The sequence below is a fragment of the Asterias rubens genome, chromosome 2 (genome assembly GCF_902459465.1).
Source record: "Asterias rubens chromosome 2, eAstRub1.3, whole genome shotgun sequence".
NCBI classification, from domain to species: Eukaryota; Metazoa; Echinodermata; class Asteroidea; order Forcipulatida; family Asteriidae; genus Asterias; species Asterias rubens.
The window spans coordinates 18,084,461-18,156,549 of NC_047063.1; the positions used below are offsets into that span (position 1 = coordinate 18,084,461).

At 38.7% G+C, this 72,089-nt stretch overlaps 4 protein-coding genes across 5 annotated transcripts in view; 2 read left to right on the forward strand and 2 right to left on the reverse strand.

Moving 5' to 3' along the window:
• Positions 1–1,957: 1,957 nt before the first annotated feature.
• On the reverse strand, positions 1,958–31,054 carry LOC117307035 (scm-like with four MBT domains protein 1). The gene is made up of 21 exons (XM_033791671.1): positions 30,954–31,054; positions 25,953–27,817; positions 25,095–25,352; positions 24,568–24,725; positions 23,449–23,624; positions 22,502–22,593; positions 21,202–21,445; positions 20,600–20,700; positions 19,899–20,139; positions 19,027–19,136; positions 18,127–18,376; positions 17,238–17,320; positions 15,143–15,377; positions 14,498–14,543; positions 13,785–13,873; positions 12,595–12,844; positions 12,088–12,269; positions 11,276–11,607; positions 10,245–10,406; positions 5,695–5,829; positions 1,958–3,777 (listed from the first exon to the last, which is right to left on the reverse strand). The coding sequence occupies exons 2-21, from the start codon at positions 27,648–27,650 to the stop codon at positions 3,637–3,639; spliced, it is 4,983 nt and encodes a 1,660-aa protein (XP_033647562.1). The 5' UTR covers positions 27,651–27,817; positions 30,954–31,054; the 3' UTR covers positions 1,958–3,636.
• Positions 31,055–35,514: 4,460 nt separating this feature from the next.
• Positions 35,515–46,009, forward strand: LOC117302736. Of its 2 annotated transcripts, none has more exons than XM_033786745.1 (10): positions 35,515–35,569; positions 36,687–36,913; positions 37,658–37,954; positions 38,381–38,499; positions 38,861–39,127; positions 39,731–39,899; positions 41,086–41,235; positions 42,120–42,347; positions 42,879–42,997; positions 43,810–46,009. In XM_033786745.1, exons 2-10 carry the CDS (start codon positions 36,691–36,693, stop codon positions 44,020–44,022), a joined length of 1,785 nt encoding a protein of 594 aa, XP_033642636.1. In that variant the 5' UTR covers positions 35,515–35,569; positions 36,687–36,690; the 3' UTR covers positions 44,023–46,009. The 2 variants fall into 2 exon arrangements, with proteins under 2 accessions (XP_033642636.1, XP_033642644.1); XM_033786753.1 differs by lacking the exon at positions 35,515–35,569 and adding an exon at positions 36,101–36,237.
• A 2,813-nt stretch (positions 46,010–48,822) lies between these two features.
• LOC117306782 (actin-related protein 2/3 complex subunit 4) lies at positions 48,823–61,344 on the reverse strand. The gene is made up of 6 exons (XM_033791290.1): positions 61,248–61,344; positions 56,248–56,366; positions 54,904–55,015; positions 54,019–54,114; positions 52,867–53,037; positions 48,823–51,923 (listed from the first exon to the last, which is right to left on the reverse strand). Exons 1-6 carry the CDS (start codon positions 61,248–61,250, stop codon positions 51,918–51,920), a joined length of 507 nt encoding a protein of 168 aa, XP_033647181.1. The 5' UTR covers positions 61,251–61,344; the 3' UTR covers positions 48,823–51,917.
• A 6,374-nt stretch (positions 61,345–67,718) lies between these two features.
• The window catches only part of LOC117307296, a 23,587-nt gene continuing 19,216 nt past the window's right edge, over positions 67,719–72,089 (forward strand). The window contains exon 1 of the mRNA XM_033792013.1: positions 67,719–68,336. The gene's annotated coding sequence lies outside the window, so the exon portion shown is untranslated. The remainder of the gene's footprint in view (positions 68,337–72,089) is intronic.

The following is a 72,089-nucleotide window of genomic DNA, read 5'->3' on the forward strand; positions in this document are numbered from 1 at the left end:
AGATGTGATGGTTCCGAGAAGAACTGGTGGTGTTAGCTTTTGGTTGAATAGTTTTACTCCCCCAGTTCATTTTTTAAGCTAATCTGTGACAATTATCACAGTATATCTGAGGTCAATTTTTTTTTGTAAAAAACAAAGTTGGTAAGTTTGAAGGGTGGCTCATTATGAAAATTCTTTTAATCAAAGTCTCATAATGAAAGCACTTCATGCACAAACACTTTGAAGTATGCTAGGTTAACGAACCAAACTCCATAGAGTGAGGTCAAACCTTTCTTTTCATTTAAAATTGATCCCAAGCTCCTTGATCAAATCTCTTTTGTACCGAATCAAAACCCAAACTTTCATCCTTCTCTCCATATAGTTTTCTGCGCATTTAATTGCAATTCTGTGTTTTTTGGGTTTTTTTTAAGTGTCTGTTTTTACTTTGGGGGTACTCAAAGATATTTTTTCACCTCAAAGTTGACTTGTATTTACCCACTTGGTTTCCTTTGTGGTTTGTAACTTGATCTTAACTATTTCTTTCATTACATTACAATCATGATCATCCCTTTGAACTTTGCCAGGAAATAGTTTCCGGAATGCATGTTTCCTGTGTTAAATTATTAGAACGTTATAAACAAAACTAAAAGCACCATTGAGAAGTTAAAAAGTGTGAAGCAACAACAATCAATATACTGTAAGTAGAAAATCATTGCAAAATGTTTTGAGCTGTTTCATTTAAAGACACTACACACTATTGGTAAATGTCAAAGACAAGTCTTCTCACTTGGTGTATCTCAACATATGCATAAAATAACAAACCTGTGAAAATTTGAGCTCGATTGGTTGTCAGAGTTCCGAGATAACTATGAAAGAAAAAAAAACACCCTTGTCACACGAAGTTGTGTGCTTTCAGATGCTTGATTTCGAGACCTCAAATTCTAAACTTGAGGTCTCGAAATCAATTCATGGAAAATTACTTCTTTCTCGAAAACTATTTCACTTCAGAGGGAGCCGTTTCCCACAATGTTTTATACCATCAACAGCTCCCCATTACTCGTTACCAAGTAAGGTTTTATGCTAATAACTATTTCGAGTAATTACCAATAGTGTCCACTGCCTTTAATATCAAGTGAACAGGTATTCAAGCACTTAGTGAGAATACATTTCACATTGAAAAATAATTAATTGCATACAAAACATTTGGAAAAATTAATTAATGGCATTACACATATACAAAAAGGAAAAGTATAATGGGCCCATATTCATGGAACTGCTTTCTGCAGAATCCCGAGCTATAAAGTACGTTTTTTTCACTGTAATGCTGATTTATAGGCATACTTATAATTAAAGAACGATTATACAATAAAAGTCATGTGTGAAAATTTCAGATGAATACTAAGTGTACTTGCTGAGACAACAGCAACGAACTGTCACAGCGAGTTGATAGTGGGTCTTAAAAAGAACACGTTGCCTTCCGAGTTGGCAGTATAGACGATGTGACCTCTGACGTCACACGAAAACCATAACATGATCCGCGCGCATACCGCCGGGCAAAACCTTTGTGTTTTGGCAGCCAGCTAGAAAGTGTACGCAATCTTACTATGACTGCGCAACTCAGTGCCCGGCGAAACATGACGTATATAGTGTTTTGTCAACAGAGGGCCGTTTGAATGTAAACATAGGTCACATCGTCTATAAAAAGCATTTTGTAACTGTTCGTTTTAAAATGCATGGTTGGAAGGATGTTTTAAAGATAGGATACAATGATCCACACAAATTTGCCTTGGAATTGCATGGTTTTCCTTTCGCTTGGCGAACTAACACGATTGGCCATTTATGGAAGTCAAACATTTGACTCCCATATATGGTCGACCGTGTTAGTTGACGAGGTAAAAGGCAAACCACGTAATTTCGAGGCATATTTGTGTAGATCATTGTATTCGACTTTTAAAACATCTTTCCAACCATGTGCATTTTATAGCAAACGGCTACAAACGCTTTTCAAAGACAAATTCAACTGGTCGAAGACAATGTGTTCCTTTAACCACATTCTGGCTTCAGCATTCGCTACCAGGCATCAACCCTCAGATATATCTAAGAAACGATTCATGCATTAAATGTTTCCCAGATACAAATGTTTTGTGGTGAAACATTTTTTCTGTTTTTCAGCGATATGAAATTTGACCCTGGTTTTAAAAACACATTTCAGTTTTATTATCAGCCTAAGAGGTATTCCACTCCAACTAAAATGTAGCTTTTGACTGAAATCTTGATAAAGAGTAAAGACCAATGTTTGCAGTTTGTTGTAAATATTTATCTCATAACACATCCAACAACACAGGGAACAAAAAGTGATGTTTAGTTTCATATGTGGGAGGAAACTCCAAATGGGGAAAACCCACGCAATCATGCAGTAGACGGAAACCCCATTTCACAAAAATAGATCTTGATGGTAGCTACAATGTAAGATGTGGCTTTGCAACGGCAAGAAGCCGAGGTTAAAACAATGGTTAACTAGCAAAAAGAGACATTGATTGGGAAGATAATGGGGAGCTAGTAAACTGGAAATCTTGACATTTCACTTTTACTGACGACTCAGAGCCATTCCATTCCGCACTAAAACGCAGTTTTGTAATACAATCTTGGTAAACTTTCTTATCAAAAGTAATGACCAATGTTTGTAGTTTGTTGCAATTATTTATCTTATTATCGCCCAACAGCACAGGAAACAAAAAGTAATGTTTAGTTTCACATGTGGGAGGAAACCCCAAATGGTGAAAACCCACGCAATTATGCAATAGACGGAAACCCCAACTCACAAGTTGTACATAGCAGGCTGACAATGTCCTTAATGGTAGCTTAGATTTGGCTTTGCAACGACAAGAAGCTGAGGTTAAAACAAAGGTTAACAAGCAAAAGGAGACACTAATTGGGCAGATAATGAAGAGCTGGAAACTGGAAATCTTGACGTTTACCCAAAGAGAACAACTTCCCCGAAGACCATTGTCACGCGATGTCTATAATTGTCTCATTTCGTGATAGTGTCTCGAAAACCAAGGTTTATCGGGCAACTCTATAATTAAATCCAATCAAAATTCCCAAAGGTCACTCATTAAAATCCAGCCCGAGGCAGCTTTTGAGTTGATATTTGTTATATTTGACAGGATTAGGGAGACACCCACACACTTCGGTCATGAGCTTTCTGGTCTTGAAGCATCATAAAGCAAAATAAACCATTAATTGACTATTACCCTGATAAAAACAAATTCACCAAAGGACAGTTCTTGACTAATTGTTTTCAACAAACTTTTGTATACATAAGCTGATGTTAGGCTACCACATCCAACATCATGATGTGCTACTAATAGACAGATATTGGGGGAAAATTGCAATTGTTTGGAAAGAAGACTCAATCAGAACCTAATTTCATAGAGCATAACAAGTTGCTTAGCACAGGAAAATGTTGCTTAGCAGTAACAGGTTACCAGCCCTAATACAATGTAATGTATATTCTTTGTGATTGATTTCCTGCTAGTTTTTACGAAGCAGGAGAACTTGCTAAGCACATTTTTTTTCCTGCTAGACAGCTTTATGAAATTTGTACCTGTAAACAAGGGATGTCTGTCTTACTTCAGAAATACTCAAAGTATGGTCTCACTTGGCAAATTGATCATAGAATGCGATTTTGACCCTTTCTATGTGGTGACAAAGCTTGATGGCTGGACCCAGTTTTAGGTCCATGCATTCCTGCACTGTAGGTAGAGTAAGAAGAAGAAGTGCCTGGCCGTCTATTTCCTAAAGGAGAAAAGAACGACACAAAGATACCGTGACAGGGAGATCAAATGACAGGATCATTAAAGGCAGTGGATACTATTGGTAATTACTCAAAATAATTATCAGCATAAAACCTCACTTAGTATAATGGGTAATGGGGAGAGTTTGATAGTATGAAATTGTGAGAAACGGCTCCCTCTGAAGTGACATAGTTTTTGAGAAAGAAGTAATTTTCCACAAATTTGTTTTTGAGACCTCATGTTTAGAATTTGAGGTCTCGAAATCAAGCGTTTGAGGGCACACAACTTCATGTGACACCTAAATGGGCGTTTTTGTTCCATTCATGTCATCTTGCAACTCATGACCAATCGAGCTCAAATTTTTACAGGTTTGTTCTTTTATGCATGTTGAGACACACCAAGTGAGAAGAATGGTCTTTGACAATTACCAATAGTGTCCAGTGTCTTTAAGTCTGTTTGGGGTTCAGTAATTCAGTCTGTTTGGGCTTTTTCAAAATGTAATTGATGAGGCAATTCCACGGTTACTCAAATTACACTGACTGCAGGAGTCATTTCTCTGGATTTCTTTTCAATGATTCCATATATCTAGTAAATAATTCAGAAAACCAGATTTCTAAATGTTCCTATGTGGACAATGCAGTGTTAGTAAATTTGGATTGTCCACTTGCGTTTTTGTGATATTATTTGATGAGAGCATGTGGCGTTAACTGAGCAGGCATAAAACAATGCAATTTAATAAGTAATTTGTAAGAAAAAAATATTCAAATAGGTGAGTTATAGAAGTCCCTTGAAAATCAAAACAGAGTAAGCTTGAGGAATTAGTTCTGGTAAGTCATAAGGGGAATGCGCTTTGACCAAAGAATTTTGTAGTTTGAGTCTGCAAGAATTGGCCGGCAGAACGAAGAGGATGAACAAGAACACATTTATGAAGTAGATCAGATAGGCCTATACTTTGCAAAGGTCACTTCCATTTGAAAAGTGTGAAAGCCTATAGACCCCTTCCATAATGCGAAATGCTACACTGACGCACACGCTTTCTTGCACAAAGAACAGCTAGCGTCAATCATTTGCCTCCTTTGACCCCAGTGACTGTGGTTGCTTTTTGAGCGCGTGACGTCACATGCATCTGGTCTATATGTTATGAGAAACATTTGAAGGGGCACCATGGCCTACATCAGGGCAACAAGGTCATGTCCTCCTTTCTTTCCTTTCAATCCAGGTCTGCTTGAAAAAACTATTATCATTAAGTGGTCATATGTTTTGGTGCTGATTTTTCATTAGACTGGTCTTCTGTCCTTATCCGCAAGGGACAGGAAATTGGTTCTACGTAACCTTACCAGCGATATCATAGCAAATGTATTACAGAACATGTACATCCATATAATGATGTAATTGTGTAAGTAGAATTTGACTGCCCAATGAACGAGAGATCAACAGTACATTCGTACCACGTGACTGCAATATATTGACGTTAAGTTGGCTCAAGGCCACCCTCTGGCGTAGTTCACAAGCCTCAAAATGTGATGTCAGATGTTTTGGCTCATTTTTCATTTAGCCAGTAATCACTTGAATAAGGCGCCCTCCCAGGAAGGTAAAAAGAAGCCTTAGGTTGCTTATTTGCATAATACTAAACGTACACAGACATGCATTTCTAATGTTTCTTCACTGTTTTACCAATTAGATTGTGGTAGGAGGATGTTAATGCCTGATGAGGGGTGCATTTTGGCGGATGTAACCAAAAGCTGTTTCGGTTTTTCAGCAGTGATTAACTTATGGTAAATTCAACCAAAACAGTTAATGGTAACGACTGCCGTAACCGACACAGGTCATCGCAAGTGTTACAACCCAGTACATGTAGTGATTTCTGAGTTGGCAATTAACCTCTTTCACAATGTCATGAAGAACAATTGAACCTTACCTGCTCTTCGAATATTCTTGCTAATGTTGCACAGTCTGTTTTGTTGATGAATTTGACGACCTCACTAGTGGTCCATTTCAGGGGGTTGGAGGTGAGATGGAGGCGGTCTTCTGGCTTGCTGTTTGTGACAAAGGCCTGCGCAAAGAGAGAAAAAAAAGATAACAATGAAGGGCATGTTGAGCATAAAAAAGCATTTGTTCTGAACCGATTATGCTTGGAAAGATAAATTCAAGTTAAATATAATGATTCACATCAAGTGAGATAGTATGCCGTTTGTATAATTTTATGACAGAACTATATTTGCTACTAAAAAGAACCGAATTGTTTACGACACAAAATTAGTAGATCTAGAATTAGATTTATTTAACACTCTATTAAAAAAAAAAAAAAAAATAAAAAAAAAAGGCAATACAGAAAGCAGTTAAAAAAAAAATAAAGTCAAAGACATGTAGGCCTTTCTATGTGAAATATTTTAATATTTGTCCCTATTGATCTCTTCAGGCTGGTCCGGATATTGTTTTATTAATCATCATTGTTCGTTTCATTGTTAATATTGATTTCATCAACCCAGTCTCACACTCTATTAATTTTGTTTACTCTCTGTAACATCTGTGTACATGTTTTGTCTCTTACAATTTTCCATTTTTATATCAATGAATGTTTTTAATTGCTGGGCACCTTTGAAAAACAGTGTTTCACTGATAGGTTTCCCCAGGCTAAACATGAAATACATATTTATTTTGGTTGTACCCGTAAACACTGATGTGTAAGGGTCCCAGCAGCTCAGGAAAGTAACCGAGTATACAGTGCCAACAAAAACATCGGTTTATATGGGTAAAACCAAAATTAATATTCTTTATCCCTGAATTTCCATATATTAAACAGCTACCTGTTTTCAACAGAAATGGTATTTTTACTTGTTTATAATGCACTTGGTTCACCATTTTAATGTAATTTTGATATGTGTACACTTCTGAACTTTTCGTAATTATCGATTAAAAAATCAGGCCCCTACCTAAAGGTTTTTTGAAAAACTAAAAACACTTCTGCCGTTGAGAGCGGGCGTCAAAGGACAATGCCGCTGACGTCATTTGTGGGAGTTTGCTTTGTTATACATCCACGCTGCAACAAAGCGGCTTTATCTACGTATGACGTTTTTAGAGTGATTACGTAACAGGGCTTTTCGCAAATCTCGCAGAAAAGCTCTGGACAAGGGCATACAAAATGATTGTTTTTTTACACAATTGAAACCTATTTATAATCATATGACTCGATTTCCTTATTCATCGAAAACATTTTAAGTGGAATTCAGCAAAGTTCACGACTTGACATTTTCGTTCAAGCAGGTCTTTAAGAAACATAGTCCTTTCATGTTATTGGCGGCTTGTCCGCTGTTGTTTGGTTAGTAAATCTAATATTTAATATAACAATAAATGAAAAATAGATACATAAAATGATAAATATTTTGTAAAAAATTGTCAGTTATAAGAGATCATTAATGCCACTGGAACAAAACATTATCTTTTCCCTCAATCAGCCTCAATCAACACATTATAATAAGACCAGATTTTAAAAATCATCCACACATTCATCTAAATAGGTGCTTAATTGGCAGATTGATATGTGACAAAAAATTCTAACTCTAGTTAATGACAGATGTTAGTTTAGACCATTTTGATTTGAAGTTTTTATTGAATTATAAAAAAAAAAAAGATAAAACAAACATTGGTCAGGTTCTTAGATTTTTAAATCACAATTTGTTTTTCCTGTAGTTCGATTTACTTCAGTTTCTGTTTGGGATCCTCATCCAGAAAGTGAAATAGAAAAAAAGCTAAAACAAACATTGGTCAGATTTTAGTTTTTTAAATCAAGATTGGTTTTTCTCGTGTTTCGATTACTTCTCTTTCTGTTTTGGATCGTGATTTTAAAATTTGTTATCAATCCAGGCAGTGGGAAAAAAAATAATCACATTTTGGGTTTCACTAGTCCACTTCTCTTTCTGTTTCTGATCCGGAGCTAATGTGGAACTGAAAATACAAGAAATGGTCTCGCTGCCAGTTCAACAACAACAAAACACATTGTGATATAAAAAATGTACTGAATTATTTCGAATTCAACCAAAACAGTTTTTGTTATCCTTCCAGGAACTGAGATATATAAAAAGATAACACAAACATTGGTCAGATTTTAAATTTTTTAAATCACAATTTGTCTTTCTGTGGTTCACTTCTCTTTCTGTTTCAGATCCGGAGCTAATGTGGAACTGAAAATACAAGAAATGGTCTCGCTGCCAGTTCAACTACAACAAAACGCATTGTAATATATAATTTTTTATTAAATTGTTTCGAATTCAACAATAATTTTTTTTGTTATCCTTCCAGGAAGTGAGATAAAAAAGATAAAACAAACATTAGTCAGAGTTTTAATTTTCTTAATCACAATTTATTTTTCTGGTGGTTCACTTCTCTTTCTATTGAAACTTTCGAATCCGGTAATGTGGAACTGAAAATACAATAAGTGGTCTCGCTGCCAGTTAAGTAATGAAAATACATATAAAACCAACAGTTCACAAAGATATAAATCTACGCTTTAAAAACATAAAACTTCACAGCCAGTTTCGGTAACCCAATCCTTAGTCTTTTACTTAAATCCTCTCCGACTGAAATGTAAGCCTGGGATATCGTTTTGCTTTTCAGCGAGTGCATCTGTTCGAAGGGCAGGATATGTAATGTAGGTCGTCTAGAGAGGGATCAAGCATGCAACTGAACAAATAATGGACAGGAAAAGGACGTCTGAACAACAGCGGAAATGTGCAGAGTCCTATTTGAACAGAGCACACACTTCTATTGAACAACAACTTTCTTTGCTTCCATTTCAGAGCGGTCTCAAACATTCAATAAACCTCTGAAAGGGATTGCTATATATATAGAGAGCCCTTCGAGAAAAGTACATGCACTTTTAACCTTTGCAGAATACTCGGCCAAATTAACATACACCCTAGCCTTTTCTCTCATAATTATATTCTCATCTATGCCCTATAAAAAATATATATAGTCGACCTGAACTACAGATGGGAGTGGGAGAAAATACTTTATAGAGTACATTCATAAAACATAGTTTTTCTAATAAAAAATTCCCACCAATGAAAAACATATGAAATGAATCAGCAATTAACATGTTATGGAGGGTGGGGGGGGGTATGGGGTGTGTAGCTCTCTGTGAAAATTGCAATACGATTAAAACAAAAAGGGGGTACACAGAAAATTAAAAAGAAACATTATTTTGTTTCAATATTGAAGTACATACAGGATCGGTAGAGCTGAAAAAATAGTCAGAGATATATTCTGTATGGTCAACAAACAATTAAACAAACATATGAAATTATGGCTTAATCCATGGTTAGAGTCAGGAAAAAAAAAATGTGGGAAAAAAAACATGCACAAGGTTCAGCATATAAAAACATTGTTGTTAACTGTAACATTTTTGTTTTAATAGGCCTCCAGATGCAATTTTCTAATTAATCACTAGAGAAAAAAACAACAACAATATTTTACTAAAAACCTTCTTGCCCAGACATCTTCAAAATTGAACAAGAATTTGATAGATTTTAGGGAAACAGACATGAGAAAGTACTCATTTCTACAATAGAAACTTTTCCCACTACTTTTACCCTCAAATGTTGTATGATGATACTGAAATATAATGGTTGGGCGTCTGATTTCAAAATGATTAGAAATATTAAAATTTGTAATGTTTAATGAGCCATATCAAACTTTACATTACTCTTGCGTTTCCATGGCAACAGCAACATATGATACACATATTGGATTCTCAGGTTGTTTGGAATTAACCTCATAACCTTTCATCCGAAACTAATTCAGTTTCATACCCCTAGTGAATTTGGCAGCGGATGTAGTGAGTATGATGATGGTAGATGATCGGTAAAAAAACATTTCAAGGGAAGGGGTGCAGAGTACACTTTTTTCATTTATTTATTCAACTACCATACACCGCACTGTAGGCCTAAAACAAATGCATTGTGCATTTCCATTTGAGTTTGGCATAGAGCCAATGTTATTTTAAAATATCCAAGCCAAGGATGCACTTTTAAATCTATGCACTTTTTAAATCCCCAAATAATAATTTGGGGATGAACAAAGAAATTTACTTCTTTGGACTAACATGGCTGCACTCCATCAGTTGAGCTATCTAGCCCAAATGTTGCCGGCTTCCCTATTTTGTCAATCACTTTGTTCCCAAGGGGGTGCCCGTCCGAAGCCATTTAGCATGCATCGGCCAAATAGCTAGGGATCACGGCAATTTCCCTTTGTTCCCCAGGGGGTGCTCGTCCGAAGCCATTTAACCTGTATCGGCCAAGTACATGGATCATGCCAAGTCTGCGATACAACCAGCAGGGATCACCTGGAGAGGTTGTGACTTTTCAAACATCTAGGGAAACTGACTGGGTACATTTTAAATATTTTAGGTGGAAAAAGATAAATTGACTAGACAGGATTTTTTTAAAATAACAACAGAAAAATTCAACTCACTTTTGTTTTGGCTTTTTCGTGGTTGACAGCGGGTTGGACCGGTGGCTTTTCTTTGGCAGCTTTCTTCTGGGCTCTATTTGATGTCAAGATGGCGGCGAATGTCTTCATCTTGGTTCCCCTCTCCCGATGAGGTAGGACAAGCTTTGGTGGGATGGGATGGATCTGCAATATCAACAATACAATACTAGAAATTCAACTCAGCAAAACATTTACTACCGTACTTACAATAAGTAAAGACAGAATTAGTAGGATAAGATTAACAGTAGTACAATACAATGAGTACACATGACCAATGAAAATGATACTGAAAAAAATGTAACAATGCTATAAATGAGTAACTCATTAAACTTTTTGAACTTATTCATTTGTTCATTCAGAAAGTTCTGATGACATGACGAATTTCAACCACCTTCCCTGTCAAACATAGCATTGGAAAGAGCCAATCGACTTTTCCCCTGTCAAACACAGCATTACTGTTTTACAACCCAGTTTTTCTGGACTTCCGATGGGCCAGCCAGAAGGCATGGAGACTTTCCACTCTGTAAGAAGTGCCGAGACATGCACCTAAGGTGCTACACTTTGTTTCACTGTGTTTCAAAGAGGAACACAGGGTAAAAAGTAGCGAAAATCATGCCTTGTATTATGCTTTTTCTAGTGGTAACTTTGCAACCCTCCCCCCCACAATCTGAAAAATGTTTCCCACAGTAACACTTCTCAAATTCAAATTTGGGGGGATAAAAACAAAACTACTTCAAAGTGAAATTATTCTCCAAATGCTTTATTCTATCGAAAGCTGCTGTACATCTAACCACGTTAGTTTTTATTACAACAAATTTTAAGAGTGATTACCAAACATAGACCTTCCCTTAGATGATTTTAGTACTACATAATTGGGTCTCACTGCAATAACCTAAACTTCGGAAAGTTTGCATACTCAGCGCCTTGAGTACCTTGTTTGGTAGATACGTGTGCTATATAAGACTTTGATATTACTGTTGTTATAATTTTTCAGAATAAAAGACGCTGCTGACCTTTTTCCTCTTGGCTGATTGGAGCAGTGCATGGGCCATCGTCTGAGATTGATTCTTCTTCTTGACCATTCCTCCTCTGTCCTGCCTCCTAGCGTCCTCCCCATCATTCATGGCCTCCCTCTCCCCATCCTGACCGTTCTGTAACTGCTCCTCCTCTTCCTGAGTCAGCAGGCTGTGTTTCTTGCGGTGGACAAACGGCTTGCGTTTCTTGCGTCTTTTGTTGCCCTTACGTGGTGGAGGTGGAGGGGGCAGTGGCCTTACAACCGTGGTGGTCTTCCTGCCCGGTGGTCTACCAATGTGGTGAAATTTCTTCTTCTTGCCGTACTGGTATGCTGGGGATTAACACGAAATGGGATTTCTTTTTAGATCTGTTTAGCTACTTAAATATTTTGTGTGTGAATACCATGTTGAAATCATTCATTCTGGTAGTACCTCAACAAGTGTTTGTCTTTGAATTAAAGTAGGGCACAAAATAAAAACACACTTTTCAACCTTCACCAACAGGTAGTATAAATAGGGGAGGTTTACGGTAGCACCATTTGTAAATCTCTTTTCATTCTGCAAAAGAACCGTTGGTTGACAACCTTCAATAATACAACTGGAACAAAAATCTACATGGGATTTGAGACATTGTATGGTGGGGTATCAATATATAATATTTGTTTTGCGGTAACACCATGTGTGTATCTACTAGGTAGGTAGATTATTTTCTTTTGAGAACAAAATTTGTTTTAATTGGTTGATGTTCCGACCCTAATAGAGTCTTTCTTGGAGGCTAAAATGAACTATCTTTAAAAAAAAAAGGAACTTACTGTATTTGGTTTTGGTTAGGTTGGTGCAGCCGTCTTGACATTCTTCATTATCAGCAACACACTTGAGGGATATAAGATTGGGACAGCATTCTAGTTTGATGCATGTTGTCCTTATGTACTCTGTCAGTTCACTTGACGTCTTGCATATCTCAACCAAGGCACGATAGCTTTTACCCTTGTATCTGGAGGGGAAAGAGTAGACAAAATAGCAACGGCTTTTATAATTACTTCTTGTAGGTCGGGCTGATGTCAGTTCTAATCAAACTCAGTCTTATGTAGTTTGGGGGCGTGTGGCCAAGCGGCAGTAATTAAGTTCTATGATATACTGAATGTGGGTTAGAATCCTGGCCGGGTCAGTTGCGACACTTGACGCACAAATGGGTACTGGTGAGAGCTGGGGAGTAACCTCGCTGAAGTTTAACTTGTGTTTTTAACTGACTTTTGGCAAGCACACCACTGCAGCAGTGGCAACGAAGTGATCAAAAGAAATAAACTTCCACCACTCACTTTGCTTTCATGACTTGTAGATGGCCATTCATACCAGCCGTTTCCTCATTCTCCATCTCCAATTCCTTCAGCACTCTAGGGGGTTTATATGCAGCGTTGATCAGCAACGACAAGACCTCTCTTAGGACCAGCACCACGATACCTGGCCCAACGGCCTTAGGCAGCTCCGCTATGCGACCTTTACTGAGGAAGGGACCCGAGAAACACTTGTGGTTGAAGTACACCTTGGGTGTCCAATCGGTGCCATGACCTGCCAGGAGACAATTGAAGCAAAGATCATGATTATCACCAGTTCATATGCCCAAACATGGCAATAAATATTTTACACATTTCTTTTCAGTAAATCATACCAAAAAAGCTTTAATTTTGTTTTAGAAAGTCATCTTTCTTTTTTTTACAGTTTAGATTGAGTGGAAGTAGGTTCTATCTTGCAGACGTTTCCCCTGCTATGGGCATTTCGATACAAGACATTTGTAGCTGCTATGGTCTCTAAAGGTTTTATCGTTGGACAAAATGATCTGGGCCCAACTTCATAAAGCCTAAGCACATAAACTTGCTCAGCACCGAAAAGTATTGCTTAAAGGCAGTGGACACTATTGGTAATTACTCAAAATAATTATTAGCATAAAACCTTTCTTGGTGACGAGTAATGGGGAGAGGTTGATGGTATAAAACATTGTAGGAAACGGCTCCCTCTGAAGTGCCATAGCTTTCAAAAAAGAAGTAATTTTCCACGAATTGATTTCGAGACCTCAAGTTTAGAACTTGAGGTCTCGAAATCGATCATCTAAATGCACACAACTTCGTGTGACAAGGGTGTTTTTTTCTTTCATTATTATCTCGCAAGTTCGATGACCGATTGAGCTCAAATTTTCACAGGTTTGTTATTTTATGCATATGTTGAGATTCACCAACTGTGAAGGCTAGTCTTTGACAATTACCAATAGTGTCCACTGCCTTTAACAGAAACTGATTACCAGCCGAAATTACATTAAGTTTACATTGTTGTTTCTTCACTGGTGACTCGCTCAATTTTTGCTTAGCAAAGAAATTTCTAAAGCAGTGTTTGCTGCTTGACAGCTTTGGGTCTGCTTACTGCTGAATTCTACATGCTTTACAGCGCATTGCAGAAGCGCATAATTCCGCGGTAGGGCTGAGACTGACCGAACTATAATAAATCTTCTTGTTACCTGTTGCAGAGTCTTCATCCCTGTGCAGCCTTTGGATTTTCTGATATAAATCCCTGCCTGGACTCAGTGGAGAAATTGTTGGCTGTTGCCTGGCGGGGAAAAACAAGAGGGACCGTTACAATGATGTTCAGAACAGCACTTCTAGTTCTGGTTCTGGTGAATTATTGCACAATCTCCACAGATCAGGATGTACACATGCAGGTCATACTAAGACAGCACTTTAGCTTGAAATACTCGGCTGTCAGACAAACAATCCAAACAGCACAAGTAGTCAGTACACATGAGTTAACCTAAAATTTGGTATGTTGGTGACTCAATTTAACATGCTGGCCTGAGGTCAAGTTATAAGCTTTGTATTTAGCATTAGTACTACTAATGGTAAGGGTTTCACAGCCAGTGATTACTTGAACTTTTACCACAATGTTTGCATGAGGGCGCTTTCAAAAGTGAATTTCCTTGAATTACAATATAACAGTTATATCTTATTTTGACTGCTCGTACAATATTTACCTAAAATTCTCTGAAAATCCATACAAACCATGCTATTCCGTGTGTAAAAACAACATCAGTTTATTGTGAAAATAAGTACAGTTGCCATTACTATGTAATTTGTTAAGTGAAATGCTTTGCACATAATTCAGTTTGAGGAGTAACAGGATGGGCAGTTTTGTAAAGGGGTAAATAAAAACAAATTAAGGTCAGTGCAGACTTACCTATGCTTCTCTGGCCAAACGATGGCAACCTTTTTAGCCTTTCTTGCTGTAACAAACAATAGAATATGTTTGCAATGAGATTGATTTGTCATTATCCATTATAGTCATGATGTTGTCTAAAATAAAGTTCCAATAAATGAAGAGGATCTTCTGAGGCTAAAAGAATGTGGAAAAATCAATTAGCATTACCAATAAAGAGAGCTTAAGCCTGGCTCTATATCACAAGCACGTGCAGGCCCTGTTCGGAATTGAAGTCTGTCTTTAAAGACCCTTTGTTTGAGCTTGGCCATGGACCTAGAATTCTTAGCGGAGTTCCACTTGGGCTTTAGACTGGGCCCCTTAGACAGGTACCTCCTACTCAGATCCAGTGATTCCATTGGATACAATGATAACATTGGATAAACGTTCAGTGACACGAGCTTTCCAAAGATGCCCAAACAGTACACTCCTACCACGTCCGCCATAGAATTTGACTGCATATCTCTATATGAAATGAATGTAGGTCAGAGGTGCATGTACACGCCGGCTGGAGGCCGGTCTCTGGCATTATTTACGAGCCTCAAAATGTGATGTCAGATGTTCAGGCTTCCAGGGCCTGTGATTGAAAATGCTTCACTTCTTGATTTTCTGGTGTTTAATACTCACCCATGAGTTTCTTGGGAGCCTTGAGTATATATCCATTACTCTCACACCATCCCACCGGGAAGATGTCGTGGGACTCCGAGTCCACTACGAGGTTCGGCAGCTTGCTGTTGTCAAAGTGGATCCACATATGACGGTTGACTACTTTAGTGATGGTGGCCACACAGATCTCTGCGGGACTAAAGGGGTTGACGGCTTCTACCTTCATGCTGGGACGAAACTCATGGTCTCGGGAGAACTGGAAAAAGTGAGAACAAGATCAACCATTGTAACAATTATAGTATTACCAACTCTTAGCACTTTAATTAGGGGTGTCTAAAAGCACTTGATAAGATGTTTCTCATAAAGGTTTTTATATAAAGAGACCCATTTTAAATACACATTGTTTGGACCAAGTAAGAGTTTTACAAGGTGATGTAGCTTCAACGTGTTAGCTAGCGAGCCGTGCACGCCTTGGTAGCACGGCCAGTTGGGCTGAAAACACGGGCAAAATTTTGATGCACGGCTTGGTTGAAGCCGTGCTGTCTAATAATTTCAGTGAAAATGACTGAACCTTTTATTATTTTTTTGTTGTTGAACAGTTTAAAAACAGCAGTGAGTAAAATAAAATTTGGTTTTACCAGATTTCCTTTTTCTTTTTGAATCAAAATTTCAACGACGCAACCATAAACAATCACTCGAAGTTGCCTCGAAAACGCTGACCACATTGCGACCACACAAAACACAACAACAAACCACACATTACACAACGCACGTGCAAATTACACAACGCAAGCGAGACACGCAGACTTCGTTTTAACGGTCAGTCGTCGTCAACGACCGTCATCAGCAGGCAGCATGAACTCCATGTACGCGTGTTATGATAGAGGCCAATTCACACGCGTTTTTGTTCAGATTATTTTAGGTACCAATCTCATCTCCACGATCCTACAAACCATCGCGCTCTGGATTTTTCTACTATGACGTCAGTATCGGTAACCGAGTGACACGCGGCGCAGTGCACCTTTTACCGCATACATTCTGCAGTTGCTTTGTAGATTGGTTCCGCATTTTTTCCCAACTCGCAGCAGCAAACATGACGATCTTTTATTCCTTCTAGAAATTCAAGGGCACATCGTTGTAGAGTTTGTTTGAAACATCAAAAACTTTTTTGGATTTCAATGTTTGCATCTCTTGGGGGGGGGGGGTCAGACAGACTTGGCGCTGCGCGCTCGTGTTGTGTGCTACGCACACAATGTTTCTATTTTTTTTAGTGATTTTAGGTTGCACTCCCACTTTTTCAGTTTGCACTCCCACTTTCCAAATTCCTGGCTAAGACACTGTGTAGCGGACCGTGCCAGAAAACACAGCAAACTCCCTAATTTAATAATAAGTGTACTACACAGAGTTCTTTTACAAGCATTACACAACATAACGGACCATTGACTTTGTGTCCCTTCTGAAAGACGAAGCATTGATCATTATGTGTCTTGCTTAAAAGGACATGAGTGTCAAGACTGGGACTCTTACTTACCCACACTCTTACTTATTTCTGATCGGAAACGCCAGAGCCCGAGTCTGGTGCACTTGGCTGCACGGCCATTACAGTAAGCCAGTTTCTTTGGTTTGGTTTGTGGGAAATTTCTGAAGGGGAACTCTTGAAAGGCTGTAAAGCCATTACACACTTTCGGAATAGAAAACTTTAAAAAAAAAGTTCACAGATTTACAAATAACTTACAGGGTTTACAGAAGGTAATGGTGAACGACTTCTCTTGAAATATTATTCGATGAAATGCTTTACTTTTTGAGAAAACATTAAAACAACTATCAATTCTCGACTACGAGAATAACGGATTTATAGTAAACACATGTCATGACACGGCGAAACGTGCGAAAACAAGGTTGGGTTTTACCCTTTATTTTCTCCAGACTCTGACCGATTGAGCCTAAATTTTCACAGGTTTGTTATTTTAAATATAAGTTGTGATACACGAAGTGTGGGCCTTGGACAATACTGTTTACCGAAAGTGTCCAATGGCTTTAACAGGTTACACAGAGGTTTATTTTGGTCAGGATTCAGACTTGCTTATGGAGTTTTCACTACTTAATAGGTACTTACAATTCTAAACAGTTCCCTCGGTGCTGGTTTAGCGTTTCTTTCCTTCAGATAAGTATTCCAAAAGAAGTAACTACCTCCATACCCTGCATCAAACACATTGAGATGTCGATAAAAGACATATTCAATGAGGAAATAAAAGAGTAGGCGGCGAGGTCTTAAATGGCTATTCATAAATACCTCAGACAGTTTCCCTGTTCCTATTGGTGGAGAGCGTGTTACGTGGGGATATTTAAACGGTTGATAATGAGCAGCTGGAGCTGTTTATAACCGGTAGTTTAGATGCATATCTGAAAACTGTCTCAGTCATAAAATGCAACACATGTACAGAGCCTCAGGACGTCGGAAAACGGATAAGTTTTACAGAGTTTCATACTTTATTACGCCTTTTACCCAAAAAGGCATTTATGAATGGGAATAAAAGATTGGTGACGAGTTCTTAAACTGCCGTTTAAAACCTTGCAGGGTCGTGGTCATACGATAAAGGCACTCACCTTCAGCTTGGGCCTTAATCGCACGGCCATGACCTTGCCGGTTTTAAACGGCAGTTTAAGAACTTGTCCATACCCTTTTATTCCCTCATTTAAAACCAGCAGGGTCATAACCATGCAACAAAATAGAGGATTGAGCCAAAGTTATCAAGTATCACAAGAAGTATTGCATGCAAGTTTGAAACTTACACGAGCTAAGAACGCAACTATTTTAAATTAACTATTTTTTTTGCACAACGTTCTCTTAGGTAAGGGCTTACCTACTATGTGCAAGTGCTACAGTCTTTAAAGACTTTTCTGGCTATCGACTTAAAATTTTGCTGATTTTGCCAAGAGTAAGAAGAAAAAAAATCGAAATCAGACTTAAGTAGGAATAGTATCATGTCTGGTCCTGGACCAACCTTTGGGAGAAGTAAGTGCATAACCATGTTTTTCACACCAGTTGACAGGAAAGATACCACCGGAGTCAGCGTGACACATGAATGTCGGCCCGGCCTTGTCATCAATCAGGTTGTCAATGGTAACCAGGAAAGCCTTGTCGTTCAGCCACTCTGACACCGTAGCGGGACAGATCTGCGAGGGCATCTTGGGATTGATGGCCTCAAGACGCATGCCTTTCTTAAAACGGTGACAACGAATCTTTGGCTGATCCTGGAAACAATGTGTTAGATTCAATAGATTGGGAATAAAAAAATATTATTTGGTTTTACCCATACATTGATGTGTATTAAAGCCATCAATTATTAAATACATTGATGTGTATTAAAGCCATTATACACTTTCTCTTGAAACATTGGTCCATGAAATGCTTCACTTTTTAAGAAAACATTAAAACAATATCAATTCTCAATAGCGAAAATTACGGATTTATTTTAAACACATGTCATGACATGGCGAAATGTGCGGAAAGGAAACAAGAGTGGGTTTTCCCGTTATTTTCTCCAGACTCCGATGACCGATTGCGCCTAAATTTTCACAGGTTTGTTATTTTATACCAAAGTTGTGATACACGAAGTGTGGGACTTGGACAATACTGTTTACCAAGAGTGTATAATGGCTTTAAGCACTCTATACTCTTCAAAGTCTTGTGAAAACTAAGTCAGCTCGGTGGTCCAGTGGTATTAGACATCTGCTCTAGCATGGCAAAGGTTGTGGGTTCAAATCCCAGTTTTCACACAGAATTCAGGAAAGTACGGAGTATGTGTCATACACATGGGTGTATGGATAAAAAAACAAACAATACCGTTTAAATGCATAAAAATAATAAGAAAAAGTTGTAGGAATTAAGTTAGTGATTGTACCTTGAACAATTCCTTAGGAAATGCAGCTTCCCTGCGAGCAGCAGACAACGCATACTGATGTATTGTATTCCAGCCAGCCTCTGTGGTATTAGCGTTCCTTCGTCTCACCACTGAAATAAATTAACAGAGATTAAGGTTCAATATTAAAGCATACCTGCTAGCTTTGGGTAATCCAAAAAGAGTAATCAAGCAAAATAATGAGATACCTACAAAAAGTATGTGCACTTGTGCACGGTAACGACCCACGGTGCACACACGCTCACAGTTTGTAATTCCATGTATATGGTTGATCACACAAAACATGAACACGGTCTGCAACTATTGTAAGCTCATAAGCCACTGCTTTAAAATGACACAGAGCCAAGATTTGCCCATGTGCTCGAAATTTCAATGGACTGCACAACCGTGGCTAATGATTTTCGCATCAAGCCAGTAAACTTACTACCCTACAATTCCAGTTGTCTCGTGTTTTTGAATAATAAAACCTCAATGATAATTTGAACTTAAACAGTACTGATTTCAGTATTGGAGTAAAACTCGTGAGCCAAATAAGAAAAAATCTTCTCCTAGGGTTACAGGCCTTGAACTTCGATCTTGAAGGGGCGCAGCAATTTCTTTCTGGTAAGGGGCACTTCTATGAGAAAATTGGAAATTTGTATTGAAACTTTACAAAGGGCACAACAGAAAAAGCAAAGGGCACCATGGCAATTGCTGTAGGTGCTGTGTGGGTTATTTCGAGGCCTGGTGCTACTTTTTCACCACGCAGACATCAATGGGTCAAAATGCAGACAAAGGTCTAATGAATCTCATTCTTGTAATTGATTTGTAAAAAAAAAAAAAAATAAAAAAATAAAAGTTAAAATTCTACTTACTCGGGGGAGGTTTCATAAAGACTAGTTTCTCTTTAGCCCAGTCGATTGGATGTACCCTCCAAGACAAGTAGAACAACCAGAAGTCGTCTCCGTCGTCATCTACAGCGGCGTAGCGTAACCTCAACCTGCCACCGTAGGTTTCCTTGATGACCGCGATCCATGCGTGTCGCGGGTTTAGCTCATCTAGTACCTCCACTCGCATGCCCTTCTTGATTCTGTCAACCGGGGTCGGACTAGACACCTAAGTAATATTGTTATAAATGAAATAAAAGAATTGACTAGTCTGTTCTGTACCTCTGTGGAACCAGGGGTCGATTTCACAAAGAGTTAGGACTAGTCCTAAGAGATATTGGGAAATGAGTAAAAGAGTGTTCTGAAAATAGGTTTGGTCTCATGAGACCGACATTTTTTTAAGCATTTACAAACGAATTTTCATGACATTGTTTTACTCATTTCTCAAAACCTACAGCACCTCAGTAGATAATAATTGAAGGGAAGCTTTCCACTATCATTATCTTCAAACCCTGTAAGTTTAATGTAAATCTATGGACATTTTGAAAAAGTACCCAAATCCTTTAAATTGGTTCCTCATTTTTTTCTCCCTAACATTTTGCCTACAAGAGTGGCTTTAAGCCTCGTTAGGGGCCAATTTGCATACGTAAATAAATGAAATATGAAACAGCATCAAACTCTTGGCTTACCTTGCGCATGTGGAGGACATGCTCAGGGACACTCTTGGCCCAAGTCATGAAGCTGATCAAAAACTCTTCCCAATTCTTCTTTGGAAACTTTAACAACAGATCTGCAAAGACAAAAAGTTCATTGTTTTGTCCATTATACTGCTTGATAATAAATTGATGATTTACAATCTGAATGATTACACATTGGTATATCTGTTAAATAATTTATAGACTACTTAGATTTTTGTTTACTCTTTCATTCATCCATAACCACGTATTCTGCTATTAGCAAACTCCCCCCGATTAATGGACATTTTCACAATAAACACAAATTATACAACAAAACTTGTCTAACTCGTTTTTATTCGCTGGGATAATACTCAAGTACAATCCTTTCTTCTCTGTGTTTAATTCCTCCCAAACCCCAAAATTTGTCAAATTGGCAAGTTGGTTGAATGAATAATATGCCTGTGATTTTGTTTCACAATTAAACTCGGGAAAATACTGAGTATACTTTGCTAACACACATCTGTGTTTATGGGAAAACCAAAATAAACATCTTTATCCCGATGCAAGTTTCAATCTATTAGTTGAAAGACTAAAAAAAACCAAAGAAGTTTTACCATCAGGAGGCCTGAGAGTACGCTGATTCAATGCACACCAGCCGATAGGATGTATATCAGCCGTTGTCATGTCAACCCAGAAGTCTCCAGACCTCTCGTTTTCATAACCACCGTATCTTAGAGAGAGTAGATTGCTGCATGCTGCCACCACGGTGGCCACCCAGTAGCTCTTGAAGGGACTGTGTTTGTTTAGAACCTCTAGCTTCATTCCTGGGGCAATGCCTGACTGGATACTGGCTTCAACCTATAGGACGCAAATCACACAGTTGTATACTCTTATGGTATTTGTTAACTTAAAGGCAGTGGACACTATTGGTAATTGTCAAAGACTAGCCTTCACAGATGGTGTATCTCAATATATGCATAAAATAACAAAACCTGTGAAAATTTGAGCTCAATCCGTCGTCGAACTTGCGGGCGAGAGTGAAAGAAAAAACGCCATTGTCACACGAAGTCGTGTGCGTTTAGATGGTTGATTTTGAGACCTCAAGTTCTAAATCGGAGGTCTCAAAATCAAATTCGTGGAAAATTACTTCTTTCTCAAAAACTATGGCACTTCAGAGGGAGCCGTTTCTCACAATGTTTTATTTCATCAACCTCTCTCCATTACTCGTCACCAAGAAAGGTTTTATGCTAATAATTATTTTGAGTAATTACCAATAGTGTCCACTGCCTTTACCACTCGTTACCAAATTATTTTTACATAAATATGGGCCCCTAGGTCCAGATTTTTGACCAAGGGAGAGTGAAGCACACATTCTCACACGGCAAAAAGTATTCAAAGGTAAATTTAACTCTTATATCACCTTGAGTATTTCATTTTAGAGCATAATAAGTAATACAAAATTTCTTACTCCTTCAATTTCCTTTCTTAAAATTAAAAAATAATTGAGATCGGCTAATAAATAATTTTTCTCTATCTGTTCCGTAAACCCCCAAACTTGTCTTATACACAACCAAACGGCGCTCCGTAGGTGTTTGGCATTTCTGATTTTTCCTTTCCAATTTTGAAGGAATTGCACAATAGCAACCTGATTTTTGGTTAAAAACCACTGGAACGATTTTATCTTTCTCTTTTCGATGATGGCAAGCTTTGGTAAGGAGAGAATACGCCAACAAAACTCCAGCTTTTTTTAACAAATAGCCGTTGTGCTCAGGCTTGAGTGCTATTTTATGTGCTATCTTAGTCGATTAAAGCAGGGTATACTGCACAGTCCACTATATGGTCTATAACAAGAAAACCACTTTCTTCATGCTATCATGATAAGTAATTAGCTATTTGTGTAGTGAGTGTACTCACATGTTTAAAGGCACTGTGAGGAGCAGCTTTAGAGCCTGTGATATCCAGATAATCTTCCCAGTTGAACTCTATGCTGTCCTCTTCCGATGTTTCTAAAGAAAGAGAAGAGAAACCAATAAGAATGTCAATGTGATGCGATCAAGCTATAAATGAATCGTTTGCCAAAACTATCAGTATGGAAGAAATTTAATTTTCAAATATATCTTGTTTCATATTGGCAATTTACTTCCTGATAAATAATATCAAAATAGGCTTAAAGGCAGTGGACAATATTGGTAATTACTCAAAATAATTATTAGCATAAAACCTTATTTGGTAACAAGTAATGGGGAGAGGTTGGTAGTATAAAACATTGTGAGAAATGGCTCCCTCTGAAGTGGCGTAGTTTTCCAGAAAGAAGTAATTTTCCTCTAATTTGATTTAGAGACCTCAGATTTCGAATTTGAGGTCATGAAAGCACACAACTTCGTGTGACCTGGGTGTTTTTTCTTTCATTATTATCTCGCAAATTCAACGACCAATTTAGTTCAAATTTTCACAGGTTTATTATTTTGTGCATATGTTGAGATACACCAAGTAAGAAGAATGGTCTTTGACAATTACCAATAGTGTCCACTGTCTTTAAAATTAGCATTGAAAGAAAATGTGCCAATGTAATTTCAATAAACTACTTGACTTTAAACCCCTTTTCTCAGTGTTATTCTCTCGCATCTCTTGGTTTTTCTACTTGTTCAAGTTTTGAACCATATTTTAAAGGTATGTAGTACCAGCACATGGTTTTAACAGTATTAAAGCATATGCTCTTTTTAAAAATCTTTAAAAAAATAAGAATGACCTGGGTCAACCAATTACTCTTTTTGCTCCATAGTATCACGTGATGATGACAATTTAAGCGATGATTTATGAGATGCCCTAATTAGGAGAAAAAAATGTTATCTTTCACCAACCTTTCTCTTTGACAGAACCTTCTTTCTTGACAGATCCTTCTTTCTTGACAGAACCTTCCTTTTTTGGAGGTTCTTCCTTTTTGTCCGTTTTCTTCTTCTCCTCATCAACATCTTCCGTCTCGGAGTGTTTCCGTTTCCGATGAGGGATGGGTGCTTGTGGATAAGGCATCTTATACCTGCAGCATTGCAAATTAAACAAATTAGATAATTGATATTTTCTTTGTCTTTTCCCTTACACTGATGTAGGGTTGGGCCTTTAAACCATACCTTGAATTAACCCACAGACCACACAGCAATTAATGTGGTGCCCTGTGCTTTTGCTGTCATGCCCTTTGAAAAGCCTAAATATAAACTTACATTTTGCTCATAGAGTGCCCCTACCGGAGAAAAATACTGCCGTGCCCTTTAAAGTGTGAAGTTCAAGGAGGAATAACCGTTTAACAATAAAACAATGTTAAATAATGTCATGTGCAAAAGGTCTACAGGCCTCGATAATATACAATTAATGAATGTTTATGAGTGCAATGGTGGGAATATGTTCATGAGTTGAAAGATGGAATGTTCTATTCAACGAGGCAGAGCCGAGTTGAATGGAACATTCCATCTTTCTCAATGAATGAAAATATTCACACTATTGCACGAATGAAAAACATTCATTATTTGTTTTATATGACATCCAAGTAGATCTTTTTTCATTTTGATCAAAACAAACAAAGCGTCTGTTTTGAGACACGCATACGCCAAAATTTGTGCCTTGCAGTAAACACTGCTGCATTACCAAAGACGCGCACGCAGTGATGTTTTTACTCACCGTGTTATAGTACTTTTTGGATGGAACGAAAAATGGACGGTGAGTGCCGTAGCGTGCAATAGTACTTTTATTTGCTAACACATGAGGGACAATCCTCCAATCAAATGGCAAGGATCTGCTTGGGTGTTATATAATACTGATTATAAACTTTTAACGAAATAAACTTTTTGTGGGCTTTGCTTGGTTTGGTTTGTTTTCCACTTGATTAATATCTATATGCTGACAGGAAAGAATATCTTTACTCTTACAGAAAAACAAATCTCAAAGCTTTAAATGTTTACAAGGTAACAAACTGAAAAAAGGTTTACTTTAATGCCACATCGACACTTGAGACAGGATCAGGCTTGACTTGAGGCTCGGCAGGTTGCGATTCAAATGGAGTCAGTATTGGGTGAGGCAGGCAGAGTTTTGGTGACGCTATACGGGGAGCGATGACGATTGGTATGGTAGCCATTGGTGCTGCTGCCTACAAAGAGAAAAACACAAGAGCAACTTGGATGAATCTTTTTTAAAGCCAATGGACACTTTCTGAACAGAACAAAAATTAAAAGTTAACAGATTTACAAACAACTAACAGGATTTACAGAAGGTAATGGTGAAAGACTTCCCTTGCAATATTATTCCATGAAATGCTTTGCTTTTTGAGAAAACATTAAAACAATTATCAGTTCTCGATATCGAGAATAACTGATTTATTTTAAACACATGTCCTGACACAGACAACCGTGCAGAAAAAGGGGTGGGTTTTCCCGTTATTTTCTCCCGACTCAGATGACCGATTGAGCCTAATTTTCACAGGTCTATTGAAATGTTTCTTGGAGGCTGCGCTTCTTACCTGAGTGACCTGAGTATTTGAGGTCATGGGTAGAATGGCCTGAGGGTGAGGCTGAGGCTGAGGCTGTGCCACGACCTGAAAGTACGGCTGATTGGGGAGTCCCGTCACCTGCACTAACTGCGGCCTGTAGGTCAGCATCGGTTGAGTAGTGCCGTCTGCAGAGGGCTGTAGCGGGGCTTGAATAGTTGCCCGAACGATGGGATGATTGAGGCTGTTGACTGTCGCCAATGACTGCTGTGACTGCTGGGATAGATTTACCTGTTGGTCAAACACAGTAAAATAATTGAATTATCAGTGCTTTTAAAAGCATAGCTGTTGACAAACTCAAGGATTATTGTTTGGGAAGAAACTATAAATAAATATTAATAGTAAACTTGTGGGTACAACCATGTGTAAATCTCTATTGTATGAGTGTTGGCTCTGAGAAGAGCCGGTTTGGTATTGACGTTTGTTGTTTATGTCAACTCAAAACTATCAAACCAATTTAACTTTTTTTTCTTGGAGTTTTGACTACTTTGATCATCTCTTGAAACTTTAGAGCCGATGTGTTTTGAGCCGATAATTTAGCGACATATTGTTTTCATGTCAGTCTTTCTTACAAAAATGTTAAAAATAAACTCCTTATAGCCAAAGGTGAGCAACAAGGAAGTTTCTGTAATATCGAACTTCAAACTGAGTATACAGTGCTATGACACATCGGTGTATTCTTTATTCCCGAAGCAAATTTTCTTCTGACTGTTATTATGTTAACTTATGTTAACTTATAAAAAACTGATTTGGAGAGCAGATGTACACGTGTTCTTTTGATAGGTACCGTAACGTGTACATTTTTACAGATTAGTAGTACTCAATACTCACATGAATCAAGCCGATAGTTGCCTGTGCACCGCACGTTTGTAGCAGTTGAGGTTGAACAACAGAGGCGGGGATGGAACTGTGGCCTGTAACCAGAGGAGTTTGGCTTCCTGGGCTACTTCCCTTCAGCTGTGCCTGGCTTGTTTGTGGCACAGCCTGCAACATGATGTTGGTTGGAAGCCCACTATGCGTAGATACCCCTCCAGGCACAGGAGTTTGGATCAGCTTGGCATGGACAGTGTTATTGAGAGGTGCAGTCCCTGGCTGTAGGTACGCTCCCTGCATACTTGTTGGCACTTGATGAATACCAGTTGATGAGAGTATAAAATGACCGGTGCCGCCAAGAGTTTGTTTTGGAATGATAGTTAATGGTCCCTGCTGGGTCATAATATTCCCCGATGTGTTTGTGACTGTTCCAGGCATGTTGGTTGCGTTTGTTGACGGTGTGGTTGAGGCGATGTGGTGTACGTTTGATATTGCACCGACCTGGCCAAGTGTGATTTTGCCTTGAATAGTCTTGGGAGTGAGCCCCTGGAGCTGCTGCTGTTGAAGTTGCTGTGCCTGGGTCGTGATGGTGAGGGGCATCCTCGGGGTGAACTGAAACTGACCCATGGGTGCAGTGGAAGTAGAAGTCACCATGGCCTGAAGCTGCGTTTGTGTGAGTGTAACCCCAGGAGAAATAGCAACAGGGCCGCCAGTTGCTTGCTTGAGGGCAATTGGCCTTTGACCACTTGATACTAATTGCTGCTGCTGCTGTTGTTGTACTACAGCCAGGGCCATTTTCTGCATCCGCTGTTGCTTTGCCAATTGAGCAACGGTCGGAGCTGAAGTCCTTGTTATTGTTGCAGCGAGAGAAGTCGGTTGGTGAGCAACACCTGTTGGAGATATCAAGCCACCTTGTGTGTTGGGTACTATTGTAAACCTCTGCCCACCAGAGAAAAGAACAGACTTGGCTGGGACTCCTTGCTGTTGTGTTCCTGTTGGTGCAGCTTGGACTATTATCTTTGGCGACATTGCAGTTTGGACAAGAACTGGCTGGCTCTTTGCAGTTGATGTTGGACTGCCAGTACTGGGTTTACCTGCAGTAGTTACCACCTGGCTCTGCGTGGGACTTGCCAAGCTGCTCGTTACACTCCCCTGTACCTGCTTTGGTTTCAGAAGTACAGCAGAAAACTGACTTGGTGGTTGGCTCGGCATTCTTGGTTGCTGAGTACCCCCACCTGTTTTAGCCTGATTCTCAATCTGTTTCAGTTGCTGCATCTGTATAGCTGCAACGGACCTCTTATACACCCGTTGTGGAACCTGAATGGGTAGTTTCACAGGGGGCTTGAGGAATGCCCCCACCTTGTTTGAATGGACAGATGATGGCGTGCCTTCAAGTTTAAACTGGGTGCCACCAATCTGTGACACCGTTCCTCCTTGTAGGGCGGGTTGCACTGTCAGAGTGATGTTATTCCCCAAAGAGATACTTGGGTTCTGGGTGAGCTGCTGCGACTGCTGCAAGGGTAGATTCACCAAAACCTGCTGCGGCTGGTGTGCATTTCCTGTATGTGGTGATGTTGTCACACTGGATGATGATCCCTCAGACTGGGCAGTAGCAGTAGCCATCTTATCCTGTTGTATACTGACTTTGGGTACGATGAGAATGGTTGGAGGAAGTGCAGGTCCCTGACTTTGGGATTTGGGTTGGTTAGCTGCCATCTTCAGTGTTTTCCACTTTCAATTCAAATCAAAGCAACGAATAAATTGCTATTGATTGTTATCACCCAATGTTAGCTAATTTTACTAGTCATTGTTTAACAGCTGAGGCTCTAAATCTGAAGCTTCACTCCATGTTGAGGTCCATCATCGACACTGCTGACACAAATCTGTAGAAGATTAAATCAACCACGACAAGGGTAAGACACTTAAATAACATAAACAGTCCATTGTAAGAGTTAGTGTTATTCTTTTGTGGGCCAAATCCACATTTAACTTTTGTCCTGTTACGTTGACCCGAGAATATCAGAAACATCAATTTCAAATTTTTCATTGAAATTCCAAAATACCAAGACATTAAAATCATTCATTTTATGTTATCGCATTACTTGTATCTGTGGTCAAATTAAAAGAACACGTTGCCTTGGATCGGTCGAGTTGGTCTTTGAAAAGCTTTGTTAACCGTTTTTAATAAAATGCAAATACTTGGTAGAAAGATGTTGTGAAAGTAGAATACAATGACCCACACAAACATGCCTCGAAATTGCATGGTTTTCCTTTTACCTTGTAGACTACCTTGGTCGGCCATTTATGTGAGTCAAATTTTTGACTCCCATAAATGGGCGACCGTGTTAGTTCACAAAGTAAAAGGAAAACCACGCAATTTCGAGGCAAATTTGTTTGGATCATTGTATTATACTTTTATAAAACATCTCTCCAACCATATACATTCTATAACAAATGGTTATAAACGCTTTTTATGGACCAACTCGTCTGAACCAAGGCAACGTGCTTCTTTAATGCAAGTTACTTTGGAATTGCCCACAACATTTGTTACCCTAGAATGTGACCCCATTCGTCAAGACTTTTGAATAGGCAGTTTTGGAGGTTATTCCTATAAAAAAAAAGGGGGGGGGGGTAAAATCTTCCAAGGTAAATGAAGACAAAACAAGTCATTTGAAACACATATAATGTTGCAGTAACAGAAGAATGCTGGTAGGTTAGACAGAGGATTTCTTTTTTAATGGAGATGAAAAACAAAGATTTACAAAGTATGTGAGATTTACAAAGTATGTGAGATTTTGTTTACAAACACAATATAAGACAGTTAAATCACTCTGCATTTGTATTTTAAAATAAATTTAAACAAAAAAGATTCCAAGGAAACAGCACGGTAGTCTTGAACAAAAAATATTAACGTACACAATTTTTTTATGGAATTTTGTTTTGGCTTTTAAAAAAGTGATGGAAACATCAATGCCAAAGATCTATTTTTAAAATCTTCTGATGCACAACATTCCTCCATGGGAACACCAACAAAATTAATATCGTTCATCCTTATTGGTTATTGAAGTTTAGAATATTTTTGTTTGCAAAAAGTCCAAGGTACTTTGCAACAATTAAAGTTCTACCTAGGGGAAGAACAAACTTAAGGGTCAGTGGGCGAAATTCCATCAAAAAGATTGATGTGAGGACAAAAATATTTAACACAAATCTTTTACACTAGGCCCAGTACAGTGCTCAAGTTATAGTAGCAAACAAAAAGCAATAAGAAATTATTTTTTGTATCGTTTGCTTTAATTTTTTTCCAGTCTGATCTTCTCAGTGTGTTTGGTAAACTACTGCATGTCCACTGCAAGTTCAAGAATTGTGTAAAAAAAGCTGACAACTGATTTTTGTACACAACATACGTAAAAATTAAATTAAAAATGTACAATATTAATAGGAGAGCAAAAGAACATGATACATGGATTGGCAAGATGTTGACGTAGTAACTGGTGCAGGTACCATCACTTGGGCACCTTGCAAACTCGGCACCTTGCAAACTCGGCACCTGCAAACTCGGCACCTTGCACACTCGGCACCTACAAACTCGGCACCCACAATCTCGCCATCCACAAACTCGGCACATGTACAATTACAAACTCGGCATCCAGTCATCTTATCAACTCTCATAAAAATATAGTGATTTTGCCATTAACAGCGTTTACAAAGCTACTAACTATCAAACCATTTTTAAAGTGTAAGGACTTCGTTACTTTATTTTTTAACCACTTGAATCTTTGAGGTGATACTGCTTGGTGCCGGTGGCAAGTTACTGTGCCGACATTCTTGGTGGCGAGTGGGTGCCGAGTTTGCAAGGTGCCGAGTTTGCAAGGTGCCGAGTTTGCAGGTGCCGAGTTTGCGAGGTGCCGAAGTGTCTGGTATTCACTGGGGTGCTGTACTCTTTTTTTCCACAGGAAATTTGTCACGATCGGCTAGTAGTAGTACTAGTACATACGACCGACAATGACCAACTTAGAGTACAGCTCCCAAGTTAGTGGGTCTAGGCAAGATGACAGTATTGTTGTTGAGATCTTTATAATGTTTTCTATTTTTAGTTTCCATTAGATTTAGAAAAAAATGGGGTAACTTTACGTATTGCGCCACCACTTTTTCACTCATTTTTACAAAAAGGGATACTGAGGTGTTAAAACATGGTAAATTAGATACTATTATACTATTTTAATTCATATCGAATGAAAAAGTGGTGGCACCATACGGAAACTTTTCCAAAAAATGGTGTACGGTATATATGGATCCTTTCTATAGATTTGACCAGTTGTAGGAAAAAATTAATTATTTTATCAACTTTGTTTCCTAACTAAATGACGCTTAAAAATGAAATAAACAACTTTCAATTAGTTAGATTAATAATGTACGATTTGTAAAAGAACTTTTTGTCACTTTGTAACTGACTTTAGTCTGAAATATTTTTACAAACTAGAAAAAGATGAGGCACAAGGAAGTCTGAAAACCGAGTAATTTTATGCGAGACAGACCGTCGAGTCTGTGTACGATCGTCGTTTTTTAGTTTAAGTGGGGTTTTTTTGTCAGCAAAGACAGCAACCATTATTCAATTAAAAGTCCACACTATTTTTATTATACCTAGAAAGTGGGGGAAAAAAACATTCTTTTAAATGTCCATGTCCAACACACTCAAAAAGTTTGATAAAATGAGGTTTTTGTGCAGAACAAATTGCATGACCATGTCATGACGAAGCAGTCCGCCTGCCTAAACATAGAACCCGCGAGTTCTCCAGGCAGTGCAATTTCTGCATAACTAATGTGAACTCTGCAAACATCAGCAACCAACGCACCCCCATCTCCATCCATACGTAGCAAACGTCGAGTGCAAAAGCAGGCCCACGCCAGAAAAACAACTTCCTCACGAGCAAAATGACAAGTCGTTTTGGCTTCAAAAAATCCACAAATAAGGCCTGTAAACCTAGACGAACATCACCAGTACTTGGTACAACTCCTTACCTTTTCAATAGAAGAGTTCATAACCTTTCAAAAATGATTTGTCATGTAATTTTCGTAGATTTTCTTGTCGTTTTCGTCCAACTCCCCTCTGCAGATCTTTAGCAAAATGGCACCTGGAAAGTATAATGCGCATGGGCGGAATTGCACATTAATTCGAAGGTAAGTTACTATAAAATGAGGGACTTGCTTATTTATAATAAAGTTTGATTGCCATAATTATTTAAGATTATTGAAATAAAATGCCTTTATTATATATATTATAATCTATTATAAACTAATATTTGAAAATAACTTGTGAAATAGTTGTATAAAATGCTATAACTTTACAAAGACAGTTTAAATGTAACCTTTGTTTTTTCCATAATCGACGAATCCTAATCAACATAATGTTGTAGGTGGAGTTCGTGTTGGTAAAAATTTGGGCAGAAATTACAATCTTCGCCTTTTCTTATTTTTGCAGGTACGTCATCCACAAAAAACACAAACAAATTCGTTGTTGACATTTCTGGATACTCAATATACGGAAAGTTTCTATAATGTGCATTTAGATAGTAAGGACAACACTTTTTAAACAAGATTCGTTGATCGAAAAATGGGGACGTCAACACTTGTTATATGAATATTAATCAGCAAACCGGGCACCCACACGTCATAAATGCAAAATAGATGCAAAAAACACATGAACTTTGACACTGTCTTGCGCAAATAAAAGTTGGGTGGCAGAGTGTCGCTAGCTAGCGCTAGCTGTGCACGCTATGGTGACCTTGAAGGGACATCTTATCGCAAATATTAATGTTTGCGATGTTGCAAGTTGCGCTATTGCAAAATAATTTTGACAAGAATGTTTTTTTTTGGCAATTGCAATTGCGATGTCACAAATATTATCACAGAACATTTGTTAATATAATTTTTTTGCGATGTAGGCATAATAATATGTTTTCACGAAATTATACTTTACATTAGGTTTGTTGCATAATTACATCTTTAAAGGCACTGGGCACTACTGGCGATTACTCAAAATAATTGTTAGCATAAAAACTTAATTGGGAACGAGCAATGGAGATAGTTGATAGTATAAAGTATTATGAGAAACGACTCCCTCTGATCATGCTCTGATGAAGTAGTTTTTGAGTGAGAAGTTATTTCTCACTAAAATATTTGAATTAAATTCGAGACCTCAGCTGAGTCTCAAATTCAAGACATCTGCTGAAAGCACACAACTTGTGCGACATGGGTGTTTTTTATTCTCTCGCAACTTCTAGGACCAAGAGTTCAAAGTTTCCCATGTTTTGTATGCATGTTGAGATGGATCCACCAAGAGTGCGTTTTGGCGACCCCAACCACCAAAGCCCATGCCAACCGAGCGACTCAACCAACCATCCAACTCAACAAGTGGTCTGAACAGCATCGTCACCGCGCTCAACCGAACTCGCGAAAACGCTCAACCGATGACCAATGTTTCTGGTTTGGGTCGTCAAAACGCACTCCAGGTGATCACATGGTCTTTCAGTGACAATAACCAAAGGTCTAAGTTCGAGGGCGCCTATTACTTCAAAGTGAAATGATTCTCAAAATTCTTCATAGTTTCGAAAGCTGCGTATATAGGCATACTTCTAACCAAATAAGTTTGTATTTTTAAAGGGACAGGTTGCCTTGGATTGGTCGAGTTGGTCTTTGAAAAGCGTTTGTAATAACCGTTTGTTATAAAATGCATATGGGTATGAAAGATTGTGTAAAAGTAGAATACAATGATCCACACTAACATGCCTCGAGATTGCACGGCTTTCCTTTTATCTCGTCGACTAACAGTACACGGTCGGCCATTCATGGGAGTAAAAAATTTGACTCCCATAAATGGCCGACCGTGTTATTTCGTAAAGTAATATGAAAACCACGCAATTTCCGAGGCAAATTTGTGTGGATCATCATTGTACTGTATTCTACGTTTAAAACATCTTTCTAACCATACATTTTTATAGACCAACTCGTCAGAACCAATGCAACGTGTCCCTTTAATTAAGATCAAAAGAGCCCGTACACGATTGCATATGCAAAAGTTAGTGTCAGGAGCGGATAGTATTGCATGGCGGACACAATTGCATCTGACACCGGTGTAGAGGCCTAAAATTTAATGTAAAGTAATGATCATAATAATGCAAGATGTAGGCGCACATTGAGTTACTCACTCAAGGCACTGGACACTACATGTGGATAACTCGAAATAATTGTTAACATATAACTAAAGGTAACGAGAAATGGAGAGCTATTGATAAGTATCGAACATTGTGGGAAACGGCTCAATTATTTATAGTAAACGTAGCTTTTGAAAGAGGTAACTTCTCAGTTCTCACCCTGAAATATTTTAATATTTTGAAGGCATCTGAGAAAGCACACAAGTTTTGTGCAACAAGTTTTTGTTTCTTTATCTATATAGCAACTTTGATGTGACATAAAGCGAGTGAAAATTTTCATAGATGTTGTATTTTATGTTGCGGGATACACTGTGAGAATACTGGTCTTTGACAAAAAATTAGAGTCCAAAGGGTCGTGATCGATTACCAACTTCCTACCTTTTCAATAAAAGAGTTCATAATCTGGCGAAATTTTTTAATTTCGTAGATTTTTCTAGTCGTTTTCATCAAACTTCTGCAGATTCGTGGCAAAATTGAATTATTTAGGGTCCCTATTGGTTATGACTCTGAAATTTAATGGAAATACGTGTGGCCGAAGTACAAGCAGCTTTGACCAGTCGTTCCACATTTCACCTCGCACTGCAATTATGGAAGAAGTTATCAATCCCACTAAATCGAGGGTAAGAAGCATTAGCGCAGTAACGCTACTCAGATTATTCATATTCAAAATAATCGCTATAATATTCAAAATAATCGGTATTTTATAGCGATTATTTATCCTGTGTTCGCTCCCGAGAGTATCGGCGGTATCTCAAAAACGCGACCACCTTTTGAAATATTAAAAATTAAATTGTATTTGTATAAAACAACCGAACGGTGCCAAAAACCAAAGGTATACTTTGCCTTTACATTTAGTTGTTTTGTTGTTAATTTACCAAGGAATGTTGAGTAAAATTATGTATTTTTATGAAAGGATTTTCAGAAAAAGTAATTCATAACCAATGAAATTTATAGGTTGACAATTTTAAGTTTAAAGGGAATTTGCACGTGTTGTTTGGAAGGGTGGGGGGGGGGGGTAATGTGTTGCCACACCGGTTGCGAGTGTTGTAGCGCCCTCAAGTCTAAAACGTCACCGTGGTGATGATAAGGGATGAGCGGGGGAGGGGGGGGGGGGGGCGGAGGGTAGGCCAACACCTCGTTCCCTCCGTTTTTTTTTGTTTAGTGCAACTTTGAGCGATTTATCCAGTTGCATGCCAGCTAATAGGTCATCTCTGTCAGGACACTGTTTTTATTTCATGCATTGCTTGGCACAACATTAAAATGCCTGATGATATTACATTGGACTTTTTAAGATTCATCAGGATTCAAACGAGGCTCAAAAGAGAAAAGCAACAAAGTCCAAAACGGTGATTTCTTAAGTTTTGTTGAGTGACTATGTTTTATGTCCTGTCAAAAAGAAGTCATAATTATTACGTTGAGGAACAAAGATGACTAAGGAATATTTTACATATATCTTGCTTCTTAGAAAGATGACTTCTAAAATGGTGATTATTATTAATTTCTGAGATACAGCCAATTATGTTCCGCCACTTCCCCGTCAAGCTCATTATTAAATGTTTTGGAACTATAGTTGAGTTTGGACCGTAGATGACTTCAGACAAAGATGACTTCGGACCGAGTCGACATCGTCGTACCAAAATGACTCGGACCAAAATTACTCCACTGACTAAGTTGACCAGGATCTAGCCCTATAGTAGTACCAGGATCCAAACACGGCTAGTCTATATGCTGGGCACAATCCTCGAAACTTGTTGTCCTTTTAAAATTCATAGAATTGTAGAAGCAAGTGAATGTGAGTTAAAATTAAAACGCCACGGTCGACGGTCGGGTTAGGGCAACTACGGCCACAAAAATAAAACTGCAAGGCTGAGACACGAAATTGACACTCTGTGGTTTGCATGAATAATTCCCTTCGGGAGACAGCGGTTATTAATTGTTGACATCTTCAGACAAGAAAAACAAAACGATCGCGCGATGTTCAAAGTTTGCTCATGAGCCATCCTGCGCAAATTAGAAAATCCATGCCTTCTCGCGCAGCAGGCAGGAAACAAAGTTTGCGCCGTCACAAAATGACACACCGCGCGAATTTCAAAAAAATTATTATTGTACTGTATTTGTATAGGAAAAACGATTAGAACTGCAGATTAAATTGTTTTTCCTCTGGCCTCATCTTGACGATATCGGTAACGTTTGGGAATGCTGTGGTGCTGACGTATGAATGTGGTACACGTCGCCCAAGTAACTTTGTGTTAGCAGAGCACTGATGAAAAGCCTAGCTGTTTTTACTCAGAAAGAATCCAACCACAGCAGAACAAATTTAAGTGTGAAGAGCGCCACCGACGACAAACATTTGACGAAATATAGGAAATAAACAGACAGCAGACGAGCGAGCGGCGGGTTTGTAATTTTGTAAAAAAAACAACCGTGAGTATTGAGTAGAAAATATAATTTAAAAAAGAAGAAGAAGATGTTTTGAATGTAACACAAAAAACACAGTTTACGTGAGTTTACGTACAATGTGCTGGGAAGTTTTAGGTGTGTCTGGGTTTAGAAAGATCTGAACAATGTTACAAAATATCAAGTGTTGATTTGAAGTTCAGGAGCCTTTCTTTCTCTCGGTCAGTAAACTGCCACTGGACTGATACTGGACTGAGGCTCCTTTACTACACTATGATCTAGCCCACCTTGTCATCATGGTCATAGTTTAAGTAAATAACTATGTTCAATGCTGGCACAATATCTGCCATTCTTCTTGTTTGTTTGTTTTTAATTGTGGGGGGGGGGGGGGAAGCGTCAAGTTTTTGCCGTCGAACGAAGTTGCGATCACGTAACCTTCCTCCCGACGCCGTCGGCAGAAGTGTTACATTATCGCAACTAGGTTGAACCATAACAAAATGACTGTTTCCGTCAATGACCAGCCCAGTGGCTAAGAGCATTACTCTATGCATAGAGTAAGAAAAGTTCAACCGAAACAAGTATTTTCTACTGATTACGAACGCAAAAACACACCCAGACATACTTGTGTAGTCTTCATAAGGGGCCTACCTACACTAGTCTACTACTACTACGTGCCAGCTACTCCTGAGTCCTAGGTAGGTAGTAAGTAGAACTATGAGGTTCAGGTTCGTTTTGCCACTGCTCAGGTTCAATCTACTGTCGTCTCAGAGACGACATTGGAACAAACCTAAGACAATAGCGGAACGATCCATAGTTCTAGGAGTACGTACCAGCAATAGCTTATTTACATCGCTAAAGGCTAGCCACGATAATAGCTTATACTTGGTACTTGGTCATAGTTGTGATAACGTTACCCTCCTCGCGGCCGTCGGGAGGTGGGTTATGTTATCGCAACTAACTTGGTCAATGTCCCCTGGACAGGATCCAGGGTTCCAATTATTGCAACTAAAGTTTAGATGAAATAAGATTTGTGAAAAAGTAGCAATCAGATTATGTGAGGGAAATCTATAATTTTCTCATTCTACGAATCTGAAACTGTTTTCACAAATCAATTATGAAATCTTTTTTTTCATTTCTTTCCCAGGATCATGACCCTCCTCAAGTCTTACTCCATCAGCATCAAGATGTTGTCATTCTTCCTCTACATTCTTCTAATGTCCACCGAGGAAGGAAACGGAGAATCTAGATATGAGACCGGCGGATTGACAAAAACTGGGAACGGGGAAAGACAGCTCAAGCAGATAGAACAGTACGGGAAACATCCAAGGTACGGCAAATGCTGGACAAGAGCTCTGGAGCAGATTCAGGAAGGTACGTCAGACTTAAGCACGGTTCTTACTTCCAGCGAATGCGATTGCAACATGAATGTTGACGTCACAAATTCGCAACAAAATCCGCACTGAGTTGAGTTGTGCTCAACTTTCTTGCGAATATTCACTCCTTGAACTATCATTCTAACCGTGTATACGATAGAAGGAATCTAGTTTGGGAGTTTATAACTAACATTGTTAGACTTGGTTTAGTAAGAGAGATTGATAGGCTGCTACCATTGTTTATTATTGTATTCAGCTTATATATGGGAGGCAAGTCCGAGATACCAGCATACCATGGCAAACTCCCTGTTCATCAGAGATTTTCTTTCCTTACAGACATAAAAAAAACCTTTAAACTTTCCTCTTTTTTTTCTGTCTAGAGTAGCTATTTAGGTTCTAGGTTTCTGTTTCTAATTATCATTAACTATTCCGGTGGTTTATGGCTAAGGTTTGGTTCTATGCACGCTAAGACATTCCATAATTTGTTGAAAAAAATGATAAATCTTGCTGCATCTTATCCAAACTTTTGTTGTCTTTACTTTGTTTAGTCAGGGCATTTTTCTGACAATAAAGTACTTAAAATAACAAAATTACTTCAGAAGTTCTGGAAAGTTCTGAAAAGTAAGACGGCGTAGAGGCAAGGCAAGTATTTTGTCATACTGAAGGCACAAAATGGTTAATCATAAAATCTTTGGTTGAGGACCTGATGTCTTGATCTATGTTTTTTTAATTTTATTATCAGGATGCAAGCATCTTACAGATGACGAGCAGAGTCTCATGGCCCTCGGATTCACAAACTGTCACCTGGAGAAAGCTGGTCTGCGAACGTACCCCTGCGATCCCTCACAGAACATCCAAGACTGCTTGCGACAACTCAAAGACGATGTCATCGCGTTCAATGCGTATACCGAGTTCTTCACACACACTCAAGACATGTGTTTCTTTCTTCAGAGTCAGGTGTGGCACGAGCAGACTGAGAGTACTGTATCCAGACTCGTTCTGAGCTCGGAAGAAGTGGCTGATAAAATGGAGGCAACAGGTGCGTACTGTAAATGTGAAATCCTTTTCACACTGCATCTCTTACCCCCATGGAATACATCCCTGGAGAGGCCAATTAGCTTTTTTGAGGCATGGCTGACACAATAAGAATGCACTGTTTGGTTTGGGCATGGCCGTAGAATGTTTGCAAACAAAATATTTACCCAAACCCAATAGTGTCTTTATGAGTGTGTCGGTGTCCATCATGTCTCAAAATGGCAGGCAAGACATGTGTGAGACACAATAAACCAAACAAGCAGCGAAGCAACAGCTCTTGTGGAACTCAAGACATTACAGGTCCCCCCTTAAGTTTTGTGTACCCCATGGTGGCCCCTTGGCACTTTCACACTGTGTATAGAGGCGTAATCCCCATTCTGATGAAACAAAACAAAAACAAGTGGTTTAAGATTGTCTTAAATTATTGCAGGTCAGCTCCAGGAGGAGATGAAAGTAAAGCAAGAAGAATCACTTGAGCAGCAGCATCTTATCTTGAAGAATGAGGAGCATCTAAGGCGTACCTTGGAGACATCTTCAAATGATATCAAGGTTTGGATCTTCTTTATACTTTGTGTAACTAATGGCCAAAGTGACATTATCTTGTTGACAAGAAAATAGGTCTAGCTGTTGCAAACAACTAACCAACCGAAACCACCAAGGGTATAATTGCAAAATATAGTTAAAGCCCTGACTTTTTGACCCTAGCAGAGTCTTTCTTGAAGGCAAAAGAATTTTTTCTTTCTCAAACAAACAGACCTTTGAAAATGTAGGTTTGCGGGTGCCTTTGAAATGCTCCAGTAGAAATTTACAATTTTCTCATACCATGGAGAAAATTGCTCCCTTGCTCTTTCACAAACGAGCCCATAGAGCACTTTAATTTGTGATTTTTTGTTTTCCCTTCCTAAAACAGAGTGTCTTTGCGGAAATGAAACAGAGCACCCAGAACCAAAGACACCTCTTAGAAGAGACGTTCAGCCGCGTCGCTGACGTCCAGCACATGATCCTGGGAGAATTCAGCTGGTTTAACTCGTTGCTGTTTTTCGCTGCTGCCGTTCTGATTGCGTACCTGTTGACATCGGCACCCCGTACTAGTGGGGCTAGACTCTGGCTCTTCATCATCCTAGGGGCTGACTTGGTGATTGAAAGACTTGTGTTTCAAATGCCTGGGGCTGATCAAGTAAGTGTACTTGAAGTTGGTATTTACTCTAAAATAGTTGTTAGAATAAAAACTTACTTGGTACAAGCAATGGAGAGTTAATGATACTATGATAGTACATTGTGAGATCTTATCCCTCTGAAGTAGGCCTAACATAGTTTTTGCGAAAGAGGTCATTTCTCACGCAAATAATAAAAGACTTCAGGCCTGAAGCCTTTTAGTAGGCATCTTAAAGCACACACATTTCTGCAGCAAGGGTGTGTTTTCTTTCAGAATTCTCTTGCAACTTCGATGACCAATTGACAATTCACAGGTTTGTTATTTTATGCAAATGTTGGGTAACACCAAGTGAGACTACTGGTCTGTGACAATTACCAAACCAGTGTCCAATGTCCAGTGCCTTTAAGCTTAAAAGACAAAGTGACAAACTGCTTGGTACTAAAAGAATTTCAATGAGTTTCAATCTGAAAGCTCATGCCAAGTACCCATCCACTAGAGAAGTTATTCCCTCTGAAAAACTATCAAACAGAATTTGAAGAATGTGTGTGTCCAAAAATGTGTGCGTGCATTATGAACCTCTTCTGCTATTAACTCATTGAGTGATTCTGTTCTTTCCTTTTGTAGACGCAGCTTTATGAGCGAATGTGGCTCTGCAGGAAGTGTTTTTGTTTCGCTGCAATGGTGACTCTCGTCATTGTTGCATATCGATATAAAGACTTTGCTGTTGTGAACAACCAACTGCTTCTGGATATCAAACGACAGAACCTTGAACTTTTTCAAGCCTTGAAAAGTGGTATGGCAATAAATGTTGTTTGTTTACCGTAACCCATAATAAATGAAGGTCCCTGGCCACAATGGACAAGTTCAAGTAGCGACTATTTATCAACCACTAGTCAATATTCCATGGTGACCTACGCGTGCAATACATCATTGGTACCAGGCAAAATCACCCAATGGTCGACTTCAGTCCGTCGCTCGAACTTGACCTATATTAAGGGGATTATACAGGATTGGTAGAGCTGACAAAATAGTTGCAGTCAGTGTTCTAAGCTTACAGTGTTCATGTTTTATGTCTTTCAATATTTTAATTTGTTAATGCACTCTCGTTGTGTCAGTGCAAAACCACCATACTAGTTCTCAAGGCGTCCTAACACGTCTTAAGAAAATTGTACAACGGGTTTCGTCTGGCTAGAACGTATAGCTTTGGCCGGAAATGTCTTTTATGTTACTCTAGTTACTTACATTCTGGTAATGAGTTTGGTATGTCTGTAAACGGGATGAATGCGTACTATAAACAGACCCTGTCTGTGTGCACACGTACATCAAAATGACGCCCGACTGCACCACGTCTAGCACGCCCCAAGTAGCATCCAACTACGGCAATTCTGTTCATAGTACTTCCTTCCCGTTTTAAGTATGCTGCCACTACGTCTAATTGCAGGACAAGATGGCCGGCCAAAATGTTTAAGCAGGCTCAAAGTTCTTGAGCACTTTCCTGATCAAACCCATCCAAACCCATCCTTGAAGTTTGTAAACAGATCGTAAATAGTTGCTACTACACCCACTCCAATTGCATACAGTTTTAGCCAGTTCAGCTACATTTTTCGAATATGTAGTGAAAACAAGTTCGGTATGATGGGGGTATTCCACTTGAATACTTTTACACAAGTATATCTCATTATCTGTTTATGTGTGTTGTGTTGCAATTTAGCCTTGGAAGAAGACTCTGCTAGGGTCCAAACTTCAGGCCATTAACTATACGCCTCTCTAAATACTAACGTCATAATTCTTACCCAAAATGAGGCTATGGGCACACGTTCCCCATCACTTGCAGTGGCTGCGCCCATCGCTCGTTTCGAGTTAGCATTGTGATTTACCTAATGCATAAATATTAAGAGAGGCGTATTTTGTGCATTTATACCATTATGTCCTTTTGGTTGGTAAGCAATTTGCTTACTCTATTTTCTCTCTCTCTGAAGGTGGGAGATATCCTGCAATAGGAAATGGTGCTGTTGCAGCAGCTTTACAAAGTACCAGCACCACAGCCATGTCACTACTGTCAAGTCAGAAACAGAAGTCTTTTGGTGCAGGGTTTGACTACAGTGACAGTACACCAGCACGAAACGCAGGTACAAGGCAATCATTCAACTACCCTAAACAGGGCCTAGAATCACATGGAGGTTATGGCTTCTGTTGCCCCCTGGGCCCAGGGCCCAATTTCATAGCTCTGCTAAGCACACAAATTTGCTTAGCATGGATATTTCTTCCTTGATAACAACAGGATTACCAACCAAATTTCCATTTGTTGCATATTGCTTGTTACTGGTATTCAGCTGATTTTTGCTTATCCTGAAAATCATGTGAACATTTGATCGGTAGTTATGTTTTTATCCAGCCAAACATTTCATGCTCAGCAAATTTATGTGCTTAGCAGCTTTATGAAATTGGTCCCTGGTCTTAGCCTGTTCAAAAGCTTCTTATAGACTTCAAGATGTTTAGGAAATGGAAACACCTTTTGCAAAATGAAAACGGCCTTGCCTTTTCAAAGGTCAAATTCCTGGCCTGTGTGAAGCAAGTTATGACAAGAATTCTTATTTATATAGGATTTGAGGCATTGCATGGTCAGGTATCAATGTATATTTGGTTTACGGTAACACCATGTGTGTATCTACTTGCCAGGTAGAGTTTGTTCTTAGAGAACTGTCTTGCATATTCTACTGCCGCGGAGTAGATAATCAGGGGTTCTGAAAAGAACTGTCCTGCTTTTAACTATTACCAGGGCGGATGGTATAAAAAAATAGACTTGGACTACTCCTTTAGATTAAAGGATCGTAATTAACTATACTGCCGCGGAGTCAGTTCTGAATTGGTCTCAACCTGCTTATTTATATCGTGAATTTTTGTTGTTGATGGATGAATATTACAGGGAAAGTTACCTTCTTGTCCTGAACTGAAAAGTCAAAGGTGAAGCCAAAAAAAAGGAATAACCATTTTTATTTCTATATATTCCCAGTTTGCATAGATGGGATGACAATGCTGGATGGGTACAGTTCTGAAGATTTCACGGGTACAGACTCTGATCCGACATTTATAGAAGGAGGTAGCTCCGACGCTGAACCCTCGGACACAGAGAGCTTCCTCACGGCCCGAACACCAAGCCAACCAACCAGCAGACGGGCCAGTTTCAATGAGGGTCATCCAGCTGCGGATCGTGGCTACAACCAAAGCTTCAATCATTCGGGTATTGATTGGTTTGTTTTATTCTTTGGAATTATAGCGGTGATAATCCACTATGACTAAATTAGGATTCAAACTGCCTCTAGCTATCAGGCAATCTTGGTTGTCGAGTTGGCAAGACACTGCTCTAGAATTGCAAAAGTCATGGGTTCGAATTCCAACCGAGTAATGTGCATGTGATTTTTTCACTGAACTCAAAGCACTGAGCACTTATGCAGTGCCACACATTGGTGTCGGAGTAAAACCCAAATTAATGCTCTTTATCCCTGTAGCAAATTTAATAACTATTATTTCTACGGTGTTGTATCATGATCGATTGGTCTAACGCACCAAACCCAAGTTCCGATGGTCTGATTAACAGAGTGTGGGTGCGGGTCTGGGTCTTAACACTTGCGTCCTTACTTCCTGCGAATGTGAATGCGAAGCGAGTTTGGTGGTAAGCAGAGCCTTGAAATCGGGTTCAGATTTTATGTCAGGTGGTTTGAGATTTTGTAAAAAGAAAGTTGTTATAAATTTAGTATTTTTGTTTTTACAGTGAGTACTCTCACGTCATCCGAGTCAACAGATGGAACTTTCACAGGTAGTATGCCTTCAGCAAAGAGGAAAAGAGGTCGACCAAAAGGAAGTAGAAGTAAACAGTCCACACCCCAAAATGTAAGTTTTGGGAAAAAAACATAGGCTTGGTTTTTGTTTGTTTGTTGGTGTGTTTTTTGTTTGCTTGCTCACAAGAAGATGAAAGAAATACTTAATACTTGACAAAACCTTCATTTCATAAATTAGAAAGATTAAGTAGTTTTTCTGAGCATTATTGTTGCTTCCACTCTAGCTTTCACTCTAGATGCTAACAATCTGGATCAATTTTCAAAAGCTGTACGAATGTCAATTCATTGTGCTGGGTCTTTAATAATTATTTTTTTCAACCAAAAACTGGCTAACAAACGATGACACCTCCTCTAGACAATTGGCCAAATTTTTGCCAGCGCGTTCCACCTTGGTTTAACTCCTTTCAAGGATAGGTTTAAATGCTATATCCTCTACCTCTAACTAATTCATATTTGAAATGTATTTTATGTTCTGTATGTATTATTTGCTTTGTAAAGTAGTCTATGGGAAAGTTCTGAAGGGGCACCGAGGCCAAGACCAGGGGCAACAGAGGACATGCTTCCTAACCTCCATGTAATTGACCGTATTGAATAACCCCATTTTGCTATGAAAGTTGTCATCTTGTAGGTCAAACCGTACACGCGTCCAAACGCTAACATCGATGAAGCACGCAGCACGCAGTATTCCCGGTTAGATTTCTATGGCACATGCACGCACACACCCACACACACACGCACAGACGCCATCTTGTGGGACAGATATTTGAACGGTGACGTCATATATAATACGGTCTATTTCTGTTTTTGTCTGTACTCTTTGAATCAAAGCCAGTGTGGGAAAATAAAGTTTTTATCTTATCTTAGGTAACACCCACACAGTCACGTTATAATCTACGGACCAGGGGCTCCCCAGTAGCAGACAACTCCATCCTGAACAGTGAGACAGTCCAGGCATTCATGGAGCGGATGGGCGTGTCACTTGGGCGGAGGGAGTACAGGGTGGAGCAGTTGACACCAGTAGGGAATTCAAGAAGACGGGGAAACGTTACGTCATTTTCATCGGATGAGGAATATTAAAGCAGCAGTTAAAATGTCTACAAAGAAGGTTATATTATAAATATAGTTGCAATGACTTCCGTTTAAATCCTATTTCGATGATTTGTGTGCACATAGAAACTTGACTGGTGCCATAAATTTGAAAAGTATTTTTTGTTCAATAGTTTATTTTATTTTATAGTGTATCTACATAATCTGGGGTTTGTCCCCTGCATACTTATGGTGTTGCTTCTTGACAAATTGCAGGAATGCACCGTGATTTGGTTGTTATCTTAAAATGTAGCTTGGGCTTTGAGCCTCAATCTTAAAGCGGCGAAGGGGTAGGACCAAGAAAATATTCACGAGACAAGAAGTCTTGTACATGTACAAAATATAGCTAAGAACTTTTACTGGAAAAAAAGAAGATAAAATTACAAGAAGTCAGAACTGGTTGTTGATTAACAGTGTGTACAAATGGCCATGGCTAGATGTCTGCATCTCCTATACCTAATCATTGCTGTTCAAGCCAGCTGTTATAGCCGGAGCCAAAGTTGCTCAAATCAGCTATTTAGTTTTGTATTTTCTTATGAATATCATGTGCACATTACCAAAGATACAATGCTTCCATGGAATAGACCGTTATCATGCTGTCACCATCTTGGTCATGTTCCCTGCATCCCACAGCAGTAATGGATGCTAATATTCCTTGTACAAGTAGAAACCAGACTATTTTTTCCAGCCTCCGTCCGGTTACATTAATTTGAATGGGAGAATATCAAGACGGCCACATCATGATAAAGGTCTATACTGCTTTTTTAGTGTGTGGTATTTTTTTAAATTTTATTGTGGTACTATTTGTAAATATCAAGTTATAAACCAAACAGGAAACTGACTAGAGAGATTTGAACCATCGACCTCAAGTTTAATGTACATGACTCAACCAACTGTGCTACTGTATCAAGCCCTCTGTTGGCTGTCTTCCAGTTTAAGTCAGAAGCTTCTGACTAGCATCCCCAGACAAAGACTGGGCCCCTGTCTTTATCCGCAAGGATAAAGACAGGTCCCGCCACTAGATCCAGTGATTTTATTGGATACAATGATATTGGATAAACGTGCACCCAATATGCCCAAGCAGTACACTACTGTCAAAAATTATGTATAAAATATAAATATAAATATATATATAAATGACTGAGGTCAAAGGTGAGTCTACATGCCGGTTTTGGATGTCGTTCTCTGGCGTTATTCACGAGCCTTGAAGTGTGACGCCAGATGTTCAGGCTACCCCAGACAAAGATATTGACAAAATAGGGAGACTGTCAGTGTCAACACAGATAGCTAAGTTGGTAGAGCTCTGTCTTAAACTAGAGGTCGTTGGTTCAAATCCTGTTCTAGTCAATCCCAAAAACTATTTGTAAATAGTATGTATAATAAATGTTAAATTTACATTTGGGATATTTTTTTAAACCCCAAACCCCTGATGTGTGTAATGCACTGTATACTCAGTACATTTTCAGTCTGATTCCAGTAAAAAATATTCACAGGCATATTTACTCGGGTGGGGTTTGTAACCCACAACATTTGCCATTCTAGAGCTGATTAAGAACACCAAGATTGCCTTGTGGCTAGAGGCTGTTCTAGTATGCTATTGTAAATACAATTAATTGTGTTTGTAAATGCTTAGAGAGGTGATATTTTGCAGCCATTTTATTATTCCGGGGGCTAATCATAAGGCACCATGTCAACAGTCAGGCACATTCTAGATGCAAAAGAACTTAGATCAGAAGTTGTAAGCTAAAGTAGTGTACTAGCTAATTTTCTATACCTTCCGCCTGGGTATTAGTTAAAAAGCAGGACAGTTCTTTTCAGAACTAAGAAGTTTCCCGAACAATCCGATAAATCTACTTCGCGGTAGTAGAATATAGAAAGACAGTTTTCTAAACACAAACTCTACCCGGCGAATGGACACACACATGGTGTTACCGCAAACCAAATACATGTATATTCGATGTTACCTCTGACGTCACTCAAAAACATGATTCGCGCGCGCGCATACCGCTGGGCAAAACCTTTATGTTTTGGCAGCCAGCTAGAAAGTCTTTTTGCCCGGCGAAACATGACGTGTACAGTGTTTTGTCAACAGAGGGTGGTTTGAATGTAAACATAGGTCACATCGTCTATATATTGATTGTTATTGTAGGGTAAGAGAAGTGCAAGACTTGTAATGCGCATGTATCCACCCTGCTGGGTGTTCAAGGCGCAGTAAAAACCAAAAAACAAAAAAAACAAAGAAAAACAGACACAACAAAATTAGTCCTTGAAAACCTGTGACTTAAGATAATTTTTGAGAACAGATTTGAATGTTGTGGTACAAAGACAAGATCTAAGATTAAGTGGCAGAGGGTTCCAGATGTGTGGCGCGGCTGAAGAAAAAGACCTGTCACCCCATGAACGCGAGACTTGGGTTTAATGAGAAGAAGCATGGAACTTGATCGAAGATTCTTTGATGGATTCCATCTGATAACAAGTTTCCACCTGACTTCATTCTGTAAAACTAATGTACTTGTATGCATGTGTTTCAAAGGACTCTGCTAGGGCATGCCATTACAATTTTTTGAAAACTAGGTACCGAGCTTCAAGTGAATCATGAGATAAGTGTGTTAAGATGTGCCTTATTAAAGAGATTTTGTATTTTTTTCTGAAATAATAATGAATGTATTCAAGTATACTGTACTATTTTTTGTAAATAAATTGACAACCAATTATGATAAAATGAGATCATATCAAGTATTCACTATGATGATATTCACTTGCTGAATTAGGGAATACATGTATTTGTTTATTGAAGTTTATTTATTTCAATTTTTATTTTATCTGAAGCAGATGAATTATTTCTAATCTTGATTGTCAGTTCCACATTGTCACATTAATTAAGTGCCATTGTTGCCAAGATATGACTTTGTTTTCTTTTAAATGGATCTGTGTGTGTGTGTATTGAGGTCCTCTTTATTTGGGTCCTTCAATTAACTTTTAATAAGAGCCTTTGGGTGGGGTGGGGGGGGGGGCGTTGAGATTTCTTGCGGATGAATCAGGGATGAATATACAAACCAAACAGTTATAATTACCCTCTTTTGAGTGGAAAATGAGTTTGTTGCCTTATATGAAACCAATGAACTAACTATGTTTGCGTTTGTTTCATAATTTCTTATTGAGTATTTTTAATATCCCTGTAGTCTTGATATCGACTGGCTCGGGGGGGGGGGGGGGGGGGAACTGGGCAAGTCTATGATTCTTTGTTTGTTTATACCCAGATGTTTGTTTGAGATACATGTAGTTATCTCTTCTGCTTGAATTCCTGTTGTGTATTCATTGACTACCTTCCTCCATATTGTTTGGTTTTTGCCCTTAGACTGATGTGCAGTAGGCATTGTACACGTCAGTCCCAAGTCCTGTTAACAAAACCCACAGGCATATTACTTGGGTAGGACATGGACTACCTCCATGGGTAGGATATATCTGTGGATTTCTTGGAAAGTACCAAAATACAGTGCTTACCACATATCGGTGTATTTTAAAAGAAGGGTAAACATCAAATATTATTCTTTATCCCTGATGCAAAATTGCATCTTTCAAAGCGTCAATCAAGACTTGTATGATAAATAATCAAGAAAGACTAAATATTTACCAAAATAACTTTCAATTCATGGAAATAAATGAATGACTGAGAATTTCATATCAACTGATGGCAGTCAATAAACTTTTTTGATGGGCCAGTAACCCAAAGTGAAATAAAGTTTTTTCTTTTTTGTTTTTTGTTTTGCAATTCATGTGTGATGGTGTCGGTGAATGCTTACCATCGGAGGTCATGTATTTTGTTAGTGTTACCTTTTTGAAAACAATGCATTTCAAAGACGAGTATTCCTTACAGAAATACGCTTGACAAAAAACACTCATGTCCACACACCAAGTAAAATATATCTCAAAGCTTGCTGTTCAATTTATTTATTATTAAATGACTTGAAATTTCACAAAAGATTTTAATGCAAGAAACAGAACGATTCCACAATGGAATGTGTTTGAGATAACTTTCAAGCAACAAGGGTTTAGTCTTGAGAGTTAAAGGAGCTTCAGTTTCATGCAAGCAAAACAACAAATCAGAATTATGGACCGTTTTATTAAGGTGAACTAAACTAAAATGAACTTACAAGCTTTGTGGATTTGGTTTGTAAGAAATAATTTGTAGTCTTGATAGACCCCTTTGCATAGACCGCCATCGCTAAGGTCAAACAATGGAAACGTGCATTGCACAACTCTCAGCCAATAGGTCTTTCTTTGACCTCAGTGAGGGCACTTGTTTGAGCTTGTGACGTCATTCACAAGGGGTCTATACCCCAGGTACAACCCATCTCGAAATGAGTAAAGTTTGGCCGAGGTAAACAAAATATCTCTGGCGCGTAATATTAATATCATCACTAATATTTTCCCCTGTTCATCAAGACTTTAGCATTCTTGAAACCATCTCAACTTCTCTAGAGTACCCATACACCTGGGTGTTGAGAAGAAATTATAGTTAAATGTTTTCGCTAAAGGACACATTATGTCAGGACCAGGGGCCAATTTCATAGAGCTGCTTAAGCAAAACAAAATGGTTAAGCACGAAAATAGCTGGCTTATTTTACACATGTTACAGGCCAAAACTTCATGTGATATTCTTTGCTTGTGACTGGTGTTTAGCTGTTGTTTACTTGGCATAACAATTGGGTGGAGTCTTGGCCGGTTATCTGATTTTACAAAGCATAGATTTTTTTGCTTAAGCAGAATTTTGTGCTTAAGCAGCTCTATGAAATTGGGCCCTGGACTCAAACCCACACTTTGTTGACTAAAAAAGCGATTCCACAAAGCACTTAGATTCATCATAAGATGAGTTGTCATTATCACCATAGAGATTTGTATTGTGACATCACAGTTTGCTTAACAATAGAATTGATACACAACTTCAGATTAATTTGTGAAATCGACCCAGAACTTATGTTCGCTGCACTAGACTGCTCAAACATGACACACCTATAACTGGTAGTTATGGAAATTTATCAACACTTTTTGGTTATCTCGTTTCTACCATCCAAGTTATTGAAAAGAATTAATAATAATAATAATAATAATAAGACTTGTAATGCGCACATATCCACCCTGCTGGGTGTTCAAGGCGCAGTTTGTTATACTGCTGGTAGATTTGTTCAACTCCCTAAGGTAACTGCAATTCCAGCAAACAAGGAACTTAAATTACCGCCAAGAAGCAGGGGCACTGATTATTCACCCTGCCCAATAGTCATCTACTGTACAGTTACTCTTATCATTCACCTGAGTAGTACACTGTGTATATGGTATGGTACCCAGACTACTCTCAAAAACAAAAGAGTGAGAGTAGTCTCACAACATACTGGAGAATAAATATCAAACAATATTCCATTGCGCCATTTTTTTTGTAAATGTTCCTTAAAAGATAACACCGCATTTTTAGTGTGGTACAAATGAAAGCCTATTTTCTCTTTACATAAATAATATGTGAAGTTAACATAATAAAAACGAGGGAAGAAAAAAGGTTTAGTCTATAAGCCGTCACCAACATACCAATCCTAGATGATTATATTGTTTCTTGGCACAGCAAACCAGTCTACTCTTTGGCAATGCATTGTCAGCATGTCACCAACAATTCAATACCAGACACAGTGTAAAAACTAATGAAAAATACATGAACATGGAGTTAAATTTCAAATTTGTTCTGACAAAATTATGAGCAGAAATTACTTTTACTTTGTTTAGAAGTCTTAACCGGTAGCCATCTTGGTCGGTCTGACACACAAGTCAATGCAAGTGAAACAGAGGCAAGGTGTCTTATTGAGGCCTGGGCCCAATTTCAAAGACAATTTAGCATACAAATTTTGTGATTAGCAACAATTAGCAGGATATCAGTCAGAAATGGTGCAAGTGACATGGTATTTTGGTTGGTAACCATAGTCTGGTAAGCATAATTTTGTTGTGCTTAGCTACTTTTTGTGCTTGAACAGCTCTATGAAACTGGGCCCTGACATGGAAGCCACAGAGGCCGTCGCCTCTTTTGCCCTGGTCTTGGCCTTGGAGGCCTTCAAAAATTCCCCAAAAGCTACCACACACAATCAGACAAAACAAAATTGGTAGCGCCCTCTATTGACACCGCAGCAATGACGCGCAGTGCTCAACAATTGCACGCCCGGATTGGTGTTCAGATCACGTGTACAAAAAAATTCAAGCCCAAGCCCAAACTGTGGTGTAAAAAATGCCTGTATATCCCAAATCAGCGTAGTTTGGATACAAATGGCCATTGTAGTTGAGCAAATCCTTCTGCTTGATTTTGATGGATTCAGAATGGCAAGGATCAAGTGGTAACCCCTCATCAATCCGTCTACAAGATATCAGGCAATATTAAGGTTTACAAATCTTTGTTTGTTAAGAAAACATACTTTTTAATCTAACACTTAATTTCGCTGTGTTGCTTCTGGTTTCACAACACAACGTTTTTTCTACTTTTGAAAATAATTATTTATACACTTAAAGTTCTGAAATTGAAATTAAATAAAACAAAAATCACTTAATCTATTTAAAGAAGTTACATGTATTTAATTTACACACTAGTATCACATAAATTCTTGTAGTTTTCCCCCAAAACTGATTACAAGTTTTCTTGACCATTAATTTAACAATCTGCCCAGCACGTAATGTATAAGGAATTTCGTAAAATGAAATCAAGAGAGTTATCCAAAATAACATGATGTTTTTGATAAGCAATAAGCAATTTACAATACAGTGCGTCCTCTATAAGTTTACACCAGTGAGACCAGTTCCCCAAAAGCAATCACACAATCCAGTTCAAACAGGCATTTTGGGACCTTAAAGGCCCGGTTACACAGGCCTCGATAACGAAAACAAAAATGAGAATGTTAAAAATGCACGCCCTCAATTGGTTGAATCAGCGTGGCCGTATTCTGCATGGAGCTATTCAACCAATAGATTGCGTTCTCTTTGCGTCATTAGCGTTATCGTTTTCGCTGCAGTATGACTCAGCCTTAACACAGCTGTCTTGAATGCGACAAACATTCACAAGCCTCGTAAAAAACACCACCTTATGTCAGAAACAGAGAAATTCTTACTTCTGCAAGACGACTAAAATATTGTCACATTTTGCCATGATGCACTTTGAAAATGGCCAAAACCGTCCCGGCCAAACTGGAGAGGGCACACTGTATTGCAAATCGCCTTTTATTAGAACTACAAAAAAAAATCCACCAAAATTGTTTTCCCCTAGTTGCGTTAAATGTTCATGGCAAAACCAAGGAATCTCAAAAACTATGTGTAACCATAAACATGGCAATTGTTTCCCCAACAATTGTCAACGAAAATGTAATTCTTTGCTACAAAACACGAGGTCTCACATAACAAAAATGTTTCCAAATAAGAAGCCATTGTTTTCTAACCAAAATGCAGGGCTGGGTTTGATCGGTGAAATTAGCGTAAATAATCACAAGAATGTTAGTGGTATTATACAGGATTGGTAGAGCCGACAACTAGGCGCAGACAGTGTTCTTGTTTAGTGTATTCATTACAATATACATCAAATAACAAACCTGTGAAAATGTTGTCTCTGTCAATTATTTTGATAAATACGTCGCCAGAAAGTTATTTTGTTTTCTCTGAGGTTAAGAACAGTGTCTGCTTGAATGTTTCTTACGCTCCATCAATAAGGAGGTTGTACCCATCTTGGCTGTTCCGCAGTTCTATTTTTTGTCTCACCGACTCCCTTCATGACAAGGGTTCTTTCCCCCCCCCCCAAGGTGATGGCCATGATGAACCCCGTCTCCCCTCCCCCTAAGTGGTCCGTGCTAAGCTGCATCTGGGATTTCTCAAAACTGTGGAAGGGAAAAACAAAGTTTTGCATTAAGTCTCATTTATAAAAATTATCAGTTTTTTAATATAGATACTTTCTCTATTTTAGCACCTTTTAAAACTACTTGAAGTATAGTAGTTATGTATATTATGAGCTCATTGGAGTCAAAACAAACGTTTAACATTAATAATCATAATAATAATAATAATATAGAACACTTAGTATAGCGGATTGTGTGAGCATGCTTGTTTGAAAAGGTGAGTGTTTAAGTTTGTCTTGAATGTTGTGATGGATGGAGATGATTTGACAGTCAGTGGGAGTTGGTTCCACACCCGGGCTGATGCTACAGAAAAGGACCTATTGCCCCAAAGAGTGGATGTTCTGGGCTGATGAAGCATCAAGAGCTCATTAGAACGCAGTCCGGTGTGTGCTGAGGTGTATGGGTGGATGAGGTTGATGAGGTACTCTGGCATGAGGTATTGTGACATAAAAGAATAAACAGCCTGCCACTGTTGTTTGTCATTACATGTATATATTGATCTCAATGGGGGGTTAAGTCTGAGTGTTCATAGATACCATCATATCACGGAAGTTTCTCGGCTGTCGATCTGCGCCAAGGTTCTACCAATCATGTTGAGTTTCTACACAATTTGCTCAGTCGACAAAAAAACGCATCCCAGAACTAATTTTAGGAGCACCTATATTGTCCTCCATTGTAAAGTCAGGGTTTCATTATGGCAACAATATATTCTAAGGAAAACGATTATTTTAATAAGCTCTTAAAAAAAGCGATTTGAAGTGGTTAATAGTAGTTGATAGGGAGTAGAGTCCTTGTGATCTGTGCCAAATAAGTATGGTTTTTATAATTTGTGTTATTACCAATATGAATTTTAAAAAAAGAAAAGAAAAAAAACGGTTTGTGAGAGAAATATAAAAACAAAAACCAGATATTTGTTGGAACTTACACTCTTAAGGAACTCTTGGGCCACTATACGGGCCCTGGCATTGACGCTCAATTTCATCTCGCTGATTTCTTTGTCAATGTCTTCCATAAACTGGATAACAAAGTCTACTAACTTATCCTTAAACATCTGCTCTGTGTGGAAGTTGGTTATGAGGAAGCTAATGTCGTAGCCCTGGGTAGGAGGTTGAAAAAGATTTAGAGTCAGTAACAAACAGGAGTCAACTTTAGTAAGCGTTTAATCACAAAAACTTGCTTAGCACACAAAAAATGTTAATTAAAAATATTATAATTTATGGTTTTTTTTTCTTCATAAAAACAACATTAAAAAGGAATGAACAGTATGTCAATGGATGGGTTGAATGCACTGGTACAATAAAACAGGTTTTTTTTTAAAGTAGCTAAAATGTTAACACAAGATACAATGTAGGTAATGAGCAAGAATTAAAACAATCAAAACACCAAACAATCAACCAGCACTAAACCAAAAAAGAAAGAGACAATAATAGTGTAGCAACCAAAATACCACAATTGTACACCCCACTCATTTCTTGCTTAGCAAAACAATTTGCTTAAAAACTTCACAAAAGCTGTCTTGCAGAAATTACTACGTAGAAAAAATGGGTGGTGAACCAGTCGTAACAGGTGTCAGTGAATTTTGGCTGGGGGATGCTATTTCTTCTAAGCAAGAATTGTCTGTGCTTCGTAATTTTTTTGCTATGAAATTGGGCTGCACTCCTAATTTCATAAAACTTTTAAGCGTTCAAAATGAGTTACTCTCCAAAATGGCGCAACCAAAATGATTGTGATTGTGATTTTCCCGGTCTGGGAGGGCACATTTTTTGTTATGACACTTTTTTGACCCTTGCCCTCCCCTGGACGGACTGTGCTTGATTTATTTGTACTGTCCGAAGAATTAAAATATAAATATAACATATCAGGGGAAATGGGTACAACAGACTAAGACCATACCCAACCGGTGGCAACAGCTAGGGCCTTGAACTCTACGTCACCATGCATTGAATTATTCTCTTTGGCAACTTTAGGACCTGTGGTCCAGTGTAGAATTAAAGCCCTGCCTAATCTTTACCCTCTTATTCCAGAGAATATTAAGTGACTAATCTGTCCCCTCAGTCAAACCTTAAAGACTACTCACCTCCACTGGTTTCCTCCTAAGTATGAAGAAGTTTTCTGCCCTAAGCATCATGAAACGCATAAACTTGTGACATAGAATCTTCTCTATTTCATCAGCCTGTCAAGAAAAACAAGTCATGAATTCAATAAATTGCTAAAGGGTGAGCTTCTCGCAGATTATTTATTTATATTAGAAACTCTACCCTAAAAAATAAAGACACTGCCCTACATGTATTGAAAGTTTTTAAGATGTCCAGTCTCAAAAGGATACTGGGGTGTCCAGAAGAAAAAAAGAAAGGGAATGAGACCATGAAGACAAAAGCTAAACATAGTTCAGACCATCACATGCCTGGAAGTTCCTTTTTGATAACTTGCCCTAGCAACTTGGAGCAAGTTTCGAGTGTGCACAATGGTTAACTAAAGGTTGACCATTTGCACTCGAACCCAGGCTGGTCGACCATTGGTTGACTAGTATGGTCGACCATTTGGAACCAGCCTCATGACCATGGTTTCGTCACTGGTCTCAACAGCATGTTCCATTCTAACACGTGTCAAACGCAGAGGGGAACCAGTGACACCGTAGCAAAAAGGCGGAAAGGTTGACTAGACTTCCAATTGAGTCGTTCAAGTGAGTGCGCATGTGTACGTTGCTGGTCAGTAGTCAACCACGGGTCGACTATTTGTGCCCACTCGAACTTGCTCTTGGTTGAAGGTGCAATCAGAGAATAATGTGCAAAAAAAGCCAAACAGACTTAGAACATGGGAACACAAGCAAACCAAAAAGAAAATCACACAACTGTTTCACTGATACTATTACTCACCTCTTTTGAGTTTCTATTAGATTCTAACATTGATGTATTCACAAACATTCGATCAAACAATTTTGATGAAATATGACGTAACTTACTTGCTTGATGCTGATGCTTATTCGGATGGAGTTAATGGAACCCTCTATTAGAACCTTCTCTTTTTCATTGCGGCTGACTATGACTGGCATTAACAGAAGCTCCTTTCCACTCCTGAAAAATGAATCAGTTACATTCACCAATTAAAATAACAATAGTGATAATAATAACTCGGTTTCATAAAGCTTAGTTACATTCACCAATTAAAATAATGTTAATTATAAAAAATAGTTTGGTTGTATATTGTGCTTTTTATCTCAGTATTTTTGTGAATAATAACTATTTTTTATATCGTGCTTTATTAACGAGCATCTCATCAAAACATTTGACATTATTTATTCATTTCCAGGTTTTTTTAGTTGCTTGAATAGCAAGGCCCATTTATGTTGCACAATGTTAGAGTTTACAAGGTGCTGCGACACATTCAGAAGCCACTTCCAGAAACACAGGGGAAAACCCCTTCTCTTAGCAATAAGGGTAATTGAGTTATTGTACATGCATTACACAACACACGGAACCTGCGGCTTTACATCCCATCCGATATTTCAAAATTAAAATTGTTATTCAAAAAGTTCTAAAAGTTTCTGCACAATTATGCTGCAGGCGGGCACAGAAAGGTTATTATAAAGTGATGTGGTTAACTCTCTATAATAGTGGTTTAAATTAATGTCAAACATGTGTCATTCCTACATGTATAAGTCAACACTGAAAATAAATAATTGATTTTAAGGCACTTGACACTATTGGTAATTACTCAAAATAATTGTTAGCATATTTGGTAACATGCAATGGAGAGCTGTTGATAATATATAACATTGTGAGAAACGGCTCCCTCTAAAGTAACGTAGTTTTCAACAAAGAAGTAATTTTCCATTTAAAATTGATTACGAGACCTCAGAATTAGATTTTGAGGTCTCTAAATCAAGTTTCTGAAAGTACACAACTTTGTGTGACAAGGGCGTTTTTTCTTCCACTTTTCTCTCAAAAATTTGATGACCAATTGAGTTCAAATTTTCACAGGTATGTTATTTTATGTACATATTGAGATACACCAAGTGCGAAGACTGGTCTTAGTGTCCAGTGTCTTTAAGGGGCAGGAGGGAAGGTGTGGGTAGGTTTTGGAGCTTCATAGGTGACTACTCTATATTCAAACACCCCTGTGTTCCAACAACCCTACATGTATGCCCCCCTTCTGATAATTTATACGCTAAGGTTAGGGTTAGAGAAATACACTAGGGTGTCAGAACATACATGTACATGTAGGTATCGAAACACAGGGATGTTGGAACATACGGGTGCTACCATTTATACAGGAAAATATTTGACTCTAAGCTTATTTGACTCACCTTACTTCTACCTCTGGTTTGTTGTGTCTTTCTACAACCTGAGATGAGAAGTTCTCAAGGCACATGGAGGCTTGTAAGGTTGCCCTGACGGCCTGTAAGTAGGGCCTCAATGTGGCGGCCTGTGAATGATAATCACAATAAAAACTTTATAAAACCACCAAACAAAAGAACCCAATTCATAGAGCTGCTTTCAGATAATAAAAAAAGAAGCTGAGCACAATAAAAATTACGCTTATTTGTTGTTTATTTGTGTACTTATCTATATATTTATTTATTCAATTACTTATAGATTCAGTTATTAAATCTGGTTGTGAAGCTATGAATTCTTGGTTCTCACAAAAATTTCAGATGTGCGAGGAAAACCCAAAAGAATTATTCCTGGGAAAACCTAAGCAATCAAGTGAGGACTGAAAACCACATCCATGCAGTGCCCTTAGCTCGGGGTCCTAGAGATGGAAGGCGAGGAAAGAAACCACTATGCCAACCCGACTGTCCTGATGATGCTAACCCGACCGAATCTGCTACAAGATTAAGGTTAACAGCAAAAATACTCGTACTGTGTCACATGCAACTTCTTCGACTGGTTGGTATCCTGAAATTGGCCTTAGTGGTTTCACCACAATAATCTAATGGGAGACTTTCTGGGACGATAGAGGGCAGCAGACTTACCGGGTAAATCCATTGTTCTCAGAATTATGCGCATGTTCAGAACTACGTAAACAATGGAAATTTACCCGGTATGTCTGCTGCCACCTAGTGTTGGGAAGTCTCCTATTGGGTGCGCCATTTTGAGAGTCAACGCATGCAAGTTTCTCCAGAAGACGAGCAGAGTACACTGTTTAAAACATCTTTCAAAAGAGATTTTACTCATGGTTGTACCTGCAATTTTACTATTCATATTATATTTAAAGTTACTCGCATGCAAGTTGGTCAAACGGAAGTGTCCTTTCTTTGCATTTTTCAGAGCTGCCAACATAAAATTTGCATCTTGCAATTAAAGAGATTTCGTACAACAATCAAGGAGATATTTAGAATTACATTCAACATAATGGGGAAAAAGTTTTCATATAAATCAGAGAGATTTTGTTCATAAAGGCGTGGAGCGAGTGGTTTGTTTTCCGGGAATCTTTGGTAGCATCAGGGAGAGTTGGCAGAGGTCTGATATTGTGTTGATCCAAGACGGAATTATTAGATTTTTTTTATGGGTCTGACTTTAAATCTGCCTGTTCATTTTTCACTGCACGGTTATTACTGGTGGTTGTTATTTCCTGCTTAGGAGTGACCTTAAGGTGGTTGTGGGCATTTAAAGATGCTTTAGGCTAATACCATTATGTAACTCTCTGTGGCAGGATTAAATGTCATGTACGTGTATGTATGCAACAAATAACAGAGACTAGTCGAAAAAGCCCCTTTCATACTAGAGCAATTAAGCAAGGGTCCCTTGCTAAATTGTAGCATGGTTGTAAAAATTTACAAAATGTACCTCTTGTGAAAGGACGACAATTTGTGCTATGTCCAAGGTCCCTGATAAAATCTTGTCAAATATCTTGCTACATTTTACAACCGTGCTTAAATTAAGCAAGGGACCCTTGTTGAATTTCTGTCGTGTAAATAGGGCTTAAGGCTGTCTCTGTCCATTCAATATCCTTGGAAAGGAATCCCCCCCCCCAAAAAAAAAGGGGGGTGGGGGCAACATTAGTTACAGCCTGAACACACCCTCAGGAGGGGTGGGGGCAACATTAGTTACAGCCTGAACACACCCTCAGGACCCTTACGGTAAACTGAATGTTTGTTTTAATTACATTCATGGGCTGTTAAAGCATCAAGGAAATGGCCAGCCAAAATCACTTGATCATTTCACTATACACCCCATGTACATACAAAGCACACTCAATTGAAGACGCTATGATCGTTGTGTTGCTGTTGTTGCTTAATTGCTCTTCTTTTCTTTTTTGAAGATGTTCCTACACATAAGTTATTGGAGAAAGAAGGACCCTCTACTAAAATGGATGGGTTCCAACAATAATAGAAAAAGAGATTTTTAATGAAACTTGTAGTTTTAAAGCAGGGAAATATTTGTTGTAGTTTTGAAGCATGATGTACTGTATACATACAAACCCGTCCAGCCTTATGCTTAAATAGCCTTTTGTAATGTAGCCCACCAGGCTTGTAAACTGTTCATTTTAGTTGTTGTCCACCAAAAGTTTTAGTAGCCCAATTTTTTTACATATTGTCATAAAAATACATGTATCTTCTGATGTGTTAATGGTAGTGATCAAAATTGAATGGTCTAATGAAGTTATATTGACTATATTCACAAATTAACTAACACAAATAACAATTGCTATATTAGTCACATGTATTTATACAAAATGATGAAATTGAGCTTTTTAAAGTAGCAAGTTGCACATTTTTCAGTTGCCCACATGGCAACTTGGAAAGTGTTGTTTTACAGGCCCACTTTTAGGCCTTGAACTTCTCTCTTGAACGGGCACAGCAATTTCCCTCTAATAAGGGGCACCCCTATGAAGATAAAGTTTGTAAATTGAAACCTTGCAGAGGGCACCATGGCAATTGCCGTATAGGTGCCATGGGTTATTTTGGGGCCTGCACTTTAAAACAGTAGTTTTTACTTGACAATACATGCTAGGCTAGTGTTGAGGAAAAGACCTGCCCTTTAATAATCAAGTGCTTTCTATTTGAACATGTCTGATTTCCTCATAAAGAATTTCCTGCCAACAAAAACAAAACTTGTTTGTTTTGAAGAAGTCCATTTCCCCTCAACGGTTTATTCCATAGCAATGACATTAACATTTTCATGATAGTTTTGATTTATTCAAAGTAAAATAAGCAGGCTAGTTTTATTGCGTATTTCTACATTATTGATTTAAACAACTGAATGGTTCCAAAAACCAAAGGATTATTTTGTCATTAAAAGAGCTAGATAACCACTTTATTTTTGTATTTAAAAACACAAGTAATACCAAATAAAGACAAGTTGATGTCTTGACTATGTTTTAGTAAACCTGGTTCTCGGTTTAAAGTATAGCGTCCTCTTTGAAGCTTATACACAGGATACACAAGTATCCAACATAAGATTTTAACTGAACATGCGTCTGCAATAAAGTACATTAATATTATTTGGATCATATTCACTGCTCGACACTGACAGACAAAGCAGTAAAAGAATACCCCTTTTAAAGGTAGGGTCTTACTTTGGTCATGAACTCGAGTCCTCAAAAAGAAATTGTTTATTTATTATCTAAAAGCCTACTTGTACTTGTTAGGCCTACAATTTACAAAGATGGTAATGGTCGTATACATGCCTTCTATTGATTAGAAATCAATCAAAGTATGTCGAAAAATTTGTAACGCCAAAGATTGCCTGCAATTGACTTTAATGCTGCCCTCGATACAGTCATAGATGCAGTATTCTAACTAAGCGTGGATACATGTAGATTCAATGTTCTTGATTAAAATACCAGTGCAGTGGCAGGTTTACTTTTTAGCAGTTTTCTTTCAAGTACATGTACTATTTTGATATGAACTGCCCTATTACTATTTAACTAAAACTTTCAAAGAGACACAGCTGGCTTTTAATTTTTGATAATTTTGCCTGTAAAATAGTGCTCAATGGACCTTATTTAATATTAAATTAATAAGCCCTGGTTAATTTCATATTCAAAGCTCAAGTTTTAAAGACAACAAACTCAAAAGGCATGAAAGTAGATGATTCGAACTGCCTCTAGCTGCCGGGCAACCCTCGGTAGTCTAGTTGTGGTAAGACACTGCTCTGGAATTGCAAGGGTCGTGGGTTCGAATCCCACCTGAGTAACATGCCTGTGATATTTTTTCACAGGACTCGGGAACGTGCTGAGTATACAGTGCTAACACAAATCGGTGTAGGGAAAAAGATTTTTTTTTTTTTTTTGAACATCTCTTTGTTGTCAGGGCTGACACTTCATGGAGGCAACAAAGGCAACTGCCTAAATTGCCCCTGCAGGTCACTGCCTTGGTGCCCTTCAAATTCTCCACCAGTAGAAATTAACAATGTCCTCAGTCATAGGGTGCCCTTTACTATGCCTTGGTGCCCTTGCCCTTTCAAAAACGAAGCAAACAGGCCTGTGTTTATGGTGTGAGTATGGTATATTGAGCAAGAATAGTTATTTGACAAATATGTAAACTCCTTCATGTTAAATTCATAGACCTTCTCGCGATTCTAGCCTGGTCGATTTTGCTGAATTGCCAAATTCCAAAACAAAGGCACTGCGTGGAGGAAGATTTAGCCCCTCTTTCCGTCCCACTATACAATAGAATGCCTTTTGGCCAACCAGCAAAATTAGCCAGGTGGATTGTTGATAGGCCTAAGGCTATGTTTCAACAACAATTCCAACCCAAACATTAAAAAGGAAATGAAGAAACCCAATAACTTATTAATCTAGTCTCTAAGAACAATTTGTTCCAATGAACATGAGTTTTGCTATGGGATTAAATTCATTCCTCTTAATGATGTTAACGTAGGAATAACTTTGCATTGAATCATTGTGTTGAATTGTGAATACAAATTTTTGGAAGTGGCAGAATCTATACGGAAAAGGTATTGAAAGAATCCAGATTCCAGAGGGCAGATCTGGAAAAGAATCCAGATCCCTGAAAAGAATCTGGTTTTTTTTTGCACAGTGAGTTACTGATTGATACTTCTGTTATTTGTAAGAAAACACAATAATTTTTAAAGTAAGGCTTAGGCAATCCTAAGCGGTGAGCAAAGACTAAAGATGGGGTCTGTATTTAATTATTGTTCAACAAGAGTTGAAACTTGAATTGAAGTTGAGTAAATTCAATTGTGTTAAAAAATTAAGTTGGTCATGGTTGGAGTTTTCTCCTCAAAATTCAGCCACAAAATAATTGACGAATACCCAACTATATACCTCAACATCTCATCATACAAGAACAATTGTTATCATTTCCACAAAACCAAGAATTATAATGATTTTTCTTACCATGTTTAGACTTCCTTACAATGCGGAAACGCCCTGCACTAGAGTTTGCATGCACGTCAGTAGGCAATAATTGGACCACACTGGTACCCAAGCCAGCAGTGAGCGGCTTAGCAGTATCAAGGTAACGGAGCCAGTCTAAAAAGTTGGAGAACCAGTGCGGCGGACAGACAATAGCGCCACCACGAGGCCGGAAATACACCTGTTGGTCTACGTGTGTGGAATACATCCATAGAGCTATATAAAAGTACAGCTCTATGAATACATCTCAAAATCGGGGGGGGGGGGGGGGGGGGTCTGCTTCCCCCCTTCTTCTTCTTCTTCTTCTTCTTCTTCAAAGCAGTGTTTGAGTGATAAGTGTCTGCTTTTTAATTAAACATGATTACAAATTAATCTTGTTGGGAAAAAGAAACTGGTGTGAACTATTTTGTTTACCCCTGTGCCTCGAGAAAAAAAAACTCTTAAAATTTCTTGCTCCCGCAAAACTAGGAATTTCCAAACACTAACATTAAAAAGGCTTTGAAACTTAACACAAAAATACAAGCCCTGCATTCTCATGTGCATAGACGATACATCAGTTCATTGGTTTGGGTAATAATATTTGCTGAGACAGAAGACAAAAAATTTCCAGCTCACATAACCTGCTTGTTTGTTTGTGTTTAAAGTACTTTTTGTAGGACAACAAAAACAATGTCCACAGATTTATTTGAAGATAATGATAGTAGAAAGCTTCCCTAAAAATATTACCTGCTGAGGTGCTGTAGTTTTTGAGAAATGAGTAAAGCAATGTCATGACATTGTTTTACTCATTGTTCAAAAACTACAGCACTTCAGCAACTAATATTTAAAGGTACGCTTTCTACTATCATTATCTTCAAAAGGTTTAAGTTTAATGTAAATTAAACATTGTGTTTTGTGTTACAAACAGTACCCAAATCCTTTAAGAAAAACGATCAAAAACTTTGGTAGACTTTTGTGTTTCTTTCTTAATTCACATGATGGTTTGCTTATCAAAACTGCATTTGCATAAAAAGTTGTGCAAAATATAGTTAAGATTCAAACATAGGTTAGAAAATAGTCACAGATTCGATATTTTGTCTCCACGATATGTCAGTCATCATTATTGTACCTGAATGCGTGGGTTTTCCCATACTCTGTGGGTGTTTTCCTCCCACTACAAATAAAACTTCCTATTAATTGTATTTCCATTATCCCACCCGTCCGTATTCCCTCCCTTGTCTGTGACTACATCTTGTCAGTTTCATAAAGCTTGTTAGTATTAAAACTTGCCAAGCACAGACAAATATCGCTTACGCACTCCTTTTTTGCTTAGCAAAGAAATTTGCCAAGCAGTACCCTATTTTATAAAATTGGGCCAGGCATGTGATTTTCATAATATTTATGTCCGCCTGTCTACGGTACGCGCCATAGACCTTATCGCAAATACCAATGCGCAAGCGCAGACTGTTGAATGAGGTGCATTGTGGGATATATATGGATCAAATTTTGATACCAGCAAGACCACAATGCACCCAATTCCAAGCTTTACGCGCGCGCCCCGATATTTGCGAAAGGTCTATGAAAATTATGTAGTGCGCCCTCTTGTGAAAGATAATGCCACCTTTCCAGCGGGAGCACCGTCAGACAAGAAAAGGAGACGAAGCCGAATCCAAAGCCGAAGCCGTGGTTTCGAGCAAAATACGAGTAATGCATAGACATACAATGAATAAATTGGAAGTCAAACAGAAACCTTACTAAACATTTTATTTTTATGAGAAAAGAATAGGATATAATTATTATATCCGAATTGAAACAGTTCGTTTTCAGGGACAAAAATAAACACAAAACTCAGAAAAATTGTGATGCTTTTCTATTGCCATCTAACGATATTTTTAAGATAAAAAAAAACTGCACTTCTGTAATCTTGTTCAAAATGTGTATAAAAGAGAACAGATGGAGAGTAGACACGACCCCTTTTTGAGTTGGGTAGTTTTAGAGAAAGGGGTAACTTTTTAACGGGCTTTTTAACACAGACAAATGAATCTGAAAAAAAACCTCAGGCATATGAGCCTTTCTAGGGCTTCTGAAAGCACACAACTGCTGTGCAGCAAGGGTTTCCCCCAATTATTTTCAGCAACTATGACCAACTGAGCCAAAACTGTCATTACAAAAAATTACATGTAATGTTTATGCAAGTTGTTAACACCAAGTGAAGATATTGGTCTTTGACAATTCAAAAAGTCCACAATTCAAAAAGTACACACTGCCCTTAGAATTAAGTCTCAATAAAAGGTGACAATTGTGGGAGTTTGAGTGTTTCTGTCAGCCCCAAGGCGAGATACTTCAGTCAACTTATAGAAAGTTAATGTCCACCGGCCAGGGGAAGAAGGACACAAATGTTGAGACGTTTCACTGACTTGGTTCTGTCTGCCGATCGGAATGCTGCAGCCCGTTACACTGGACTAGGTTTTGTTGGTCCTCTTTTGTAGATCAGTTTGTTCACCACTGTCCTGTTACCAGTTAAAGCCATTGTATCCTTTTGGTAAACAGTATTGCCCAAGGCCCACACTTCGTGTATCACAACTTTTATATCAAAAAACAAACCTCTGAAAATTTAGGCTCAATCGGTCATCGGAGTCGGGAGAAAATAACGGGGAAACCCACCCTTGTATCCGCGCGTTTCGCCGTGTCATGACATGATTGTGTTTAAAATAAATCCGTAATTCTCGCTTTCGAGAATTGATATTGTTTTACTGTTTTCTCAAAAACTAAAGTAGTTCATGGAATAATATTTCAAGAGAAGTCTTTCCCCACTACCTTCTGTAAACCCTGTAAGTTATTTGTAAATCTGTGAACTTTTTTTTCTGTACCGAAAGTGTATAATGGCTTTAACCCGTAACGTCCTTCGACATACCGGCTTTTTTCTATAGTTTGTCCTTCGGTGGTAAAGTTTTGACAACTCTTAAATTGTGTTTTTTCTTTCTGATTTATCGGGTCTGGATCGTCGTTTCTTTCATTGTTAGTCTAGTGAGATGTCTCTTTGGCAACAATACCTTTGGTATTGCAAGTATGATTTTGCAATACCAAGGATAATAGTTTGGTAACCTATAGTCTGGGATGTTACGTATAACTGTTGTTGTGGAAGACTCGATTTTTTTCCAGAGTCGTAATTTCTTTCCAGAAACGTCACAGGAAAATATATATTTGCTGTTGGTAGAACAGATTATAGAAGGTATCAACTGCATTCTCTGGTAAAATTTATACGAGATGCCTAGGGTTCATAAAAACACACGATTGTCCTATATAATACGAATCACCCATCTGCTTTTGTCACTTTCTCTCCTCGTTTACAAAATGGTAATTACATAGAAACGTGAATGGTACACTCGAGAGAAGAGAAGAAAATGAGAACAAACAAAAATCAAAACTATCAACTATATTTCACAAATCATAACTAATACTTATGTGTCATGGATATGACTTAAAGGAACACGTTGCCCTGGATCGGTCGAGTTGGTCTTTGAAAAGCGTTTGTAACCGTTTGTTATAAAATGCATATGGTTAGAAAGATGTTTTAAAAGTAGAATACAATGATCCACACACATTTGCCTCGAAATTGCGTGGTTTTCCTTTTACTTTGCGTACTAACACGGTCGGCCATTTATGGGAGTCAAAAATTTGACTCCCATAAATGGCCGACCGTGTTTGTCGACGAGGTAAAAGGAAAACCACGCAATTTCGAGTGATACTTGTGTGGATCATTAGATTCTACTTTTAAAATATATTTCTAATCATATGCTATTTATAACAAATGAATACAAACGCTTTTCAAAGACCAACTCGACCGATCCAAGGCAACGTGTTCCTTTAATTGGCAAGGCATAGTTATGACTTGTGCTAGTTCATACTCGTATGAGAAACAAAGATATATAATTATGAGTAATACTAATTGCTAACACATAATTATGAGAGGGTCCACTGACCTCCATAGCTTTTATGTTGCCTGTCAATGATGCTACCCCTGGCGACATGTTGCCACTCTCAAACATGAGGCACTTAGAGGCGTTCTTAAAGAAACACAAAGAGGATATTAAAGGAATGTGAGTTATGCAACGAAAACGAACACACAATGACCAGAGAGAATGTTTCTTTCCCTGTCGACATCGCTGCAAAACATGGCTAATTAACAGCATCATGTCAGACACGGCTTCAGTCTGAGAGTTTGTTTGTCTGGATGATTGCTTGTTTGTTTTCTACCTTCAACCAGCTAGTAGTTAAACACTGTATTCTTTTTTTTCTTCTCAGAACTGAGAAGTCTCCCGAATTCCGAAAGGTCTATACTCCGGTGTAGTAGAGTGACGTTATCAAACGAACATACCTGGCAAGTATATATACATACATGGTGTTTACCGCAAACCAAATTACGAATAATGTTTAGATGATCTTCCCGCCAAGGGAACTCGGGAAACTCGGTAAACTCCCAAAAGGATGTAATCAAAATTTACACCAGTGTTAAAAACAACACCAATGAAGTAAGTGTTATTGTAACAACTTTTGATGTAAATGTTGAGTCTTCTTAGTATTCATTACAACACCAATGGGTAATTTGAACACCCATTTTTTTCCCCATATTAACAGCCGTGCAAGTTTTTAGACGCCCCCTTTCTTGAGTACAAAATCACAAAGTGCAATCTCCATGCACAATGTTTACGTTTTTCTCCATTAATTGACTTTGATGTGTACCAATCGCGTGTGCAGGAAGACCATGTTCTTGCCTCTTTTGTATTTTTAGCATAAAACCTTACTTCGTAACGAGCAATGGGGAGTTGTTGATGGTATAAAACATTGTGAGAAACGGCTCCCTCTGAAGTAGTTTTCGAGAAAGAAGTAATTTTCCACGAATTTGATTTCGAGACCTCAGATTTAGAATTTGAGGTCAAGCAATCAAGCATCTGAAAGCACACAACTTCGTGTGATAAGGGTGTTTTTTTCTTTCATTCATATCTTGCAATTTCGGCGACCGATTGAGCTCAAATTTTCACAGGTTTGATATATTATGCATATGTTGAGATACACCAAGTGAGAAGACTGATCTTTGACATGTACCAATAGTGTTCAGTGTCTTTAACATAAAAGGGTGATGCCAAAATATATTTTTCATGGTGTGACATACCCTGACTGTATGCCAACATTCCACGCTTCTATCATCCGATTAAAGGCACAAATCCCCCAAAATGTCCTCCTACCTGGCCCGCTATAATTTGGGAGATATTTTTTACAATGAGCTGACGATAAAATTGATAGCTGTCACCTCACTGAGAGATCTCTATGCTACGAGCAATGACAACCACCTGGGGGAATGTGAGCATGTTTAAATTAGGATATTCCAAGCCATTACCGGTCACTTGATTGCACCCCCTAGCGGGCACTGTTTGCCTTATGTCCCCTAAATGACCCGTGATGATACGTCTTTAAGAAGGACCCACGCCGTGCCTTCATCACCCCGCAGACAGAACCACTAATCCCCACATGCCTAAAGCTCTCCACCAAAACAACATTTACTTTGGTCAGCTCTTTGGGGACAATAGGAAAGAGACATACTCTCCAAGGAATGCCCCTATCAGGACAAAAGCCTAGCAGATGTTACAAAACACCAAGAGATACAAACAGTTTTTTTGCTCATCACGCCGGAACGAATTCTTTTCTCTTTTATTTTTGTATTTTGTTCAAACCGAAATCCGAGAGACGCCTGTAATCTTATTTAGCAGCCACTGTTGCGAGAACACTGGTGTGTGCACCCAAACTGTCGAGGGATGTTGTTGTTTTTCCCCAAAAGTTAGTGACAATCCAACGAAATGGTCGGTAGTGGGGGGGGGGGGTGATGGGTGAGGTCAATGCTCCCAGCTATTGTGACTTTTAAAAACAGAAAGTTCCCCTGGGAGCTGGTGCGTTATTGTGGTATCGTGCTCGGCTAAATAAATAGAGAAACACGGAGCTCTGGAAGTGCCATCTGACATGTTGAGATACTGAGATACTGAGATAATTAATTTACAGTAGGATTACATGATGATTACACGATTACATGATGAACGTTCTCAGGACATGTATTTCATCTATCTAAGGATGTCGACATCATAAAAGCAAGGAGTCAACTTCCATAGATAATTCATAAATATGCTTTGAAGACGAAATGTTACTTTCAAGATGCCGTCATCCCAAGGCAAATCATCTCAGGGTGTCATCATCCTGAGCAGTTATCCAAATATCTAAACAAGTTTAATGTCTCTTCCAGAGCAACGTAGATGTGCAAAAGTGGGCGTTGTACTCGCAAAAAGACACGCACGACTAGAATGATTTTTTTCTATCAGCATTCACGGATCAACTGTTCCATGCAAAAGTGGTGACTTCTGCCTACACACAATGAAATAATTTAAAACAACATTGGCAAGTAGGCAACAAAGACCGAACAAACGGCGTTCGTGCTGCTGAAACTAGGTTAGCAGTGACGTCACGGATTCCTCTCACCAAAATCCAAAATCTGGCGACTGTGTGAGAGTTGTGCCAGCGTCAGTCACAGCCGTGCCCAACCGCAGAGCAGCAGGGTCTGTGCTGATGCTAGCGATACCCAGGCCTGAAAACTGAAGTCACGGTCGCGAGCTGGAGAAGTTTCTTGGTATTTCTTGTGGATGTAGTGAGCCCACATGTCCTGATCCATTACTTCTGAGATTTTGCTTCTTACTTGCTTGGAGCTCATCCAGTCTAGTCTGCCGCAGCAGACAAACTAAATACCTACCATTTACACGAATTCACCCTGTGGATATTATCCACCCAATTAGCTCCGGACATAAGCTTTGAATAGACTGAGGAAACCCTGCTGTAGGGAGGAGCTTCGCCAAGCCAGCAGACTCCCCGGAAAAAACAGGGATTCACTTCAAATTTCACACCTTACAAAAACAACCCGGAGATATTACAAAAAGAGAAACGGGTCCTTGAGAATATTTCCAGCCTAGCCTCTCGCTCGTCGACAAGATTTTGAAGCAAAATTTGGAGAGGTGATTTCGCTCAGAGTGCACACTCACTTGAAGACTACAGGTAAGATATACAATTCAGATTATGTCAAGTTGATAAAAGTTGCGCCATCTAGCGCGACCAACAGTTTTTGTTGTTGAAAATGATGCTGTTTGTCTGTGCCATTCCGTCCATGGATAAATTGAGACCCTCTCATGATCTCCTCGATCGATGACGCCTTATCGTGCAATAATGTTGTGACGTGTCGTGTTGCTCGGTTTTCCTGGTTCGAGTCCTGGTTCTGGCACTTATGGTGGTCCGGTCCTTGAGTGAGATACTTTACTTGTTGCTTTGACATTCGGATGGGACAGTGTATGGCCTACGAAAAAGTGAATTTTAATTTATTTGAATAATAGCACTTGGTAGTGCACGTTGAAGACAATGGACACTATTGGTAATTGTCCAAGACCAGTCTTCTCACTCGGTGTATCTCGACATATGCATAAATCAACAAGCCTGTGAAAATTTGATCTCAGTATTGGTCGTCGAAGTTGCGAGATAATAATGAAAGAAAAAAACACTTTTGTCACACGAAGTTGTGTGCTTTCATATGCTTGATTTCGAGACCTCAAATTCTAAATCTGAGGTTTCGAAATCAAATTCGTGGAAAACTACTTCTTTCTCGAAAACTACGTTACTTCAGAGGGAGTCGTTTCTCAGAATGTTTAATTATACTTACTGGTTCACCGAGTAAGGTTTTATGCAAACAATTATATTAAGTAATTATCAGTAGTGTCCACTACTTTTAAAAGGTTGTAATGGCTCACGATGATGAACAAATCGTCTAATTTTGCTAATGGTCTCCCATAATCACCCACGTCAAACATTCCACACACAGGAGGTAGTGGGACTGGCCCTAATTATGAGTATCCGAATCACAGACTTGACAAGTTGAAAGAAGTCACCCTTAAAACTTTGCAATTGAATTGAATGAATGTGACAACTCGCAGGCATTTGCATCCGACATTTTGTTTCCAGTGAATCAACGTTTCCGTTGTTGTCCCTCTTCACTTCAGTGAAAAAAAAACCATAATCGGACATGTGCAGGGAAGATGATAATGCATAGAGTTACCTTAAAATAACCTTAACATTAAAGGCAGTGGACACTATTGGTAATTACTTAAAATAGTTATTATCATAAAACCTTACTTGGTGACGAGTAATGGGGAGAGGTTAGTAGTATAAAACATTGTGAGAAACGGCTTCCTCTGAAGTGGAGTAGTTTTCGAGAAAGAAGTAATTTTCCACGAATTTGATTTCGAGACCTCAAGTTTAGAATTTTGAGGTCCCGAAATCAAGCATCTGAAAGCACACATATTCGTGTGATAAGGGTGTTTTTTCTTTCATAGTTATCTCGCAACTACGACGACCAATCATGCTCAAATTTTCACAGGTTTGTTATTTCATGCATATGTTGAGATACAGCATGTGAGAAGACTGGTCTTTGACAATTACCAATAGTGTCCGTCTTTGTGGTGTTGTTCTGTCTGAGTTTGACTTGCTCTATGGTTTGACAGAGGGGATGGGTGGAGAAATAATCCATTCTGAGCTTTTCTCCAGAAGACGATCAGAGCATACTGATCGAAACGTCGAGTTGAAACCTATATTTCTTTTCAGAACTACCCCCAACTCAATTAGTGATTATCATTACCTGGTGTTACCGCAAACCTTCAAAGTTTCAAATCCTATGTTCTGAACTTGTCAACATACGGTAATTTTTGCGGGTAGCACCATCTTCTTTGAGTGTTGTTGGTTCTGAGAAGAACCGCCATTGGTGATGACAACTCAACGTTTTGATCAGTGCTCCGATCGTCTTCAGAAGACGGCCAGTCAGGTCGTCTACAGGAGAGCATACTGATCGAAACGGATTAATGACATAATTTTGTGAATTGTTCACTTTGAAGAAACAATACACTTCAAACGGAAACACGTCCTAGTAATAATCGACACTCACCATCTTAAAACTTGACAAGGCGGAAGGATACACTCGCACTAATGGAACTTGTTGATACTTTATTTTATGCGATAAATTCCAATTCTTCCTGTGCCTTTCCTTTTACCGGTTATCCGGCACTACAAAACAATAGGTGATAATTTGTCATAATGCAGTTGTCACTGTCAGTTTAGTCTTTAAATCAAGTCGGTAATTGTTAAGCGCGTTTTAGTTACGGGTACGGTACAGTATGGGTGTGTTAGTCTACCTACGACCGTTGCATGAACGATAATAGCATTGTGACTGTTGTATGAACGGCATAATGTGTGTTTGTAACAGGCAGCGCTAACGACTTCTCATCAAGTCTACTATCAGTTGCGCCGGTCTGGGCGTAAAGATGTGTGGAAGGAAAAAGGAAATTATGTTAGGCTGTCAATACACCCATAGACCGATCAAGCATGACATGTATTCGAGTTGGTTCTGTTGAAATTGGGATGCAGAAATACTTAACAGCGTTTTTGTAATCGTTCCAATCCAATACAAGAATAAACATCCTGGGAAATAATTGAGCTGGAAGTATGGGGTGAGCAAAGTTTACATTGACACCCCCAAATTCCTTTATCCACTCCCATCAAGGTGTACATCAAAGTTTCGACACAGGACTTATTGCATGCACTTCAGCAGCCGATTTCACGAAACTTTACGCCGTGTGGCATAAGTTACTTTCGTGAAATTTGCTGCAGTACTTAGAAAAAAATAGCTAATTCAAACGCTTCCTGGGTCCGATTTTACCATCGTGCTAATGGATGTAGCATTGTGTACCCCTACCAAATACCCCACTGCTATTGTGTCTCCATCGAGTCCTTGAAATCTCAGGAGTTATTCGGATTCAGGGTGGGGTGGGGGGGGGGTTACTCTGTACAAGAGGAAAATAACACGGTGTTAGAGCATGGATGAAGGGTTAGAGTGGGGGGGGGGGGGGCACACCCACCATCAGTGCTACATATTGGACACGGTATAGATTACACAAAGAAAGAATTCATAGGTTGTCAATATTGCACCACTGAAATTGTATCGTGATTAAGATTTGTATGCATGAGGACGTCAGTCTCCGTTGCGCTGCCACACAGTGTCGCAACGAGGATGTTGATGACGTCCCACCAGTCCTACGGATAAGTTAAGAGCACTCTTTATTTAGCTCCATGTGAAGTTGCCCCAAGATTTTTTCTTTCCCAAGGAGCTGCCCCTGAACAATAATTTATGAGTAATTATTTGTAGTCAGTGCATGGTTTGCTGTTTTCGCCACATCATGCGTCCAGCTCGGAAGAATTTCTCACTTCAATGGTGGTATCCGTGCAAACTTATTTTCCACCATCGAGTAAATGGGAGACTTTGGAACGCTAGGTGGCAGCAGACTTACCAGGTAAATAGTCATTGTTTACGTAGTTCTGAGCATGCACAAATTATCGAGAACAATGGATTTTACCTGGTAAGTCTGCTCCCACCAAGCGTCCCAAAAGTCCGAGCGTATAGTCTTGTCAATGAAGGCTAGTTTAATTGAACATCTTTAGAAGGACACATTGTTTTAGCTCTGCATTAGATCATGCATGCTGTGGGCGAGCGTTCTGGTGCATCGAACGGCCTAGTTGCTGGTTCGAATGTAGTTCGAGTCCCGGTCGTGACACTTGTGTCCCTGTGTATGGGCAAGATACTAACTGCATTTGCTTCTCAACACACAGGAATAAATTGGTACCCGAGAAGAGACTTGAGGACAAGTCGTTTAATATTGTTGATAGCGGACCATCTGTTGTGAGACTGCTGGTTCCGATGGGACCGTTCACGAG

Coding starts and splice junctions, on each gene's coding strand:
- LOC117307035 (XM_033791671.1), bottom strand. CDS start 27,650: ATGGCAGCTAACCAACCCAAATCCCAAAGTCAGGGACCTGCACTTCCT. Junction 25,353..25,952: donor CAACTATCGGCTTGATTCAT/GTGAGTATTGAG, acceptor TTTGACCAACAG/GTAAATCTATCCCAGCAGTC. Junction 21,446..22,501: donor CTCACAGTGCCTTTAAACAT/GTGAGTACACTC, acceptor TGCGTCCTATAG/GTTGAAGCCAGTATCCAGTC.
- LOC117302736 (XM_033786745.1), top strand. CDS start 36,691: ATGACCCTCCTCAAGTCTTACTCCATCAGCATCAAGATGTTGTCATTC. Junction 38,500..38,860: donor CATCTTCAAATGATATCAAG/GTTTGGATCTTC, acceptor TTCCTAAAACAG/AGTGTCTTTGCGGAAATGAA. Junction 42,348..42,878: donor CCAAAGCTTCAATCATTCGG/GTATTGATTGGT, acceptor TTGTTTTTACAG/TGAGTACTCTCACGTCATCC.
- LOC117306782 (XM_033791290.1), bottom strand. Junction 55,016..56,247: donor AAACCAGAGGTAGAAGTAAG/GTGAGTCAAATA, acceptor TTCATTTTTCAG/GAGTGGAAAGGAGCTTCTGT. Junction 53,038..54,018: donor TTAGGAGGAAACCAGTGGAG/GTGAGTAGTCTT, acceptor CCTCCTACCCAG/GGCTACGACATTAGCTTCCT.